A 70,161-nucleotide genomic window follows, 5' to 3' on the forward strand; every position below is an offset into this window, starting at 1 on the left:
AATGTTCATCTTGTGAGAGTAGCTTTTCGACTCTTTAAGATGTATTTCAGTGAAAGAGGCTTTGAAGTACGTTCTTTCTGAGGAGAGAGACTAGAACATGTCTCCTCATGTCAACCACTCGACCATCAATTCATCAGATTCTAAGTTGCAATATTTGTGTATAACCACTCCCACTACTTCAAGTCTTGGTATCTGAACTAGATGCAGGAGTGATTTGTTGATTGTGTCGGGAGTTTGGTGTGTTATCATTTGTTCAACTGTTCTTTTTAGGTTAGACTCGGATGTCCTCAATTAGCTTTTGGGTTAGGACTTCTTCATTCCTTTTGTACGATTCCTGGATGGTTAGTATTGAAGTGTTAGTTCAGTTACAAGCAAATTTCTAACTGTTTGCTGTCCATTTGGTATGAAATGAAGGAAAGGACTTTAGAGGAATTCTGGGTACTGCACAAGTGACGAATAGCAGAATCATGTCTCCAGGGTGCGCTATCATCAGATCTTCTGGGGTCTTTTTATACGACCGCCATGGAAAATCGGTGCGGTGCTGTAGTGAGGTGAACGAGAAGGGACCATCTGAAATGTTCATTCTAGCATGAGTTTATGTATCGACTCTGCCATGGCAATACAATACCTCCTTCAAAAAATATATTTTAGTCAACTGGGGTTAACCTGCTAACTCCGTGATCACGGACATAATATTGGAATAACCTCGTGTAAAGAAATGTGAAAAAAAATATATATATGAAAATCAATTCTTAATAAATTAAATATTGAAGAATAAAATAAAAAAAAAACTTAAAAAAAATCAAAGTCAATATGTGTTAACATTCAAAGTCTGTGACCCTTGCCATAAAGCTAGGAATAACTTGATAGAAGGCAAACTCTAAAAATAACAAAGCAAGTTCTCAATCAACAAAATCAACAAAAAGCTGGTATATGAAATTAAAGAAAAATATTTTTTTGTTTAGTATTAAACCCGAATTTTTTTTCTGGTTTTTCTTTTTAATTATTATTTTTTTGTTTAATTTAGTTTGCTAATGTTAAATTTTTTATATTTAGTTATCAAACTTTCATGACATGGATTCCGGGTTTGATCGGTTAACCCAGCTAATTCTGGGTTAACCTGTAAAATTTTTTTTTCCTATTCAGTTATCAAACTTTCATGACACGAATTTCAGATTTGACGGGTTAACCAGGTTTAAATGGTTAACCCAGTTAATTCAGATTTTTTCTTCTTTTTCTTCATTAGTTTTTTTCTTCATGTAAGCTATTCTTTCTTTGTTTTTTTTTAAATTAATATTTTTTTTGTTTAGTATTTGTGTTTTTTTTTCTTTTTAATTATTTTTTTAATTTAGTTTGTTAATATTAAGTTTTTTTCTATTTAGTTATCAAACTTTCATGACACGAATCCCATGTTTGACAGATTAACCTGATTTGACGGATTAACCCAGTTAATTCAGATTTTTTTTTCTTCATTAGTTTTTTTCTTCCTACGGGTTTTTTTTCCTTTGTTTTTTTTTCTTTTTAATTAATCTTTTTTTTGTTCATTTTAGTTTATTAATGTTAAATTTTTTATGTTTAGTTATCACACTCTAATGACACGAATCTTAAGTTTGACGGGTTAACCTGATTTGGTAGGCTAACCCAGTTGAATCATATTTTTTTCTTTTTCTTTATTTGTTTTTTCTTCCAATTTCATCTTTAAATATTGTAATTAACTATAACTAAAAGACATCAATCTTTTTTCTTCCAATTTTATAACACGAATCCCAGGTTTGACGGGTTAAATCAATTGATTAAGATTTTTTTTCTTTTTCTTAAGTAGTTTTTTTCTTTCAATTTCATCTTTTAATATCGATTTGATTAAGAATTAAACTTTATGATTTGTTTTGTTTACTAGTCATTAAATTATTGTGATCTTATGAGGGGATTTTACTGTACCCCTCCTTGCAAAACACTATTCAACGAAATAATGCTTTGCTTAATTGTTTTTTTCTTTTCAATTAATCTTTTTTTTTTGTTTCATTCTGTAATATTAATATTTTTTTTCTTTTTAATTATCATATTTTTATAACAAAACCTTGCAACCAGACTCATATCAAAAGCTCTGGGTTTAATGTTGCAATCAAACTCACTTAAACTTGGGTCATGCAAGTTTAATATTATTATTAATATTATAAATATAACTTCTAACACCACCGTTAAAGGTGATGTTTGACCTTTGAACAATGATATACTTGTTGTTTTAAGGTCCTTGAGCATTACCCTTATAGTACCACATGTATTGTACTCGTAAAGTACTTTTTGTTTTTAAATTATATTTTATATGTATTAAAATATTAAATTGCCCTCACACAACTTGATAATAACAAAAAAATCAGTATAAAAACATGAAAAAATCATTACCCTTAAATGACTGATGGGCCATGATAAAAAGACTGCATTACCCTCTAAAGCAAGTTCAATGATTTTTCTTACAAGGGCAAAACAATCATTTCTCTACAATTACTATACGACGGAAAATTGAGCACTTGTAGATTTTCGTTAATTTTATTTTAATAAAGCATAACTTATTATTTTGGTTAAAAGAATATTGACATCTAATTAAATACGAAAAATTAACGAGACTAGTTATGTTAATCTATGTATAATTATTGATTTATTTTATGAAACATGCGTATTAAATTCTCATTTTACGCTACAAATATTTCTTGATGTTAAAAATTAACATCGCCTGCATTATTTGTTTCTTCATTATAAATTAATTCTTGATTCGGCCGATGAAGAACACGTGAGGAGACTGGTTCCAACCGGAAAGATCCCGACGGATCTAAAGAAGAAGAAGAAGACGACGACGACCAATGTGGACAGCTATATTCTTGGTGAAGAAGAGAAAAGTCTCGTCGAAGAAATAGTTCCATAAATTGAAAAATCCAGAGTCCTCTGCCGACCAATGTGAGGATTTTCTTCCTTCACCGATGTTCGATTCGCTTGATCAGCTGTGTAGAAGGAAGGCTGGCTTGTTCTTTCAAGGTTTCTTTTCTCCATGATTCGTTATGTCGACAAGCTGTCTGTCTTCTTTCAATTTAAATAAAAACAGAAATCTTCAAGGTTAGATCTTTCAAAAATCAATCAAATAGATAGGTTGTTGTCAAGTAGAAGCTACCTTTCTTCGTTTCCTCGTGAGAGTGTTGGGGAGGACCGTTTGGTAATGCTGCTGGCAATGTGTTTTAAAGTTTTGATTTTTTTATTTAAAATTAAATTTTTATATTTTTAAATTATTTTTATGTTTTGATATCAAAAATAAATTTTAAAAATAAAAAAATTATTTAAATCTAATTTTAAATAAAAATTATTTTAAAAAAATATCCAATATTATAATATAAAACATGTACTATATATGAGTGTGCCAGTGTTTTGATGACACTAAAAGAAATTTCTATTTATTAAAATGAATTGAAAAGGAGTGAGACGAGATCAAACTAAAATTCACTAGGAAAGAAAAAAAATTTGAAAGATGAATTAAGATTTTTTTTTTTTTACAATACAAAAATATGCCAATCCAACAGTGTCTAGTCTTTGCTTTTTTGTTTTCTAAATTTGTTGCTAATCTTTTCTTAAATTGCCGATTTTTTATGGTTTTCTCTGTAAATTTTTTAATTTATATTTAAATTAATACCTCTTCTTTCTTTTATTTTGTTTGAAGAGTTTCTTTTAAATAATAATTTTTTTTAGTTATACATTTAAATTTGAAATTTTTTTCTAATTCATCTATATTTTTTTTATTTTTTGTATGGATGAATTTTATTTTTGAAAATAAAAAATTTATTTTCAGATAATATTTCTAATATATGTAGCCTTGTATTATATATTTCACCGCTTTTATTTTATTCAATCAATTTAATCCGTGTTTCTATTTCTATTATTGTATGTTTAAATAAAAATAATTGCTTTAATAAACAAATTTAACAAACACAACACGGTAAATGTCATGTATTTCAAAATTAAATATCTTGATTTATATTTTTCTCTTGATTTTTCAAGTTTTATTTTTAGGTTTCGCTAATGACTTTTTATTTATTTATTTGCATATATAGTTTTTAATTTATTTGATTTTATATATATATATATAAACACACATAATTTTTTATATTTAAACTTAGATTTTTTAAATTACAAAAATACTTTAAAAAATCTATATATATAATTTTTCTTATAAAACATAAAAATATTTAACTCTCAGCTTATAAAGGTCATATAACTAAGTGTGTATGTGTGTGTGTAGCAAGATCCACGTGTGTAAATATTTGTTTGCATCCATTTCTTGCTGCGGAAGGCAAGTATCAGCTGATGAAGATCCGTACACTTATTTAAAATGGAGATTAGATAATTAAGATAAGGATTCACATCGTATGCGTGTCTGCGTGTATGTCGGTGATCATTAAGAAATATAATGATGCTCGTAATTTTATTTTATTCTTCTTAATTATAATAGGGAATAATTCATTGTATATGTATGAATTATGATGCTCATACCAGAATTAATTATTAATAAGATAGAAAACTATATTATAAAAAGAAGAAGAAGAGAAAAAAAACATATAATACTAGCTAGGAAGGGGAATGGAATTGTACTGTGGTTGCAAAGAAGATATATAATTCGTGTTTTTAAAAAATATTAATGTTTTTATATTTTTTATTATTTTGATGTAATGAAATAATAAAATAAATATTAAAAATAAAAAACTATTATTTTAACATATTTTTAAATAAAAAATATTAAAAAAAACAATCACTACTATAATTCTTCGTAACATCATAACCTCATGAGAAGTTCTCTTGCTTTTTTTTTTTTTGGTAACCCGGAGTGTCCGGACCAGCTTACGCGTACCATGACTAATCCCCGAGTCTATTGAATATCTTGCAAGCCCAATAGACAAGTAAGGCACCGTCGGGGTGGCAGACTGGTGCACAGAGAGAATCGAACTCGGGACAATTGCAAAATAAGCTTTACAGTTGATCACTAAACTAAACCTCAATTGCAGTTCTCTTGCTTTTTTGCAACATCAAATAAGTGAATGCATTTCTGTTGTAATAATAAAAATAATAATAATAATAAAAAGAGTTGCTGCTGCGAATAGAGAAACACGAGATGCATGCCCACGCGCTGTCGCGGGTTTATAAAATAAATATATTTAATAGTGTTATAATTATGAACAGCGCTAGATAAATAATAAAAACTAAAGATATGATGGAGCTAATATTTCATGACGGAAAAAAAAGTTATGTTGGTGATCAAAACTTAGAGACTGAACAAAATGATTTGTAGCAATCCATAATATTTTGGGAGGAAAGATACATTGCTTTCGCCACATGATTTAGCTTTTCTGTTAATAAAAGACAAAAAAAATTACAAAGCTATATTAAAAAAAAAACAAAGATAATTTTGGAAAGAAAAAAACCTATAAGAAAAAACATTGTAGCAATTGATAATGTTTTATGAGGAAAACTACAGTGCTTTCCCCAATAAAATAAAATAAAAAACCATTTAGATAAATACTATAGCAATCCTTATTGTTTTGTAAGAAAAACTATAACGCTTTCCCTATATGATTTAACTTTATTGTAATTATAATTCTTAACCAACTTAATATTTTTTAAAATTAAACAAAGATAATTTTGGAAAAAATAATAAAAAAATCATATGGGAAAACACTGCAATAATTCACAGTGTTTTAAAGAAAAAAATTATAAAGCTAAATTCTTAATCGGCTCAATATTAAAAAAATATTAAATCAAAAAAGATAATTTTAGAAAAAAAAATATTAAAAGAAAACACAAAAAAAGGAAAAAAAATCATGTTGAAAACACTGTAGCAATTCACGATGTTTTGTAATGAAAGCTACGGTGCTTCCCCACATGATTTAACATTATTTATAATGAGTTTTAATAGTAATTTTCAACAATGTTTTGTGAGGAAAGTTACAGTGCTTTCCCCACATGATTAAGCTTTATTACAAAGTTAAATTCTAACCAACTCGATATTAAAAAAAATAAAATTAACGAAGATAATTTAAAAAAATATTACAAAAAAGAAAAACACAAAAGAAACTGGAAAAAAAACCATGTAAGGAAAAATTGTATCAATCCATAGCGTTTTGTGAGGAAAAACTTGTATTTATTTGTAATTGCAATTATTAAACAGCTTAATATTTAAAAAATAAAACTGACAAAGACAATTTTAGAAAAAAAAAAAAACATAACAAAACAGAAAAAAACCACATGAGAAAAAACACTATAACAATCCACAGTAATTTGCAAGGAAAGTTACAGTGCTTTCCTCACATATTGTAACTGTAATTTTTAACCAGCTCAATATTAAAAAAATAAAATAAAAAAGATAATTTTGGAGAAAAAAAAAAAAAAAACAAAGAAAACAATGTAGAGAAACACTGTAGCAATCAACAATGTTTTAAAGAAAAAAAATTACAAAACTAAATTATTAATCAGCTCAATATAAAAAAATTAAAAAAATATTATTTTGAAAAAATAAAATAAAAAAACTAATTGAAAAAACACCGTAGCAATCCACAATATTTTAAAGAAAAAAAATTACAAAGCAGAATTTTTAACCAGTTCAATATTTAAAAAGTAAAATCAATAAAGAAAACATTTTAAAAGAAAATTAAATGGAAAAAAAGAAAAAAAAAAGCAAAGTTGGAAAAAACAAAAGGAAAGAAATTTCGAAAAAAAAAAGAGAAAAAAAACAAAAAAAAAATGAGGGAAAGTTGAAAAAAAAAATTAAAAAATGCAAAAAAAGAAAAAAGAAAAAAAAAAGAAAGCACTGTGGATTACTGTTGTAATCCACAGTGATTTAGGTGTGGGGAACAGTGATTCCCCCACACCATTTAGATATTGTTAATTAATAATTAATGGTACCCTTTTCCGAACGTTCTAAAACAGGGGGCGGTTGGCTGCTGCCCAGTGTGTAGAGAGGAGGTTGGTAGGTGCGGTCCAAGGTGGCTATAAGTAGGTCCAAAGCATTCCGAACAATTCAACCCTTGAATATAGTTAGCTAGCAGTCAGCTTATCTAGATTAGCTTGCTTCTAACATTACTCTGACTCACTTATCTAGATTAGCATTGTTCTTCCTTTTCTTACAAGTTAGACGAGTTTAAACCGTTTACGGGCTTTACATTTCATTCATTAGAGAGACGTGTAAATTGGAAGCTAAAAGCAAACAATTCTCATTTTAGCTTTTTCCTTTTTTTCTTTTCTTAGCAACTCTAATAAAATTATTATGTGCCTATTTAAGAATATGATTGTAATTGTTTTTAATTTGAAAATATATTAAAATAATATATTTTTTTATTTTTTAAAAATTATTTTTGATATTAACACATTAAAATAATTTAAAAACACTAAAACAATATTAATTTAAAACAGCTATAAGTAGTGGTAGAGGCAAGAGGCTGGCAAAGGTTTCGGTTCCTGCAAGAAAATGTTTTTTCCAGAACTTTCATTCGTTAATGTTTATGATTTTAGTAGAAAAATAACTGAAATTTTAATTATTTTAAAATATTTTTTTAATTATTTTTTCTTGGCCCTTGGCTATAAGGATCTAATAAAAAAAAATTAGAAAACATATAATTATAATTATAAGAATAAATCTTTTAGGTTTTTTTTTATAGGAATAAATTTGTTTGATTCACTTTGAAGAATAAGAGATTTGTTTCTAGAAGAGAATAACTAATTTTCTTTTGTTTTCTTATTCGTGGAGAAATAACAAAATATTCCTTATAGGTTGAACTACTAACTTTAGAACATCACCAAAAATAGAGTTCGGAATGAAATGAAACGAAGTGATATGATGACACGTAATTCACACGTGGTGGAGTATAAGCGGTCCAAAAAGCAACGCTCCTAGGTAGCAGCAAATCTATGTACCCCCACCCACAGACAGACGGACATGTAATAAGGAAAGGCCCACTGTTTTTCTTTCTTTTAAATTAATTTATATATTATTATTTATTTATTTATTATCGTTAACATCCTTCCTTATATACGTTGTTGATCCTCTCCATCCTCAAATCTCTCCCCCTCCTCCCCCTTCTCTGTCCCGAAACTCACATCCTCTTGCGTTAAAGAGACTGCATTATAGTTTCTGCATTATTTTTAAGGGCATTCTTCTGTTTCTTCTTATTCAGTTTTTACGTAATAGGTATCATCTCCTTCTCGCTTTTCTTTTTGTGGGGCTGTTTTCTTGTTTTGAGTTTTTATTCAATAAGCTTTGTGGGGATTTTTTTGGTGTCAATTTAGACTTTGATTTGTTTCTGAGTATTTTAATATTGGGGTTTTGATCTCTTTTGCAATCGTGATAGAACTGTAGTTTTTTTGTGTGGGTGTTTTGGAATGGTGAGAGAAATTATGTTATCGGATTTCTTGTTGTCTTTCTATAGTAATGGCATGGATATGGTGAGAGAAATTAAGCTTGCTAATGCTTAATTGTTTTTGTCTTGGAATTATGTATGTTTCTTTCAAAGTTTTAAAGCCTTTTGCTTTCGAATAGAAAGGATAATTTGAGTTTTCATGTTTTTCTTTAATCTCAAGATTTAAAACTATGATTGGTTAATTCTTTTTGGCTGTCAAGCTCCTTCCTGATTTTATATGCTAAGAGGATAAAAAAAAAAAGGTCTTTGAAAGCAATTTAGTGACTGCCCTTTTGGCACTTTTCAATGTGGAAGAATGTGAGTGCTTTAGAAATCAGTTTAATTGTAGAAGAAGACCCTAATTCATGGCCCAAAACATTGCACTGTTCAGTATTTTTTGGACCAGAAATTTGTAATTGGGAGCATATTAGTTTATTACAGGTTTTAGATAGCTCCAAGTGGCCCTCTGATCTTAAGGTGCTAGATATGGAAGATTGTGAACTCAACATAAACTATTCTGCTGCTGTTCCAGGCATCTACCTCTTGATCTCGATCTTGTGAACTCAACATAAACTATTCCGCTGCCGTTTTAGTCATCAACCTCTTGACCTCTTTATTTGCTAACCCGTAGTTCTGTTCTTCTCATGTATGGTTGATGGGTTGAGGAATCTTCTTACATGGCTCTTCATTTGATTAACTTCAAGCCAATTCTTTGTCCTTTTGAAGCATTCCATTTCAAAACTTTAGCCTTTTGCTGTTTGAAACTTTAGCTCTCCCCCTTTATTATTTGCTTGTGCTTATTTGGATGCTTAACTTACCTGTTTTTGAAACTTTAAATATCTGGTCTCTGGGAAGGAGTATTATTGGCAATTGAACTGTATTTCATACAGCGGATACTTTTTTCTCTGGAATATTTCCCTTTTCTTTTGTTTCTGCCATTAGATGGTTCCTGCTGTATGTTTTTGTGTCTCTCACGCATTGTCACACACACATAATTTGTGCACTTGCAGAATGGTCTCTCTATGAATATTTCCATTGATATGCTAAGAAACCTTGCTTTTAATGCAGAACGTGTGGATATGGAACATCACTTCTTTGATCACGAGGCACATTTTGAATCTGAGGAAGGTGTTGGACTCGAGCAGAAATATAAATCCATCCCAGCCCCTGCAGCTGTCTCAGACAATGACAGTGACCTTTTCGAGTGCAATATATGCTTAGACTCAGCAAATGACCCTGTTGTCACCTTCTGTGGTCACCTATATTGCTGGCCATGCATGTACAAATGGCTCCATGTTAAAACCTCCTCCCCTGACGCTGTTCATCTGCAGCCAAGCTGCCCAGTCTGCAAGGCTGATATTTCCCCAACTTCATTGGTTCCCCTCTATGGCCGCGGCCCATCCTCATCAGAATCAAAACCCATGGGATCCTCGGTGGATGCAGCCTTACCCCGGAGGCCACTCCCTTCGGGATTGAATACCGTGAGTCCAAATACTTCACGTCAAAGTCGGCAGCCTCATTCAAATTTTTTCAATCCACAGTCTCAGTCGTTTCAACACCAACAATACTTCCATGATCCTCATGGAGGTTATACGGCCATGACCTCATCAAACCTTGGGAGTACGGTAATGACAGGTTTTTTCAATCCAATGATGGGGATGTTCAACGAGATGGGGTGCTCAAGGATTTTTGGTACATCGGTCACGAATATGTTTGCCCACCCTTACACAAATCCTCTCATGGGAAGTAACAATCCTAGGATGAGGAGGCAGGAAATGCGGCTTGATAAATCTCTAAATAGAGTGTCCATCTTTCTTTTTTGCTGCTTCATTCTGTGCCTTCTCTTGTTTTGACTAGGTCATGTTAGAGCTTTTGTATATAGGTGATGAACATACACACTGCAGGGACAATCCGCTGTAAAGTTTTTGCTTGTAACTCTCTTTAGGAGATTTTCCTCTACTTTTTTGCACAAATCGTTGCCATTCTTTATGTTGGCTTGCCATTTTTCCTGATTTGTATTTTAGATTGTTGACTGCTGAAGATCCATTTGTACAGTTCGAAAGTTAAAGAGAGCAAAATTGACAACCTTTGAACATCAACTGGTCGGGATCACACGCAACCGGTATTCTAAATTGGTGAAGGAAATCAGTGGTAAATTCTAAGAAAAACCAGGATGTCACCCTCGGATATCTTAAACCATAAGTTCTTGACTTATTCCAAGCTCTGCAGTCTGTTTAATTATACAGGTCCCTCATTGCCTGTGATGAATTATTGAAGATTTTCTTCGTCCCTGGAATCCCTTAATTGGTTTAGATCTTAGGTTCTTTCATTTGCTTTAATTAATTAGTCTGTAACTAAACTAGTTGAGCAGTCTCTAGTGTTCCAAATCTTGTATAGCTGTTTAAAAGTTCCTCGATTAGCTCTCAAACCGAGGGATACTACTTTCCAAAGCAAAATCTAGATGGTTTCGTATTTCTAATATAATACAAGTATATTTGATGGTCAAGAAAATCTGAGAGGTACTTGCTAACTTCTCAATCTAGACTAATCCTGTCTATCTGTATTTTTTATTGAGAAAAAAATTAAATATTTATAAATTAATTATTGGTTATTTTTCATTAAATAAAAAAATTAAATACTTATAAATTATTTATCAAGTTTCAAGTATTCAATAAATATCTATTATTTATTATTATATATTAATCAACAAAAAATAAAATAACATATATATATATTAAATGATAAATCTGTCTTTCTTTATTTACTTTCAAACTACACCAAGAACAATTGCCCTGCCCTCCTTAAATTTTTTAGCTCCGCTATGTTTTGGGCTTTGAACTGCGTCATTTATAGTCCCCGAATTTAGCAAACATTAACTAATACTTTAAAACGGAGAAATTACTGTAGTTTTCTTTACATTTTTTTTTTTTTTCATTTTTTTTCTATTCCCTACATGTTATTTCTTTTTCTTTTTTCCCCATTCTCCACATATTTTTCTCTCTCAAAATTATCTTCTTTTTTATTATTATTTTTTATATAATTTTTTTAAAATTATCTTTGTTGATTTTATTTTTTTTACTATTTAACTAGTTGAGAATTTAGCTTTATAGTTTTTTTTTTTACATTGTTGATTACTATAATGTTTTTTCATATGGTTTTTGTTTTGCTACAATGTTTTTCACATGTTTTTTTTTTTAAATTATATTTGTCGAATTTAGTTTTTTAATATTAAGATGGTTAAGAATTTAGCTTTGTAATTTTTATTTTTAAACATTGTGAATTGTTATAGTGTTTTCCCCCATGGTTTTTATATTTTTTTATGATTTGTTTTCAAAATTATCTTTGTTGATTTTTTTTTTTAATATTCGGCTGATTGAGAATTATAACTGTAGCTTTCCTCATAAAATATTGTGGATTGCTATAATGTTTCTCTACATGGGTCTTTTTTTTTTTAATGATATTTAGTTTTTTATATGATTTTTTTTCAAAATTATCTTAGTTGCTTTTATTTTTTTAATATTAAACTAGTTGAGAATTTAACTTTGTATTTTTTTTTCTTTTAAATACTGTGAAAAAATAATGAGTTAATGGATAAGCATGTAATTTTCTATATTAAGAAGTTAATCTAATAATTAAGAAGACATGTTTGATTCTTTGATTTTATTGGTTTAGAGATGCATGAAAAATACACTCTTAATATCACCCAAAAAAGAGATGTAGTCCTGGTTAATATGAAAGTTAATTCAAAAACATTTTTTATTAAAAAAAAATTATTAAACAGTTTTAGGAATGTTGTTATTAAAAAAAAAATAACGAAACTTTATAGGAAATTTTAAAATCCTTTCTTAATAGTATTGGATCAAGCAGTCATATCTTAATCTAACATGTTTTAATAATTTTTAAAGTTATGTTTTTATTCTAAGTTTACATGTTGGATGTATATTTACATATAAAAATGTATAATTTTATAATTTTATAAGTTGGAATATAATTTTGATAGAAATATCATATATTGTTTTTATAATGATGGCCTTAAACTTATTTATTTGATAAAGAGGTACCGGTAAGTTTCCCCACCTTTTTTTTATATATATATAAAAAAGGAAGTTCGGCTAAGTATAATTTTGTAAGTAAAATATTTTCTAGATTTAATAATCTTGGATCAAGCAATCATATCTTGATCCAACATGTGTTGTTAGTAGTTTTTTAAATAAAAAATTAAAAAATCAATGCCTTTTATAATATTATAAACATTTATAGTGTAGTCTACAATGCAAAATAGTTTATGTATATAATATCTGCACAATAATTTTCCACACGTTTTAAATAATAATATAATTATATTTAAATCATCCTATTTAATTCAAAAAAATGTTTTACAAAGGTCTATTATAAACAGAAGTAGAGTTAAAAAAAAAAAAATAGTGAGAAATTTCGTGGTGTTGTTATTAATCTGGGAGGCGGCGTATATTAGAGCTGTATATGGTCCAAGTGATGTTTGTTCATGCTAGAAAATTAAAATTAATGTGTTACATGTTTAAGCTTTACTTTGATTATTATTAGTTAGTATGCTATATAGCCTCAGTTTAAAGGATTGAAATTGATTAATCCTAACAATCTTAAACCTAAATCTTTATATTAATTTTAATATTTTGAATTTGTTTATTTAATTAATTTTATGGTTATTTAATTTCTAATTTTTATATTATAAATTTATTAGGTGTTTTATAATTTGCACTTTCTCAGAAAATTTTAATAAAATAATTATATTTGGTAATTATTATATAAAACAAATATCATTATATCTTTTATTTAAGAAATGGATACATTGCTTCACAAATATTATTATAATAATAATTATTTTAATAAAGAAAAATTATATTATTATTTTTTATAATACATTGTAAAAAATCTAAAAAGTTAAATGATCTAAACTTTAAAAGTTTACAATAAAATATATAAATTTAACTTAATTTGATTTGCTTTGAGAACAATTAGTAATCCTCAAGTAAAGTTTTCACACACTTTGTAATTAAATTTTAAAATTATATTTAACATCCTGAAACCGAAATATATTATTTCAATAAAAAAGACATGATGCCAATCAGAACTCTACTAGATAGTAATCAAAGGCGAGTCGAGTTCGATAATTTTACAAGAAAGAAGGCTCGAAGTCCTAAGAGGAGAGTGAGCTTCACCTGCTTAAACCCCTCTAAAACCCTAATCCTAAGTTCCTCTTCCAAATTCTTAAATTAACCCAGAAAAACTACCATCCACTCTCTTCCTTCACTATAATCACTGAATTCTCGATTTCCCAAAATGGCAGCGCTATTCTCTTCTCTTGTAAACAGAACCCAAAACCTGGTAGCAAATGCAATCGTGAGAAGATCATTCAGAAAGGCAACAACTCAAAGGAACAACCTTTATTCTAGAATCAGTCCACTTGGTGACCCACGTATCAGTTTGGCTTCAGTGCTTGATCAGTGGGTTGAAGAGGGCAAGAAAGTTAAAGACTACGAGCTTCGAACAATTGTTAAAGGCCTTCGTGAACGCAAACGCTTTAAACAAGCTCTTGAGGTTAGTGGCCAATGAGTGACTTGATTTTGATACTCTGCAACCAAAACCCTTGTTTGATTGATGAGAAACTTTGGGGAAGGAGAGGAAGATAAATGTAGGTTTTGTTTTGTGTTGGATTGTGTTTTGTATTGTAGAAATGGATAACTTTTACTGAATTTCGGTGCTTGGTGCTACTTTTTTAATTATGCCTGCAGTTGTATTTGCTAATGGGGAAATGTGGAGAAAAACTGAAATATTTGTTTGTGTTTTTCATGCTTGTTGGGTTCATTTGATTAGGATCAGGGAGCTTTTGACTTCTTGTACTGCTCTCAATAAATGAATGGACAAATAACAAGTTGAATTTCGTTAAGTTGGAACATCGACGATACCATTTAAGTCTCAATATTAACATATTTTTATGCCAATATCTGAACATTTCTCTTGTATCGAAGACCTGAATGCTAAATTTTTCTTAGCGCCATGTAATGTCTGGATCTTGACTGGCACTTTCAGGTATAAGGTTCAACATCTCTTAATATTTTTTGTTTGGATCCTGGTCTGTGCAGGTTTCTCAGTGGATGAGTAGCAACAGACTCTGCAATTTCTCACCATCTGACCATGCTGTGCGGCTGGATCTGATTGGCAAAGTTCATGGACTGGAATCTGCTGAGAGCTACTTCAAAAACTTGGATGAAAAGGATAAAATTCACAAAACATATGGTGCTCTTTTGAACTGTTATGTCAGAAGTGGTCTTGTTGAAAAGTCCCTTTCCCATGTGCAGAAGATGAAGGAGCTGGGTTTTGTTTCCACTGCTTTGAGCTACAATGATCTCATGTGCCTCTATGTCAACACTGGCATGCTAGAGAAAGTTCCTGATGTGCTTTCAGATATGAAGGAGAATGGCATTTCCCCTGACCTTTTCAGCTACAGAATTTGCTTGAAATCTTATGGGGAAAGATCTGACTTTGATAACGTGGAGAAAATTCTACGAGAAATGGAGAGCCAGTCGCATATCACCATGGACTGGAGAACATTTGCCACAGTAGCTAATATCTATCTAGAAGCAGGTCTGAAAGAGAAAGCACTTGTCTACTTGAAAAAATGTGAAGAGAAGGTTAATAAAAATGCACTAGGCTACAATCATTTGATTTCGCTCTATGCAAGTCTTGGGAACAAGGATGAGATGATGAGGTTGTGGGAGCTTGCAAAAGCCAACTGCAAGAAGCAACTCAATAGAGATTATGTAACCATCTTAGGATCTCTAGTCAAGCTTGGTCACCTTGAAGAAGCCGAGAAATTGCTGCAGGACTGGCAATCATCTTGCCAATATTATGATTTTCGAGTGCCAAATGTCGTCCTCATCGGGTACTCTAGGAAAGGTTTACCTGAAAAAGCCGAGGCAATGCTTCAAGACATAATAGAAAAGCAAAAGATGAAAAATCCAAGTAGTTGGTCTATTATTTCAGCAGGGTATATGGATAAGCAGAATATGGAAAAGGCTTTTGAATGCATGAAAGAAGCTCTGGCTGCAGAGACAGAAAATACAGGGTGGAGACCGAAACCTGCTATGATATCCAACATATTGAATTGGCTTGGTGATAACGGGGACGCCCATGGAGTAGAAGCGTTTGTGGGCTTGTTGGAGACTAAGGTCCCAAAAAGTAGGGAAATGTATCATGCGCTCATCAAGTCGTATATCAGATTTGGGAAAGAAGTGGATGGACTTTTAGAGAACATGAAAGCAGCTGATAATATAGATGAAGATGAGGAAACAAAGACAATTCTTAGTTCAAGACAGCAAGTATAACGATTGAGTCGCTCGATTTCTCCCAAAACTCTTAGACTAGATGCTGCCAAATCCTGGCAAGGTGCATGTGCACATTCAACCAAGTAGTGAAAAGGGCTTTCAGATTCTTCGACAATGTAGCTTCAGCTTTCAAATTTGTATGGAGAAATATTTGAATCATATCCCTTCCCCTCAAAATTAATCATTGGGAAATTATTTTGTTAAATATTGAAAGTAATTAGCAGTAAAAAATGTTGATCCCCACAAACACTTCTCTAATATTTTCATGGATTTACTCTGCATAGAATTACGTTTTATAATGTTTTTATATTGTTTGAAGGTGAGATAATATCAAAAATAAATTTTTAAAAATAAATATACAAACACAGAACAACACCCATAATGAAATGGGCTTTTATAAGTTTTCAGTATTGGTGTAAGCCCACTTTCCTTTTGCTTTTTGTTTTTTTGGTTGAAAAAAAAAATTGTTGGGTTGGAACTACACGCTGGGGGAGTTCAAACTTCAAAGTTTTTTTTTCTGGTCTTCTAATTTTAATTAGAATCCAAACAGGGCATATCTAGCTCGAGCTCACTCAATCATAATCTACTTTATAAATCTCACTTATCTTCCACAGAACCTAAAACCCACGAGAGGAGAAAAAAATGGCCAAAGATGAAAACGGCACCGCGTCGGATAAAGGTGGCGACGTCGTAGAAAGCAGCGGAAAATCAAAAGACAAATCTCGAAAACAAAATTCCGAATCCGAATCACATAGAAGGAGGAGATCGCGAGATAGCACCGATTCCGAGTCGGAGTCAGAATACGAAGACACCAAACGCAGAAAATCGAAGCGAAAGTCCCGGAAACGGAACAGAAGTAGAAGAAGCTCAGATTCGGAGTCGGAATCAGAGTCGGATTATTCGAGTGAGAGTGAAGAATCGGAGAGGAGGAGAAGGAAGAGGAAGGAGAGGAAAAGAAGGGAAAGAGAGGAAGAGAGGGAAAGGAAAAGGAGGAAAAGAGAGAAAGAAAAGAAGAGGGAAAGGAAGGAGAAAGAAAAGAAAAAGAAGGAGAAAGGGAAAAAGGGAGCAGTTACTAATTCATGGGGCAAGTATGGGATTATTAGAGAAACTGATATGTGGTATGGTTTTTTTTTCTTTCTTTAATAAAAAAATGTTTTTTTTTCTTTTTTGTAATTTTGAAGATGCAGTATTATTAAGTGTTGTGTGTGTAAAAGTAGATGAAATTTGAATAATAATAATTTTAGGGTTTGGAAATGGGAAATTAGATCATTGTAGCAGGTTAGTGGAGGTAGGATGTATAGGCCTATTGAGTTGGATTTTTCAGTTTTTCTTTTTCTTCCTCTTCTTCAATGAATTGAGAGTTTGGGCTGGCTTGCTAGCTCGCTCTACAAATTTTACTACTTTTCCTTCCTCTTCTTGTTGTTTTTTTTCTGTTTGCTTGTTTGGGTGCCTTGGACAAAATTTTGTTAAGGAAAAGTAGTGGAAATGAGAAACCTGAAATCACAGTAACTTAGTATCAGGGTCATATTGAGGCCTATAGAATTGAGCTGTTTATGTTTTTGCACCGTCAATGTTGAGATTTTGGTCCGCCGGAAGGGATTGGGTAATAAATATGCAGTAAAAATTTTGTCATTGACGGTTTTTTGTTACGAAATTGTGAAAGCTATGCATATTTAATGCTGCTCGTTTGTTTTATTGATGGCAAACTCAGTAAAGGGAATTTGTTGAAGTTTGAATATTTGATGTCCAACAGTTATTTTGGTAATGGTAATACAAAACCTTCATTTTGAAAATCTTGGACCTTCCTTTTTTACTTAATCAGTACAAGAATCTAGGTCTAACAGAGTTGAGTGATTTGGCTTTTTGTCACATGAGGATTTGTACTTCAAAGTTGATTGGATTCTAGGTTTTGTGACTTCTGTTTCTAAATCTTTCATCTTGTGCATAAACCATTGGTTGGGAATTACTAGTTTTCCCTTGGATCAACCTTGTTTTCAAATGGTCACACTCCATTTAATAAATTATGTTAGACAAACATAAGAGACCTAGGTTCTCGGGAATGCTAAATTAGTGGTTGGGAGTGAATTGACATGTTAAGAATGTTTCCTCGATTCATCTTCCATGTTGCTGACATGTTAAGAATGTTTCCTTGATTCATCTTCCATGTTGCTTCACATGTTATGCTGTTTCTTAAGCTTCATTCAGACTTTGAGGTTGCTGTGATGTTATTAAACTTGTTTCAATACCACTTCCATTCTCCTGTCAAATCATATTGCCTGATAAATTTTATACTTAATTTAGATTTTATCCTTCTTTTGCATAACTATACTCCACTGATCTTATATATTAATCTCTGTTTTGTAGGAATAAACGACCAGAGTTCACTGCATGGTTGGCGGAAGTGAAACAGGTATTTGTTTATGATTTTTCTTTTACCCCATGCTACATTTTGTTTTATTTTATTTTATATATATATATATATATATATTTTTTTTTTTTTTTTTGGGGGAGGGGGGGGGGTTATTTATAGGCAGGTGGGGATGGATTGAAACTTGAGATTAATGATGTTAATTCTGTTGAATTCTTTTATATTCTGTTTATCCTACTACTGTTGACCATGCTATTTGGAGCTATAGGTCATGTTTTAATTGTTTGGATCTCTTTAAAGGTGAATCTAGAAAGCCTGCCAAACTGGGAAGAGAAGCAAATGTTCAAACAGTAAGTGCATAAAAAATTCTTGATTCCATGCATTTCTTTCATCAGAGAAACAACTGATGAAATATAGCCTAGCATGCAGCTTTGGTGCAACTTTCCAACTGAAAATTTTGAGCACTGTCTTAATTTCTTATTGTCAATGATTTTACAGATTCATGGAGGATCACAACACGGCAACTTTTCCTTCCAAAAAGTATGTATCTTTTCTGATATCACATGGATGCTTATAGACTCTCTTCAGTTGTGTTACTCCTTGAAAGGAACTTTGAATATTTCATTATGGAAATAATACAAGGGCAATAAAGTTACTAGGTAAAAAGGAATAAGGACTGGGTGGGATTGGCGAATGGTCTATTCCTGCTGCTAATTTAAATTCAGTTAAAACCATGAGGACCTGTTATTATATTATTTAGATTTTATGTAGGAAAAAAACATCTAGAAGATACTGGGACACTTCGACTGCAGTGCCCCCTGTTAGATAATGTAATTCTCAACTGTAGAGTGGATGGCATTAAAATAGGATGAATTAATGCTTTCCATATTATGGTTACAAAGAATTCTCCATTTTTGTGGTTTCAGATATTATAACCTTGATGCTTATTACCAACATAAAATGGAAAAGGAACTGAAGAAAGGTTTCAAGAAGGTCATTGCATCAGAGCGTACTGTATTTAATGATGAAGAACAGCGTCGGTATGTCACTCTTTGCAATCTCAGTCTAATAAATTGAAAGGGATCTGGCATTCCAGTTTTGTTGCAGTTTTTGTAGCTTGTTACATCTACATGCTATTTGATTTATATACTGCCATACTTGCTGCTGCTATCCTTCTAAGAATCAATTTTCCATACACATGCATCATTCCCTGTTCTTTCTCATTGTTCTTAACCTTGATTCCAAGAGTACTTCTTGGTCACCTGTTATCTTTCCTCACTTCTCACTCTCTCTTTAGAGTTTGAAAATGTGGAGATTTTCCATAGAATGTTAATTTTTGTGTTTTGTGAGCTAATGGTTTAATCTGGTTTAATACGGCTGATTTTATACCTGTAAATATGTTTTGTATGTTTTATTTTGGTGCAAAAGTAGTCCGAAATGGCTATGCATCCTGAAGTTCTTTAAGTTCATCAGTTAATCTTTTCTAGGGACCTCAAACTAAATAAACAAGTACACCTGTAATTCCACACTAGGTAATTTGAACTAGTTATGAACTGCTGAAGTGCAGAACATAAGAAAAAAATTACATTAATTGTCTTTCAAGTTTTGTTACCAATCTTGGTTTCATTGACTGAAAACTATGACAGCTTTATATTTTTGTTCTTGCTTTTTTTTCCAATTATTTTCATTCATTTCTTCCAGGCAAGAACTAATGCGAGAACGTGAAAAGCAAAAGGAAGCAGAGGTGGAAGCTTTAAAGCGTTCTATGCAGAGTGGAATGGTTAGCTTCCTTTCCCTTTCTAATTATGGATTATTTGTTGAAATCTAGGAAATTATGATTGTCTCATCGTCTTGATTTGAATAGGCACAAGCAATGAAAGAACAAGCCCAGCTGAGAGAAGAGATGGCTTACCAGTACAAGCTTGGCAATTTTGAGGTGATGAAAACAATCTTGCTTTGTCTTTGCTGTTCAATTATCTTTTTCTCCAGCTTATCATTGACAAGTCACATTACATTTATAGGCTGCGGCTGCTATTCAAAGAAGGTTGGACCCAGATGTTGCTATGTGAGTCTTACTAGCTTTATCGTGAAAGCCTAAACTATTACAGATTCATGTATTTCTCATCTTATAAAATGCACATGGATCCTGACCATCAAGCTGCCAAAGATATCACTTCTGGTGTTGATATTTATAGTTTTCTGCCATGGAAAACAAACGGATCTTCTTAATGTTTTGGGGCTTAGGCATTTGTGTTTCTCATCATCTATGCACTTCCAGTTTTTGCAGCTACATAGGAATGCTGTATTTAGCAGCCATTGTATCAGCAGTAATGTTAATTCTGATTTTTCTACGCGTTGCAAGTGTTCCTACCGCATGCCATCTATGTGCAACTAGTTGTGTCAACTTTTGGGACGGGTTTAAGTTTCTAGATGCAAAAGTGGAAGATCTGTGCTAGGCTGTGTTGTCTTCAAATCTCTCTTACATGTTAGGCATCACCATCCAACAGATATATTCATAAAAAAGTGAAACATGAATTAGCACACCCCAATACAAAGAGAAGACGATGATGCACAACTGATGTAGACTCTGTTTCCTCCACTCACTGTTCTCTGTTTATCTTAAGCTTCTTGTAGAGCTCACAAAACGAAGGAGATAAAAAAAAAGGGAAATTAAATAGTCGAGACTACAATTCCATGAGTACCTTTCCTTCCAAGCAAGCAGCATATTTTTCCAGCGCCAGGCATGCTTGTATTACATGAAAGGTACACATATGCTGGGTTTATTGACCAAATGAAGGGAAACAACTACAACTAAAGTTAGAAAAAAAGGGACTTGGCGAATGCTAAATTTCTATAAAGAAGAGTCGACAGTGGAGGTGGTGTTATTACTTGTTAGGGTAGTTTTGTGTCTCAGATCCAAAGTGAAGTGGAGGTGCTCTGAACCAGCTAGCCCTAACCAAATGTCAAGGATTGTGTGCGACAATTACAGAGACTTGTGCCTTTTTGTACTGCCGCATATTTATTTTTAAGTGTTTTTTATTTAAAAATATATTAAAATAATATTTTGATACAAAAATACTAAAAATTTTAATTTAAAACAAAAAAAAAACTCTTGAAATTTAATGAGAAGCCAAAGTGTTACTTTATGTAGCCATATAACCAAAACTAGGCATCTAGAAACCCTATCATCTAATCGTCCCGGGGGTTATTCTCAATTATTTGTTTATGCCATTATATATATATCAAAACACGATTATTATTATTTTTTAATTGAAAGATCATGATAAGTTTTGCATTAAAAAAACATATTATTAATAGAAAAGAAGTAAATACATAAATAAAAATGGATTTTTAATTAAAGAAAATTTCGATAAAAATCCAAAAACTTCATAGGCAAAAACTATTTGCTCGACACAGCCTCAACAATTGCTTGACAAGAATTAAATTTTTATTTTTTAATAGAAAAATTTCGTGATTAAATAAAATCTATCAACTTTTTCCATGTATTTATAGATTTAAATAGCCGCAATGAGTGTGAAACAAATATAAGACAATCTAATGTTATTAAGTTATTAAACATATTTAAGGCGGATATAAAAAAATAAAATGAACCTAGATACCAACAAAATAAAAATATATTGAACATCATTTATTTTAAGAAAAGAACATCTTAGTCCGTAGAATGAAAATAAAAATAAATTTGAAGATGGGATCTTTGTTCATGGACTTTTTGGTAACCGTGGTGGGAATGGGATGGTACAAATAATAAAGAAAACAAAAGCTAAGCTAAGCTCTAAAGCAGAGCCAATGGATCAGGAGCGTCCACTTCAAAAGCCGCAGTTACATGGATTCTCTCAAAATATTTGTTTCTTAAGATGTTTTTTTTTATTTTAAAAAAAATATATTAAAATAATATATATTTTTTATTCTTTTAAATTTATTTTTAATAATAATACAGTAAAATAATCCAAAAATATTAAAAAAAATAACTTAAAAAAATAATTAAATTTTAATAAAAAACAAATTAAAACTCACTCCCATCCAAACACCCCCTTAATCTCTGCAAGAACATATCAATGATTCAACAGTATCTTTGTCTTGAAACCAAAAGCAAAATTATTAAACTACTGCTGAAATTTATTCCAAATCTAAAACACACCCTTTTTTAGCTTCCACTCTACTGTCCCTTCTCTTTTTTCTCTCACTAAAAATACTTTCCCTTTTCTGTCTCTCCCGCTCCCTCTACCCCTACTTTCCCTCTCTAGTTCTTGAGCATTGAGAGATAAGAGAGCAAGAGATACATACAGTGGCAGTGTGTGTAGCGAGATGAGAGGACCTCTAGGGGCAGTGATAGGGAGGTACCCTTCAAGTGATGGGAGTACTCAAGTTAGTGGAATCATTAGACACAACAGGAAATGTCGAGATGTTGCATTTCTTGTTATTTTCATAGCATTCTGGGTTGCTATGATTGTTAACTCTAGCTTTGGATTCAACAAAGGAAACCCTTTAAGGCAAGTATCTTTTTTAGCTTTGTTTATAAACATACTCACTTCGAAAACCCAAATGGGGTATCTTTATTTTCTTTGGTAATTTTTTCTTATTTGTGATTTTTATGTTAAGATTTGCTGTCTCTTAAATGGGATCGCTTTTTTTAACATTTGTTAGTTTTAATTTATTAAATTTGTTATTTTTAGCTGTATTTAGAAAAAAAAAAAAAAAAAAGCAGCTATGCATTTGCTCATATTATCTGAGTAGTCTTTACTTTCATGTAAAATTTAGAACTTCCATATGTTACGTAGGTCTCTCTGTTTTTTTTTTTTTTTTTTTTTTTTTTTTTTTATAGCTTTTTTATTGTTTATCTGTTTGGTTGCAAAGAAAATTAATGAAGCAAAAATTGAAAATGGGAATTTGGAATGCCAACCCAAGTTTTAATGAAAATCTCTCTTCAATTTTGGTCAAGTGGTTTTGTATTTGACAGGTCAATAGAGATTTTCAACTTTTCTAGTGCCAAATTTGAGCTCTAGACTGTGAGATAATAAATTTCCCGCTGAAGGTGTTGGCAACTTATAATACATGTTTTTTGGATAGCAAACGATACATTGCTTCACATTGACTGGTTGCTACTTCAAATCTGTGCAATTACTGTATTTAGATTTTGGCTACATTAAGCATATTTGCTTGTGTGTATTTTCCAGTTTTGCTTTGATATGTTTTTTTTTTCATCTACATTTTGCTCTTTGTTCATTATTATGATTGCTTTTGTTATGGCTTATCAGGCTTACTTATGGGCTGGACTACAAAGGAAATGTTTGTGGTGACAGACATGCACACCCTGGTCTTCGTGAATTGGAGCTTACATATTGGTTAAATTCTAACCAGGTCTATCTTAGTGGTTTGAAGAACAGCCAATTCAAGTTGGCTAATGCTCGGAGCATATGCTTGTTGGACTGCCCCATTCCCTCAGAAGATGGACTTAATTGGGTGTGTGATTATCCAGAAGGAGAAATCCGTCTCTCTGTGGATGATTGGATTGATAGGAACTATGACTATTTTGAGTTCCTCACTCCTGAAATGAGAAACACATCTCTTCAACTTCAGGGTCCCTGTTACCCTGTGATATTCCCAAGTGTAAATGGTAAGTAAACTATATTCTGTTTGTGAGGCACAACTTTCTGAAGTACTATCACCAGGATATTAGGGTGCAACTATGTTGATTGATTACAGGCATATTGGTTCTTAACTTCAATTTTTTGTTTGCAAAATTGTGTATGTTTAATCTCAGTTTATTGGAGATGCCAATATGTTGCTCGTGCATCAAATGTATCTATGCGACATTGGCAGCAAATGGGTGGAGTGAACATCAATGAGGACATTATAATAGACAAATCCATTCACAGGTCCATCAATGCTCGGTCATCAGTTTTGAAGGTTAGGGGACTTTCCCCTGCATTGCTTCTTTAGAATGATTATACCAGTGGATAAGTGAATTATATTACTTCATTCCTCCCTCTCTGTGTCATATGCATACTTGGTTTTTCCATGGAGACAACTATACATGTTGGATTTCTGCTGTCAAAGTTCATCATTTATGTTTTGTATGCAGAGATACGTGGCTGACATTGAAAAGTCCTGGCCAGTATTGATTGTTTGTGGAGGACTCTTGCCACTATTTGTATCAGTGATCTGGCTACTGCTGATTCGGCATTTTGTTGCTGCAATGCCTTGGATAACAGTTGCCCTTTTTAATATTCTCATTATCGCAGTAACAATGTTTTACTACCTGAAAGGTTAGCTCTAATGCTTTATGATACAGCAGTATGTTGGCAATGTTGGTAAAGGTAATTCTTATGAGGGTGGACTTAGAAAAACTTGGAATCATGGATATAGCCAATTCTTTTAATGTAGTGTAGTAGCACTGCTTAGCTTCACCAATAAGAAAACAAGTTCCTTTTCTTTTTAAAATACTAAAGGAAATAAAGATGTCCCTGTTTTGGGTTGTGGTTGTTCTGTTAGCTTTTCTGCTCTTGTTGGTGAAGTAGTTCTTCCTAAGTTTTTATACAAAGAGTTTCCTTTTTGCCCTTTTTTGTTCAGCATTGATTGACTCCCGAGTTCTAAAAGTTTAGTTTTCTGTAGCTAACTTATTTTAGTCTCAATGGTTCCAAGTATTGTGACAGAAGTTTCCTTGTACACCTGAATGTGGCAATAATTATTGGAGATGTTAACCTTAGTTTATTATGCTTTTGTCTAATTTAGCTGGATGGATTGGGAATGATGCGATCTCCCCTATCATTGGTGCACTTGATCCGTACTACCACGTGTTTGGACGGGTGGGTTTCCTCATTAATGAGTATATGATTATTTCTCTCTCTTTCCCTCTCTAATATCATGATTTGCTGTGGTTTTTGCATGTGCATGTGTCATGTTATTTACTCAAGTAATTTGCATCTTTCAGGAGCTAAATCATCTCCGCGCTGCTGCTGTTCTGATGACTTTTATAATGGTTGTTTCCATCCTTACATCAATTGCAATTGTCCACCGCATCCTTATGGCTACATCTGTCCTCAAGGCTAGTATATATCTAACTCAAACTAAAATATAATAATGAATAAAAGATTGCTAGAAACTTATGAGTTATGGAAGACTCACAATCGTAGGCCCATTCAATGGTAATGCAGATTTTAGTGCTCCAACCTCAGCAACTTATAATCTGGTAAATCTAATTTAGTGAAGTTTTTAAGATGTGTTTGCATTTTAATTGTGTTCCATTCCTGAACTAGATTGTAGTGATACAGCCAACCAGATCACAGCTTAATTCTTATTCTGTCGCTGGGAACTTATAAATGCAATTATGCATTGCCCTTGCAAGTGTTAGGAATGCCTGATTGTTAAAACACCTTTCTTGACTGGATTACCTTTCAGCTCATCTTCACCTTGGATTCCACTGAATCGTGGTGCCAAATTAAGATATACCACTACTATCAACTACTAGACTACCAAAGATATGCTCAATAGATGTACGGCACTTGGATGATCAATAATTCTAAATTACAGGACCTACCTAGTACCTAGAAATCCATACTCTAGAATTAGAAAATTTCCCAGGATTGCTTCTTTTGCAGATGATGTGCCTGAGCATATGACAAAATTTCTTTTTTCTTTATTGAAAAGTGAGAATACCACTTTCTCAATCGTCTAATTGTGATGAGCTATATCTTCAGGCACAATTTGGTATTCATTATTGATCAACCATAGAATAGGTTGATGCAATTCTGAATGAATGAAGTACTCTTTTACTCTGTATGCAGGTTGCTGCAAAGGTCATAGGAGAAGTTCAAGCACTCATAATCTTTCCAGTGATGCCATATGCTATCCTTGGAATCTTTTATATGTTCTGGTTTGCAGCTGCATTCTATTTGTTTAGTTCCGGCCAGATTGTCCAGAACAATTGCAACTCCAATTGCTGTGCATATGATCTTGTATCAAAAAGGGTCAACTGTGATCGTTGCTGTGGTTATAGTATCCATTATACTCCTCACATATCAATTGCAATTTTTTTCCACCTATTTGGTTGTTACTGGGCCACCCAATTCTTTATAGCTTGCTCTTCAACTGTGATTGCGGGTTCTGTTGCCTCCTATTATTGGGCTCGTGGTGAGACATCGGTAAGACACTAAATCATACATCTAGTATTGACAATTATGCAAAAATCGATCATGTGAATTCATCATATCCAGGAAATGCTTGTGTTATATGCTTTTGATGGGATGGTCTCATTCTGACACAACCTTACTGTGACCACTCTGGACTTGATTGCTTTTAGATGTACTTGTAATTGATATTTTGCAAATTATGTTACCTGAGCATAACTTTTTTAAGCTGTTTATTTTTCGCAATGCAGCCAGAGATTCCATTCCTACCTGTTTTTTCCTCAATGAAGCAGCTTATACGGTACAGCCTTGGTTCTGTGGCTCTTGGCTCCCTGGTGTTGTCGTTTGTGGAATCTGTTCGCTTCATACTTGAGTCAATTCGTCGCAAACTGAAAGTTGCTAATACTACTCCTGAAAGCTGTATGGGAAAGACAGTATATCACACTTCTCGGTTTTGTTTTCAGTGTATTGAGTGGATTATAAGATCTGTGAACCGCAATGCTTATATAATGGTAAGGTTCAAAACTATCAATTTGTCATATCATGTCTTGCATGGCTGCTTGGGTATATTTTGTAAGATATGCCCTGTTAAGTCACGGTAATCTAATATGGCAATGGGACTTGCCATTTGCAGTACAGTCCCCAATTATGTCCTTATTGAAGGATGAACAAGGATACCCATTGTTGTTCCAAAGACTTTACCTGCTTTATTTAATTAAAAAACTCTGGAATGGATTCAGTTGTTTTCTCTTATTGGCTGGCACACAATTGTCACCATGTCATAATACATTTCCTTACGCCCAGAATTTATTTGAGGACTCATTGTCTGTTCAAGCTTGGTTCTTTCGTTGATCCATGTGCTATTTTCTTCTTTTACCTTCTGCAGATAGCTATAACAGGTAAAAGCTTCTGCAGAGCTTCTGCAATTGCAACTGAATTGATCATCAGCAACATCCTTAGAATAGGGAGGGTGAATGTGATTGGAGATGTCATTCTATATCTTGGAAAGTTATGTGTCAGCCTCTCAAGTGCACTTTTTGCTTTCCTGATGTTGGATACCCACAAATATAGATCATCTCATAACAAGATTTCCTCCCCACTGCTTCCTGTGCTGGTATGTGGTTTAATTCCAAGCCAGACATCTAGATATTCAAATAGTTGCACAATATCTTTCCTTGGTACTTTTTCTATGTTATAGAAACCAGTGATTCAAAATGTCTTTATTTTGTGCGTTTCTGTACGTGTGCAGGTCTGCTGGGCTCTCGGTTATGTCGTTGCGACTCTCTTCTTCGCTGTGGTGGAGATGTCAATTGATGCTATCATTCTTTCATTCTGTCAGGATTCGGAGGAGCACCAGGGGACAGCACAATATGCTCCTCCTCTTCTGATGGAGACACTGGGCGATCAAAATGAGATGCAGAGACTTACTCAATGAAACATCCTAATGTACAAGTTGCTTATGTCGCAGTTGCTCAGTAGAATTTGATAATCTAGTCAATATTACTTGGTGAATGAACTTGGAAAGTAAAGGGAAAAGTCGCCAGTGCCGTTTCTATTTATTGTCATCATTATTATTAGTATTTTGTTTAGTTCTCCCACGTCTTGGACTTTGGAGGCTGCCCACTTTAGTTTTCTCCTCTAAAAACTGTAAAGATCATTTTCGAGGCATACGAGGTACTCTTAATAATGTCTTGGAGAGGAGATTTAGTTTTGATTGATATTAGAGGATATCTTTCTACCAAGGAACTAAAATAAAAATAAAAATAATCTTTTTGTAAAATATCAGTAAAGGGTGTTCATTTACCAGTTTGAGTGTCAATTAACACGGTATCTTTTTCAAATAAATAAAAACTTCAAAATCTTTATAAATAATATTTTTTTAAAGAGATAATTACTTTCGAAAGTGTTTGTTTTTAAAAATTACTTTTTATATTTTACTATTTATTTATATAATTGATAACATTTTTATAGAGAGAGAACTAAGTGAAAAATAAAAATATTACAAAACCAATGAAATCAATGCAATTACACAACTACAATCATCTTCAGGGATATTTTAGCTTTTGTGCTAAAACATGAATTTTGTGTTGACCAGTGTATAGTGTATAAACTGTAATTTCTGAGAAATAACAATTAAAAAGATAAAAGTAAGGTCTCACTGCATTTAATTGTCGAGAAGGTGAAATTATTTTTCTTTTTAAAAAATTGAATGTTAGAGCTTAGGGTTCTTTTCAACAGATGGGGTATTTTTGGGCCAATGTCAATTCCCTTTCTCCAGCCAGTTGCTAACCTAAACAGGCCTCATTTTCAAAGCTGCCTGCTTTTGGAAGGTAAAACCACTTTGACCATTATTAGAGCATCTACAATCGAAGAGATAAATAAAAAAATAAATTTAAAAACATGTTTTTATAACTTTTATTTCTTTATTTTACCATTCTAACATGGTAAGCCAAAAAGAAACCAAAATAGCTATTCAATTTAAAAAGAGCTATTTCTATATGTTTCTGTAGAAATAGCTAAAATGAAATTAACGTTACTAACGGCTATTTTTATAGCTGTTGGTCGACAATGTTTTTTTTTTTTTTAAAAGCAAGGAAAGAAACTTGTTTTTTTTTTTTTTTTAAATCTTGTATTGTGCCTCACTCTTCTTCTAAATTTAGAAAAACAAGAATCAATTATTCCCTGGTTAATTAATAATATCGGTTGTGTTAATTAGCTGAAATTAAAAGGTATGCTTATTTAAAAGCTTTTTATATTTTCTCTTTAATATCTCTTGATTTTGTAGATTTTTTGTTGTTAATTTGATATTTGTGATGATTTTTATTTTTTTGTTATTTTATGTCAAATAATAACAGTTGAAAGTCAGACAGTAACAGTTGGAAGTCAAACAGTAACGGTTCCAAGCCAGATAGTAACGATTCAAAGTCAAACAGTAATGGTTGAAAGTCTGATAGTAACAGTTGGAAATTGAACAGTAACAATTCAAAATTTGACAGTAACGGTTGGAAGTCAGATAGTAACTGTTGGACGTCAGACATTAACAGTTGGAAATTGGACAGTAACATATAAAATTAAAAATTAAAAATATTCATATAAATAAATTTTAAGTTTAATTTTAAATTATATTTTTTAATTTTAATATTATTTCATTACATTTTATATTATTTTTATAAATTACTCATATTAATTATATAATTAATAATATCATAATTATATTATATATAAAATATCTAAATTAGTTATATAATTATATAAAAATGAATTTAACATGAAATATATTAAAAATATAAATAGTTGTTTTAAATAATTTTTTACCATTAAAATATACATAATAAAAAAAAATATATTTATACTATTTAAAAAGTTATTTTATCAATTTAACTGTTTAATTTAGTTTTTTAAATTGGGGATGATTTTACAAGGCAGACTACAGTTTCTTTACTTTTTCGTTTTGCTTACGGAATGCCACGTTAGAGTTGAGCATTGATTGTCATGGTTTTCAAAGTTGCCGGCTGGTTTTTATTGTTCTTATCAACAAGCTGATCCTAAGTTCCAACGACTGACACAAACCACCATGCTTGGCTTTCGACTTCCTCCAAGGTACTCTCTGTAATAATTTATAACCCACCGTGTTTTATTCTTATAACATCATGTAAAGTTTGAAACTTGATTGTGTAGTGTAGAAAGTAGCTGCAATTTTTCCAAGTTCAATCTTTCCTTGCTTTCCTTTTTCGGGTTTTGTTGATACTCTTGTTATTCATTGATTTTATGCATTTGGGTCTGCAAGATATTGTCATCATCTAAGCTTTCAAGCTAAATACTGTTCTTTCGCCCATTTGATGATAGAGGAAGAAAAGTTTTGTATTCCTTTTGTTGATTGCTCTTTATTACTAGCATTTAAGCTCTCATTAAGACCCCAAAGTCTTAATCTTGCCATTAAGAATTCTACCTTTTGGCTGGTTAGGTATTGGTTATGCTTGCCGTTGCTAAAAAATTCACACTTTTGAAAGGTATGGGGAGTTTTCTCTTCAAGACGGTAAGCTATTATTATGCTTATTTGGAATTAACAGGGTTCTTGAGTAGCTGGGTTAAACTTGATACAAACTAAACAACCGTTGATGAACGTTACCCTTCCTTCCCAATTGACCTGCTTACTTTCCTGTTTCTCTCTGCTGCCAAGAACATAAAAAGCAAAGCAAAGCTAAACAGATAAAAAAATGTCTGATTATTTGTCTGAAGATTTGATACAAGAGATCCTCTACAAACTCCCCATAAAATCCCTGTTGCGATGCACAAGTTTGTGCAAGTCCTGGAACTCCCTCATAAAGAGCCCAACCTTCATTTTCAAGCATCTTCAACATACAATTTCATTAACTGATCGTCAAAATCTTTTCCTACTTCGACTCTGTTCAAGGGAGAGAGAAGAGCAGTACTCTCTCCGTCTTGATAACCAGGATTTTAATGAGCACATGCAACTTCATTTCCCATTCAAGAGCTCCGAATCATATTTTCATGTCATGGGTTCTTGCAATGGTTTAATTTGCCTTGCAAATATTTTCCGAAGTCTTATAGTATCCTTCATTCTTTGGAATCCATTGATACAAAAATACGTGATTGTCAAACCTAGAATCCTGGGTCCTGTATACTCCTTTGCTGGATTCGGCTATGATTCCCGTGCTAATGACTACAAGTTGATAAGGATGGTCAGTTTTCGGAAATCAAAGTTTGGCAGCGAAAATTTCCCAGAAATAGCGCTTTACTCACTTAATGAGGGTTCATGGAGGGGTATTCCACAGACAGGACCATTGAGATATGACACTGATCAGCGTGTTTCATCAGCATTCCTGAATGGAGCTGTTCATTGGATTGCTTATCGGGCAGACCAACATGAAGGGATTTCTAATGTGGTTTTGGGGTTTGATATGAGTGATGAGGTTTTTCTTGAGATTGAATTGCCTAGCTGTTTGGCTAATGTGAGGCCCTCATGTTTGTCCCTTATGGTATATAAAGAATCTTCCATCTCTGTATGCCAGGCTAGCTTTTTGTCTTCTGTTCAGTTCCATATATGGGTGATGAAGGAGTATGGTGTGGTGGAGTCATGGACCAAACTGGTATTGACCCTTGCTGCACAAGGGGAGGGTATTCCCAGAGCATTAGGAATTAGGAAGGAGGAACTTTTAATGGAGATGAAGCGTGGCTGGATAGCTTCCGGTGACCTGGAGAGCCAGCAAGTTCGGGATCTTCGAATTTGGGGAGAACCTTCCCGTACCTTCATTGGTTCCTATTTGGAGAGCCTAGTTTTACTCGACAAAAGTAATGCAACAAGCTATGGAAATAATTCTAGTGGTTTGGATGCATATTGATGATTGAACTGATAATGCGAAGCTATACGTCAATTGGAAGCAAGCCAAGCTGGAGGAACTATACGGCTAGTGCTTTTACTTGAATTTGCACCACATATATGCATTATAGACTGGTCTTATGTATTGGAATTCAACTGTTTGTTGTTGCTATCTCTTACCTCTAATAAGTTTCTTTGATTATAGAGTTATTATTTTTTAACATTTATTGCGATGAATGAGATTTAATAGCTTAATATTTTTTGGGGTTGGGATGATTATTTGATATCAGAGTTTTGTTGATCAAAATGATCATGAGTTTAAATCTCATCATCTTATTTTATTTGATAAAAATTAAGCATAAAATAGTATGAGCCTGTATAAGTTTCAAGCCTAAAAAACTTTCACTTGAGCGGGGGTGTATTAAAAAATAATATAAATCATATTTTGAGATTTCACCTGACAACTTAAATTTTTAGATTAAGATGATTCTTTGATAATATTTTTGCTAAAAACTATGAATAAAAAACCTTTTCATCAACGTCCATTGAAATCTCTTTCCACATTTTTTTTATTTGTGTTAAAGAATTATTATGAAAGGGAGAGATTATCTTGAAATGTATTTGCCAATCTATTTTCTTCTTGTAAAGCAATGCTTCATGAGCACCTTAAATAACACTTGCTTCGACACAATTTAAAATGTTAATAAGGAGATCTAATACAAATTTTGCCTAGATATTTTTTGTTTATCACATTTGAAAGGATCATCATTATCATTATCTTCATCACTGTCCAATGAAACCATTCTAGCATCTTCGGTAACAACTTTCTAAAAACCTCATCTTTTTAAATGGGATCTACATCTATATCCTTCAAATTTTCTTATTAAACTTAGTTAATAAAACCCACACCTAAACTAATAACAAACACCTGAAAACAACAGTTATTAAGATTATGGCTTTTATATCATGTGAAGAGAAGGGAAAACAAAAATGCAAGGCATCATTTTTATTAGAGAATAATAAAAATCATATCTTGCGACATCACCTAACAATTTAAACTATTAGACTGTGATGATTTTTTAACATGATATCAGAGCATTAATGACAAAGCGGTCACAAGTTTGAATCTCACAACCCAATTCTATTTTATAAAAATTAAGCACAAGGTAGTGTGAGTTTGTGCAAGTCTCAAGTTCAAAGGGCTTTCACTTGAGGAGGTGTGTTAGAGAATAATATAAATCATATCTTAGAACCTCACTTAATAGTTTAAGTTATTGGGTTAAGATAATTCTTTGACAATTTCTACTATAATGGTATGAAATATGACAACCAATCCAAGATCAATAATAGAAGAAACATAAGTAAAATTATGTTGACTAAAATAGTAATTTAGTGTATTTAGAAAGCTATAAATATGAACACTTTAATGCATTATAATTAACAAAACAACTAAAACGCGAGGATAATTTCAGTCAATATGAATAGTGAAACACATTACTATTTTTTTTCATTTTCAAACCTTTTGTTTTCTTTCAATCATACCTTGCTATAATCTTATCTGAATAAACCAAGCTTGAAATTATAGTAAAACTACAAAATTTAAAGATTGAGGACTAACATATTAAACACAAAGAAAATATTTGACTTACTACACATTGCTTGACATTTTTATTTTGGTCCAAACGTTTATTTTCTCTATTTTTTAATCCTTGAGCTAAAGAGAGGAGATAAAAACTAGTCTAAAAATAGCAAGAAAATAGAAAGTGATTTGTTAACACCAATTTTGACCATGAAAAGGTTGATTTTGGTGACAAATGATTTCATTCAAAGAGAGTTATTTCATTGTGTCCTAAAAGTTCAAGAGAAAATATATGGCTAATTACACTACTTACAATTTTTATTTTGGTCTAAAAGTTTATTTTCTTAATTTTCAACCTTAAGTTAGAGAGAGGTGAGAGAAACTCGTATGAAAACAACGAGGAGAGAGAAAGTGATTCGTTGACATTGATCCTAGCTCCGAAAAAGGTCAATCTTAGTGTCAAATAGTTTCATTTAACCAAAGGAGTTCTATTATGGTGTTGTTTGGCCTTCACCTTGCCTACATTGGTAGATGTGAGGTTGAGAAGTTTTATTAATGTGGGTTGAATTTTGTTTTTTCAACCATTTTTCAAGTTATTTAATGCTAGAAATGGGTTTATTTAGGTCTTTATGGTGTTTTTTTTTTTTTTTTGGTTCTTTCAAGTTAAAAATGGTTGAAATGGAATTTGTGATAAAAAATCATCTCCATTGATTTTTCAGCCACCTTTATGATGATGAGATTCTGGGGAAAAGAGAATAAGTTATTTATCATAGCAAACAACTTGTTACCTATTCATTTTTTATTTTGAAAAGAAAGAATAGATAACATGTCATGCACCCTTTGTGAAAAAATAATAATTATTTGCCTAGGCATGCATGCTTACGCCTATGCTTTATTGTAACAGTTTTAGTCGCATCGGGCCACTCAAGCCTGCACATTTAGGTTTTTTTTGTTAGCCCTTTTGTTTTTTTTTCTTGTGTTTTTCTTTTTCTTTATTTCTTTTTCTTTTTATTTTTTTCAATTCCAACCTTTAATGTTGGATTTTCATTGAATTTTATTCTTCGGTATTAGGTCGATTGTAAATTAATTTTAGTATTTTGTATCATATAATAAAATAAAAGAAAATTAATATAACCCTGTATTTGGTATTGTGGTGTATGATGCTTTTACAAAATATTTTTGTCTGAAAATGTATCAAAATGAATTTTTTCAATTTTGACACCACCAACACATCAAAACCATCGGAAAACACTAAAAAAATTATAATTAATTTAATATTTTTTTTCAAGCCAAATACACTTTTTAAAACGTAGTTACAAAAGAAAAAAAAAACCTCTCTATGTCCCATATTGATGAAGTTGTGGAAAAGCTTCACAGAAAAATGTTGACTTTTCTTGGCTAATGAGATCATGGAATACGGAATACTTCGATGCTTACGTCAATATTTGACGTTGCTTTATCTCGCGACAAACAAGTAAAAATTCAAGAGAATAAAATATGTAGTTTTCATATGTAGAGAAAACTTACGTGTTTTCTATCTCGTTGAGTATGTTTTCTATATAGTGAAGACAATATAAATGTTATGTTCTTGGATGAATAATCCCTTGGATCTCATGATATATTCATTTCTCTCTTAAAATCAGAGAATATATAGCTTGAAAAATATCTGGAGAAATATATATAAAAAAAGACCATTCATAAATAATAATGAATAATACAATGCTGGAATAGTATAATGTAAATAGTGTTGAAATAATTAAGATCAAACACAAAAAAGAGACTATAATTCTGAATAATCTGTATATTATGAGTTTATTAACTTAATCTAAATACAAATAAAGTATATATAGGTTAAGCTGAAAGTATTATTTTACTCTTAATAAATAAGATTATATAAATATTATTTAACGAATAGTACTATTCATAAATAGTAAAATAAGATGAGATAAAATAGTTCGGTTAGAATAAGAGAGAGAGAGGGGGGGAGCCTTCTTGTCACCTTTTCTCTTTTCTACTGAAGACAGGGGAAGAATAGAAAAAAAAGAAAGAGATGAGAGAGTAAAGCTTGGTCTGACCGAATACTAAAACTTGTTATTAATGTGTTTAGCATAGTAAATATTATTTATAAATAGTAAATTAGACTATATTAAGCTAAAAAATAAAGAAAAATAGAGAAATAGAGCTCGGTTGCCCTTTTATTATTATTATTATTATTATTTATTTGCTGTATCATCACATTTGCCTTCCGATTTTATGTTAGTTTTCAATTTATTATGTGATTGGGGTTGAACACGTGACAGAAGCTCAATGGTTATAATCGATGAGTAATCTTTGAGAGTTCAACAAGACAAGGTGTCGACATCTCATAGGCTGCTGGTATGGCCCACATGTACATTCCGATAAAAAATCATGGAACTCCTATTCCGATTTATGTTAGAAACTCAGTAACCCGGTTTAGTGACCCGCTTTCCCAGACGGGTTTAGTAAACCCAAATGGGTTAAGCTTGTTTTATAATCTTCATTGTGCTACTGTAACCCTAAGAACCTATGATTCTTTGATTATAATAGTTTTTGAACCATGAATCAGACTCTTAGGGGCGATCGTGAGGAATGGAAAAGAATTCAACTCAAGAAAGAGACTAGGAGGTAGAGTGTGTGGTGATTTTTTGTCAAATTATAATATCTTTTAAGCACAAACAATACCTTTAAAAGATATAAAAACATGTTTTTTATTAAAAAAAAATACAAACTACCTCCCATTCAAGCAATCATTAATGGCATGTCCTCTGTTGAGCTGCTTTCACTTGCTTTGTCATTTAATAATTCCACTTTCCTATCTGTTTGCTGAGTTAATTTCTACTTTGAATTTTGAAGTTCGAACATCTATTGTATTAGAACTGTTATTAATTAAGGAATCAATTGTGCCTTTAAGGATGTGATGTGTGTTTGCAAAAATTGTTTAGTGTAATTCAATAATTCATAAACAGCATACTAATTTATATTATTAGGTTAATAGACACAAAATCTAGAAACAATGTTGATAAGTACTTAGTTGACGAATTTAGGATGAAAAGAAATTAAATAGCATTATTGTCAAGGATTATATCCCTTGCCCTTAACACTACACAAATAGCTTTCCAGGATCCCAAATAGGAGATGATACTAGCAGCACTCTAGAAGTGAGTAAAAAATAGACTATAGTACTAAAGAACTCTCCATGTCCTTGTATATAAAAACAGAATGATCGATGCACAGCTTCCAATAGATACATGACAATAGCCTCTAATCTCGTGGATAAACAAAGAGGAAAACATGAAATCAATAAAAACAGTCCATGAAAAATGGATTGGGAATCATCTGAATCTTATTTTCTTGAATCAGGCCGCATGTTGGATTTGCTTGTGCAAATGCTGGCGGAAACGACTCTATCCAAAGGCTGGAATCATCAGAAACTTCAGAGTCAGGATGGTTTTCAACGACTTCAGATGTAAAGGATTCAATCAGAATCGACCCCACTTGTGTAGCTTGAACTCCATCAACCTGAACAGGTGCTGCTTCAATGGCTGGAACCACATCTGCCTTATCAGAGCAATCAGTGGAATTTAGCATCCCAAGAATCTCTTGATGCAAATCGCCATCCTCCTTGGCTGCAGCTTCCCTATCATTGTCGATGCAGACAACCTCGATCAGGTTCGACCCTACTTGTGTAGTTTGAACTCCATCAGCCTGAATAGGTGCTACTTCAATGGCTGGAACAACATCCGCCTCATCAGAGAAAACAGTGGGATTTTGCAGCTCAAGAATCTTTTGATGAAAATCGTCATCCTCGTTTGCTGCAGCTTCCCCATCATTGTCGATGCAAAAAACCTCAAATGGTTTGAAGTTCTCGTCAGGATTCAATGTGGATACAGTAGTTGGTGAAACATGGCCAGTAGTGGATGTAGTGGAATTGGCAACCATCTCACAACTGTCAAAATCCTGCACATTTTGACGATAAAAAGACTCAAAATCCTTAAATCTCACCCCATTCACCACTTCTTCAGATACAGTTTCGGATGCCCTGTAGAAACCCATGTTATGTTGCTGCTGATCGTGTTGATCTACCCTGGCCTTCTGGGATATGATGTTTGCTGCATCATCAACATCATCAGCATCGGCCCTCTTCCTCTTTTTGTTTTTTTGTGTCGACTGATGGGAGTTGTCGTCGTCTTTCCTTCTCAATTGACACAAAACAGTGACCTGCGAAAGGGATGGCAAGCTATACTCGTACATCATCCAACTGCAGCCAGGTTGGTGAGGTTGAGTATTTCGGTAACTGAAGCCTTTCTTGAGGGCCGTGACACTATAATTTTTGTCAATTTGGACACATACTTGATGGTCTTTGTCCTCTCTATGCCATGTTGCAGGGCCACCGGCGATTTTGCGGGAGACATTGGAATTGGGGCTTTTCCTTTTGAGGTCAGTGAAGAAGAAAACATCCTCACCATGGATTCTGCGGAAGGTGTTCCAGATTTGGAGAGGTTGACAGGCATAGAGGTTGCAATCTCTAACAGGAGCAGAGGTGGTAAAGCAAGGGTTAGTGAGTTTGGGATACAGAAAGAAGCGCACCAGTTCTTCATCATAAGGGTTGAATCTATAACCAGGGAGTAGTTGGATTGGAGTTAATGTTGCTAGGGTTTGTGACTGGGATGTAGCCATCGAATCTGTTACTTACTCAGAAGATCAGTGGATGTATTAAGGGTTATTTGGATTGGATCAAGAAAGATAATTAATGTGAACAAGAGAAAAACAAGAAACCAAGAACAAAGAATCAAGAATCAAGAATGACTAATTCTTGAAGATCAAATTAAGCACTGCAATAATTGCAAAACAGAGATGAAGAGAGACTTCCTCCCTTTCTTTATATGATTATTATTGATAAAGAAAGATGGGAATGGGTGACTGACTAAAAGAGATGAAGAAGAGTCTCTCAGCTGGAAACCCTAAACAAAGAATGAAGAGGAGGAGCGAAACAAACTTACAGATTAAAAACAAAACGCGTAATTGTTATGCTACACCCATCTATATATTAGGGTTTGAGGGGTTCGCGCTTCCAACGGTCACTGAAAATTTTGAAAGCTATAACTAACTCACACGAACAGAACATGCATGTAGAAGGCAACATACTTCTCTTGTTTTGTTCTTAATTTATTTATTCCATATTGTTGTCGTGGCAAAATATGGTTGGTCGCCAGGGAATCGAACATACTTCGTGTAATTAAGGTGGTTTCTGTCACTGTCAGCACTAGCCGACGACAAAAACAAATACGAGGAGGCTCGGCTGAGGTTGGTGGGCTGGGGACTGTCTTTGTTGGGTTGGGTGGGGCCTTCTCTCCTTTTAATGGATCTGTTGCTGACGTGTAAAGGGAGCCAAACTTTCTGTGAACATACGTACGGTACCGTACTAGAAGCATACGTCTGCTTGCAGTTGCAGAGTAAGTGGGTGTGATAACATCTCCAATGTAGTTGCTAAATGAATAATTAAAAATAAATAAATAAAATATATATTTTTTTATTTTTCTTTCTTTAAAGAAAAAGTAAAAAAAAAAAGCTAAAATATCTTTTTTTTTTCATAAATCTTATTTTTATATATCTCTCAAAAGAGTTAAAACTAATAAAATGAAGCCAATAAAAAAATAAATCAATTAAATTTAGCTACGTGAAAAAAAAATAACATCAAAATTCTTAAAAAAATAAAACACTTATTTATTTAACTCTAATGAAATTAATTTTTTAAATGTTTTTTTTATTAGAATATATATGATAAAAAAAACTATATTTATACTATTTAAAATATTATTTTATTAATTTATTTTTTTAAAAATAGTATTTTTTATTGTAGATGTTCTAAGTAGAAAAAAAAAAAAAAAAAAAAAAGCTTAATTTTATAAGTGGGTTGGGTTGGATTAGAAGATGATGGATGGATCGGTTTGTCTGTCTTTGGGATTTGAGGTTTATATTCATTATTTTTATGGGTGGGTGGGGTCTGTTACTTGTGGGTTCCAATAAAAGGGGAACCCCTTTCGTCTTGCTTTTGGAGGTTTCAAGGATTTGTATTGTTTCTTCTTTTTACTAGCGTTTTGTTCTTTATATTTTTCAAAATGGGTTGTGATTTGCTGATGATACCTTTAGGTTGTGCAAGAAGGTGATGGTGATGGTGATGGTGATGGTGGGTTGTGATTGCATTTGAATATTGGTGTGGACTTGGAATGCAGTTAATCGCGTGGATGGTGAAATTAGATTAAAGAAAGAAAGGATGAGTGTGAGAACGGAGCGGGATGGATTGGTCTGGTAAGAAGGTAAATGGTTTCTACTCTGTCTTTTTAAGCGCTTCTTGATAATAATGTAAAAGAATTCGAATTAGGGGGATTCAATACCCATTTGTATGTTTGTAGTTTAGTAACTAATTAGCTTTATGTAATCCATTTGTGTTAGGAGATGCTAGCTAGCTGTGAATGTTAAAATTATGAACCAGAGAGATTTAGAGGACAATCCCTGTAATCATGGGACCGGGAGGTTGGGTTAAGTTGTGCTGGTTAATTTGGCTTATGTATACTGGAATTGTTTGATGAAATTTCAGGTTAGGTTACTCCTTTTCTTTCTTTCTTCCGTTTTTGTTTTCCTAATAAGCCAAATTTCTGTGTTTTTATTTTTCTAACAGGCTACTGAACTTCAAAGTCCACCAGGCTTCAAAATGGGTAACCTTCCAGTGAAGTACTTGGGTGTTCCTGTTACCACTGGTAGAGTTAAATCTGCAGATTACCAGGTGCTGGTTGACAAGATCACGCAAAGATTTCAGCACTGGCGTCGAAACTTCTCTCTTTCGCCGAGATACTTCAAGTGATCTCCACTCTTATTTTTAGCCTTCAAACATACTGGTGTTGCATATTTATTCTCCCAGACTAGTCATCAAAATTATTGAAAGAAAGTTTATGTAGTGCATGTCTTTGAAATGGTAATGATGAATTTTCTGTTGGGATTGTGTTGCTCTTCCTAATAAGAAATAGGGACGCTATTAGAAAGATCAAATAATGGAGTTATGCTTGTGCAATGGGATTAGAAAGTTTATATAGTGTTTGGAACATGTTTCTTCAAGCAGGTTCTCTATGGGCAGCTTGGTGTCAATGGCAACGTTTTGAAGGAGAGAAGCATCTGGAACCTCAAAACTCCTAATGGCAGTACACAAGGAACTGGAGGAAATTATTGAAGATAAGTAACCTTGTATGGACGCAATTTCAACATCTTGTTGGCAATGGGCAAAATACTTTTCTTCCAAAGCTCATGGAGTGTGGTTAGTGATGAAGTGGTAAGCTTTTAAAAGCAATCAATGCAACTTTTCTAGCTCTTACTCCTAAAGATCCCAATGCAAAAAAAGTCTCAGATTTCAGGCCTGTTTCCTGCTGCACAACTTTGTACAGTGTATCTCTAAGATTATAGCGAATAGACTTGTAATTTTCTGCCTTTACGCATTGGCAGCAATCAGAAAGCTTTTCTAAATTGTAGGAGAATTGGGGATGATGTTCTCCTGTCTGAAGTAATAGAAAAGAGCTATCACAGAAGCTTTATCATCCCAGGCGCACTCTAAAAGTGAAATCTAATTCCGTCCAATGGGGGTTTCATGATAACATTCTTGAAGAGCCATGAATTTTTCTTCAAAGTTTATTCTACTGGTAAACGAAACTGTGATTTGGAAGCTCAGTCTAGATGGCGCTTACTCTTCTACGAGTGCGTGGCAGTTCCTTGAGTTAAAGATCCTTTCCCGCTATGTTGCTGAAGATGGCTTGGTGTTACTATGGATATTTTATATGGACAGAGAAAAATGGCAGGATACAAGGGGCAAATAAATCTACTGAAAGTGCTGTTGTAAGGAGCATTGTTCAATCAGTCAAGTATAGCCTTCATCGCTCGAGGTTAATCCATGCAGCAATTTCGAGTTCTCAATATTCTGTGATATGCCAGTTATGCAACTTTGATATTTCTTTACTATGATTTCTTTTATTTCTTTGATATTCTTTTGTTTTTTAATAAAAAATTTCATGGATTTTTTTCATGATTTCATCATTCTACAATTTTACAATTTGAGTCATGGAGTTTGAAGATCATTATTATTTTTAGTTTCTTTTCTATTATGTCAAGTTGTTGATTCTTTTTTCACCCATTAAAATACACAATCATAATGCTTTGGCAATTTTTTTTTTCCAGTTTCAAAGAAATTATTTTTATTTAGATGAAGGTTCACATATAGATAAAAAACCAAATATAGATGCAAATAAGGTTTTTTGAAATTTTAAAGATTTTGATTAGCCATTATAGGATCGATGTATAAATTACAATAAATTATCAGCTGTTACATAAGTGTTTACAATCAAGTCACATTATGGATTGAATAAGGCTGATTAGGATAGCATCATCAAATGGGTGAAAAACATTTTTTTAAAAGGAATAGATTGAAAGAGAACTTTTATATTACAATTAAAATCCATGATGAAATCCTTTAGCATTGGATAACAAATATTGATATGTTCCTAAATTTTTGCATGTTGTATTATAGTGAAGATATAAATTTAATTAAGTGCAAATTATGTGGGCATGCTCAGTATAAACCCAATACTAATAAAGGAAGAACACTTGTCGCATACTAAAAACCGAGATACTTCCCAATTACTTATAAGCTGCAAATGTTATTTATACTCTGAAGACTACTGAGCTAATGACATGAGTCAATTCATATAATACAATGGATAGAGTTATGGTACATCATTTTGATGGTAAAACTTATAAGCAGTTTAATACGATGCATTCTTATTTTTTTAATGGAACTGCAAAATGCACATCCTGATTTATGTATAGATGGGTTCAATCCATTTAGGTCTTTTGTTGCACCCTAGTTTTGATGGTCGGTCGTACTAATAATTTACAACTTACCACCGGGGATGTGTATGAAGCTTGAAATTCATGTTATTATCTATGATTATACCTAGTTTTTACAGTCCAGGTAAGAATGTAGATATTTATATTCAACCATTGATTGATGAGTTAAAAGGAAAAAAAGACATTTAAAAGAAAAAAAAGGATAATATAAAAGCTAGAATGAATATAACTTTATTTTGTGACCATCAGAATATAAAGTTGCTTAATGATAAGGAAAGTGTCACAAAGCCCAAAAAACCATCTTTGTCTTAGATATATATAAAAAAATAGTTTCTTGTCTATGAATAACTTAAGAGTCTGTTGATTTCTATGAATAACTTAATGGGTTTAATTATAATATTTGTTGTCGCTCGATAATGCATTATATTTTAAACATTTACCAAGTATTTATTCTTGTGGTTGTGGTTTTAGTAAGTTGTTAAATATGATTGTCACTTATTGTTATTGTTGTATAATTAGGTTGGATAGAAGATTATAACAAATATATATATATATATATATATATATATATATATATATATATATATATATATATATATATATATATTATAAAAAAATTCATGAGAGAATTACTGATGAAATTTAAAAATAATTTAAAATAATAAAGTATTTGTTGGCGATTTTATCAATAATTTATAATTATGGTAATCATCAATGGACTTACTAATGGATGTTCAAATGGCCAGAGAATTACAAAGATTTAAAAAAGAAATTCATAAAATTAGGACAAACCAACAAAATAATTGCCCGATGAAAATTCATTGATAATTTTTGAGGTGTTTCAATTTTTTTTTTTTTAGAAATTCTTAAAATTACTGATGAATTGACTAATGAAATAAAAAATTATAATTGGTGAGTCTATCAACAATTTGATGATGTGTTAAATCACTAACGAATTTATCGATAAAAAAAAAATCAATTGGTGTATTTTAACTCATATATGTCGGACAATTTCCCTTATTTCATCCCCTTTCTCACATCTCTCTCTCTAGAATGGTGAGCAATGTAATAAGCGATGACAACATTCTTTCTCTCCATCAAAAACAACAAAGTTCTCTTTCTCTCTCTCTACCATTTAAGGTTTGACCTCTACATTTTCTTCCATGGATATGCTTAGATTCATTGTTTTTTTCTTGTTTGTTTTACTTAGAATGCATGTCCATGTTTATTTACAATTAATTTCATTATTCTACTTAAGTTTTGTAGGGTAAATGAATATCTCTAAATTTTAGGTTTATTAGGGTTTGTAATTTGAATATGAATAGCTTAGATTTGATGTTTTTTTCTTTGTCGTTTAACTTAGAATGCATGTTTTAAGTACTATATCCATGTTTATTTGCAATTAATCTCATTATTCTACTTAAGTTTTGCTGGGGGAATGATAATCTCTAAATTTTGGGTTTGTTAGGGTTTGAACTTTGAATATAGAAATGTTAGATTGAGTTATTCTTGGTGATTTTATGTAGAAATAACATGATTAAGAAGCAAATTGAAGAAATTAAGGCCAACCAGGAGATGTAGACCATGGATGATAAGTTTTTATAATGTTATTCTATTTATTTATGTTTTTTTTTATGAATTTAAAGTGGGTTTTATAGAAATAGTTAAACTTATACTTGTGTGTAATAATTTGATTAAGAAAGTTGTAATAACCCAATTTTGGATTCTCCAAACTTTTCTCATATGTTATTTTATTTCTATTTTTATTCAGAAAAATCCATAAGATTAATTAAAAATTTAAAATTCAAAAATATATTTTTCTTGAGTCAACTGTTTTTTTTCTATCAAAATTGAGTTCACCAGGTCAATATAAGTTAAACTGTGTTGAAATTGAGTCAAAACCATTGTTTTCGATCAAAACAAGGTCCATCAAATTGATACTGGTTGAAAAATATTTTTTAGTATTTGAAATTAATATTTAGTAATCAAAATTGATTTTTAGTGATTGAAACATGCTTTTTCTAATATTGATTTGAGATTTTAGTTTCACTTGTGTATATATTTATTATTATATATAGTAAAACAAAAATTAATAATACAAAGTCTTTTTTTTTTCAACGAAGCAATTGGTGTGTAGGTAAAACTTTTTTTCAAGATGCTCCGTTTCTTTTGTCGTATCTCCTACTTAAAGATCATAAATGTTATGTCTCCTACACAATGCTTATAAGAGCTGGTGCAAAGTTCCCAAAAGGAAAGAGAAGGAATGTAATATGAATATTAAGATGTGCAAGATACTATTCATGTTTTTTGTTTTTTAGTTTTTCTTCACCCTACTATGATATTGATTAAAAAAAAAACAATTCAAAAAACACCTAAAATATACCAACAAGCAGATGTCATAGTAATTAGATCTGAACCCTTGATTGGATCTAATATAATAAGACTTACCACATTGGATTAAAACTCAAATCCATCTAGGCTTTAAAAAATCTATCATTTGATTCTATCTTGCCATATCACTCAGTGTATCAAATATTCAATGCATCTTATCATATCAAAGCAAATATTTGTCAATCAAGACAATCAGATTAATTCAGAAGTGATTTGGTGGTCCACAAGCTTTAGGTGCACCAAATAACCATGTTTACGTCTTCATCGTAGTAAACCTCATATTCTCTCTCCCCTTAAATGTCCTAACTCTAGCAACCGTAAGTCGCTAGACCACCACAAAAGACTCATCTTTTCCTTGCGAGCAAACCCTAGGCAGTCTTCATCTCCTTCACCACCTTATCTTTCTGGAAAAAGTTTATAATTACCTTCGGCCACGCAAAGCTTTAGACCATCGATTCGCTCTCTTTGCCCATCAATGACTAACATCACTACCACCATAGGAATCCTCTCACCACAATCTACTAGAAGCTGACCTTGTTTGCCTGAAATATCACCGTAAAATTTCACCCTTCCAACAATGGCCATGCATAAGCTACACATGCCACCAAGGATATTTTTATAATTTATGGTGAAATTCAAGGGTATTTCGGTCATTTTCCTATACAGTGACAGTTGGGAAATTTTGGGGACTATAAACGGTATTTTATTTGTGTTTTTATACATGTATTTGTATTTTATAAAATACCCAAAATAAATATAAAAAAGAATGAAGACACGGGTCCAACGCCTAGTTTATCCCATCGTGATGCGCAGGTATAAAGCCCAATTCTCAAATATAGGTCATGCCTATTTTTTAGCTATTTCAACATAATCTTCCTTTTTAGGGAGAAATGTTATTCTTCAACACGTCTTTTTTTTTTTTTTTTTTTAAAAAAATATAGGATTGATGTCAAAATTTTAAAAACATATATGGATTATGCCTCTCTTCTTTTGTAACTTAGACATAACTCTTCTTTTTAGGTTTAAACATCAACATTTTGAGAAGTTTTTTTTATTTTTAGGAACTGATATTATTTTTTGACATGTCTCCTTAGGGACCGACGTTAACTCTAAAAAATAAGTTGCAAATAAGCTAAGAATATTATAACATTTGAATAAAATTAGAGAAAACACAAGTAAGGGTAACCTTTCACTTGAAAGAATGTTTGAAGGGTAGTGTTTACCTTTTCTTAATCATAATTTACAAAATACTTGAATCTTTGGGACTAATATGTAATTTAGAATTTCTAGTTCCTTCAATTGCTAGATGATGACTCTAATAAAATCTTTATGTTTTCTAAAATATATTTTTTTCAATACCAAAAAAAATGTAGGTGCCCGCAATGTCATGTATCAACAAAAATATTGTTCAAAACTTCATAATCTTTTAGGTAGAGTTTCATATAGGGAGATGTTGCAAGATATTTTTAAAAATAGATATATGCACTAATACAAAAACACATAGACTGAGAATTGAATTGAATATATATATATATACAAAAAATGATTATAATTTTCTTTGTTGGACAAGGAAAACTCTGGGGTGGTCAGGTAAGTTTGGAAAAACCAAGTTATTTTTTATTCGTTATATTTTTTTGTTTAACAAATTTTTGAATTAGTATATATAACACCCACACCTATGCAAAGAGATGGTCAAGTCAAATGGTTTTGAGACGTGGAAGAATTTTAGACCTCCCATGTCAATGGTCTACGATTAATTCGTCGTTGATATGTTGGCAATAGTTATCGATGAATTGGCTGACAAAAAAATGGTCTTAAAATCTTTTATTTTTTGCATGAATATTATGTCAATAACTTACTTTACCGACATAACTAAAATCTCTAGCAAGAATTTCTATGTACAAGGAATGATAATGTCAATATAAATGCTTTGTTTCAATGGAATTAGCATAGAGAGCATCCTGAACGAATGTCTATGTACAAGGCTTGGGGTTTGGTGAGGGAAGTTCAAGGATAATAAATAAATAATCAATAGTTTTAGTTTATATATATATATATATATATATATATATATATATATATATATATATATATATATATATATATATAGAAACTAGTTAATTAGTCCGTTGTTGATCCGTTGATAATATTTATAGAGTGATTGGTTGATAGGAAAGTGATCTGAAATATTTCTTTTTAGCATGAATATTTTATCGATGTTCCTATCAGCTAGTTACTTTACCAATTAAATTATCGACAGAACTAAAATCTCTAGCGAGAACCTCTCTTAATGACAAGTTTTTATCCGTTAGTAATTTATATGCCGACAGAAATATAACTCAAATACCAACAAAATATTTCATCAATGATGATAAATTTTCTAATTGTGAACATATTTTATTTTATGTTAAATTTGTTTCACGTGACCTGTGGCATAACACTAGCCATCAATCTAGATGTAGTACAAATAGTGTGGAGTGATGCAGCTGTATCAAAAAATTGGTTAGCTCGTTAGTTGTTAGTTGGAAGAGATTCCTTCGGTTAATATAATTCGTGTCACTTGTTCATGAGAGAAGTTAGTTAAAGGCAGCCTTGGAGCTCACTGTATAAATTTCTCGTCATTCCCTCTTCTTTCTCTTTCTCTTCCTTATCTCTAAATTGATTCTCCTCAGAAGAATTAATCTCTTCGCCTCGATAAAGTCCTCTCTGTTAATCTTGGTAAGTTTTTAGTTTCTTTTTCTTAACTATGTACCTTCTTGGTTGATCTTGTCCTCGTTTCTTGGACTTTTTTTTTGAGTAATTTTCTCTTCTTCTTCGAACCATTCAACAACATGCATCTTTCTTCTAATTCTAACTGGTTTCTCCTTTCCTTTCTTTAATTTATTTTACAAATGATATTATAATTTGATTAACGATTTTCCTCTTATATTATTCCTCTTTAATTTTCTCTTCTTCTTCGAACCATTCAACAACATGATTTGTTGGTTTCTTTTAAGTTACTTTGATTTTAAAGATTTGATCTTTTTCACCTTTCCAGACAATGGCCAAAGACGATAGACGAAAACGCTGCCAGGAGGTGAATAAAGATATGATTAGTGGTTTGCCTAATGTGATAATTGGTCATATACTCTCGTTCCTTCCTACTAAAGATGCTCTGTGTACCTGCATTTTGTCCAAAAGTTGGAGAGAACTCTGGAGATCACTTTCAAATTTTGATTTTGATGATCGCACGTGGAAAAGTAAGATCATCTTTGGGAATTTCATGGATAGGTTTTGTTATCTTCAGAACTCTCGTGAAAACTCTATTAGAAAATTTCGTCTCAGAGTAAATGGAAGCTATCCTTCTTCTCGTATGAGTGCGTGGATTTCTGCTGCAATTAAGGACAATCTTGAGGAGCTTAAACTTTGGATATACACAGCGGATCATGTTCCGTTGCCTCGGAGAATTTTTAGTTGTGAGAAATTAGTGATTTTGGACCTTGGTTATCGAATTGATATCGATCTTCTTGGTGTTGGTGTACACTTTCCATGTCTCAAGGTCCTTCATCTTCAAGACCTCCCGATGCTTGATGATCATGCTTCAATAGAGAAACTATTAGCAGGTTCCCCAGTCCTTGAAGAACTGAAAATCGAACATGAAGATTGTGAATCCAGGAACGCTTTACGTATATGCTCAAGCTCACTTAAACGCTTGATCATAAGATTCCCATTGATTGCTTATGACGAGAAGGATCCTGGTTGCAGAGAACTTACTCTTGATACCCCAAACCTCGAGCTTCTTAAACTAACTGATCTCGTGTCCGAGAAGTTAAACATGCTGCAGATTCCGTACTCACTAGTCGAGGCAGCCCTCAGTGTTGCTTACAAACATGTCTTCACCATAGAAGTAGATGATTATATTGACATGGCGGTTCAGCTTTTGAGACCGATCATGACGATTGTCAAGATCTTACGCTTGTGTGACACTACTATGAGGGTAAGTTTCTTCCTCATTTTACTGTTGTGCTTAAATTCTCCACGGTATGATCATTCCCTCCCTCACATAGACATCCCCTTTACAGACGTTATCAGACGCAGTTCATAAGAAGTTGCCTTGTGTCGGCAATCTTCCAGATTTTCAGAATTTGACTCGTTTGGAGATTGAAGCTAGTGGAAATGATCGTTGGATGGTTTTGCATGAGATACTCAAATGCTCTCCTAAGTTGGAAGTCTTCATCTTATACAAGGACTCGGTTAGTTCCTATAATATGCTCTCCTAAGCTATGTTTTCTCGGAGTAATGTCGGAACTGTTCTTCTTGCTTACCTTTTATCATTCAGACAGAGAAAACTCCCAGATGGCGAAATCCTGAGTTCGTGCCCCGGTGCTTAAGGTCATCCCTTAAGGTGATCGAGTATGCAGGTTTTGAAAGCGAGTTGGGGGAGATAGAAATGGCTGAATATTTCATAAAGAATGCGGTGGTCTTGGAGAAGATGACTATCGAATATGGCTGGAAAATGATTCATGATTTTAAAGAGCGTGTTGCCGAGAGGTTGACGGAGTGCCGTAGGGGCTCCAAAGCATGTCGAATTGTATTTTCAAGTTGAGGCTTCTTTTCTTCCTTCTTTTTTTCCGGCATCCTTTCCGGCTAGAGATTGCTGAACGAGGTGGAGAGAACGTAAACCTATGATGTTCATAGATGGATGATTTCCTTTTGGTCTCTGCTTCTACTTCCTTTGATCTCTTAATTAAAAATTTTCTTAACTTCAGGGATTAAATTCAACCTTTACATAACTTTTCTAAACATGCAGAGACATAACAAAGAAAAATCAGGTGTTAGGATCAAAATATAAACACCTAAAACAATATGGACTAAAAATGAAGAATTCAAAAGATCAAAGTGCCGGATCAAGCTTTGTTTTAACACCCATGGATCAAATCATAAACACCTAACATACAGGGGCTAAAATGTGAAAATAAAAACTTGAGGGATGAAATTATTTTTTTCTAATAAAAAATAGTTGCTTTTTCATGCGGAGGCTAACTATCAAAATATTCTTTATTTTACTCTTTTAAAATTAAAATATATATTTGAACAGAAGACAACAAAAATAAATTTTCAATTAAAAAAGTATTTTGTTAGAATGAGCATTCTTGTATTTTTTTTTTAATAAAACATATTTTTTATATATTAGCAGCATATTTTTATTTTGAATAAAAAGCAACAATAATATTAAGATAAAGGTTTCTTAAAAGTTTCAATCATTTGAAATAAGTTTGAAAAGTATATCTCTTAAATCTAAATTTTATTTCTTTATTATTTAAACGAAAGCTTTCTTTGTAATAAGAAACATAATTTTTTAAATAAAAATTATCAAGATGTCAAAAGCAAGTTTTAATAAAAAAAATATTAAAATAATGTTTCATTATCTTATATGTAATTGAAAGCAAAAAAAAATTATTAATGTGATAAATTAAATCATGTAAAATTTTATTAAAAAAAGCAAAAAAAAAAAAATTGATTGTTTTTATTTCATTTTGTTTTTGCATATTAGGTATATAATAATTAAAACAAACTGTTTGCATTAAACTTATAATTTCATTTAAAAACTATTTAAAATTTGCATGATAATATAATTATCATGCAAAGTATTTTATTTATGGTGCTTCTCAATCAAACCTTTTTCTAAAAAAAAAAAAAAAACTGGCCTAACAAAAAAACTTATATCGCAGGGTTGGGATGATTTTGCAATTTTTTGCCCATAATTTCTCCAGGGGCACCCGTCATTCATCTGTATAGGCATCACTAACTTGTCATTGCGATATTATCATAACAGACTACATTGATTAAGGAACAAATTTCTCTGAGCCTTGTAGCCTTGGGTGATATGTGTAATCGAATTATTTTAAAAATTGAAGTTATTATATAAAATTTTAAAATGTAATTTATATTATTTTTTTAATATAACTTTTTAATTAAAAGTTTTTTAAATTTAAAATTTATACAAGCATGAATTATTTTATATTTAATTTTATTAAATAAATAAGAATAATAAATTAAATTCATGACTACTTGATCATTCGGATTCTAATATTATATTATATAATTACCTTGACTAAAAAAAATTTAATGTGAGGTTTAAAATTATAATTTATATTATATTACTCATTGAGGAAGTTCTCATATTAATCATGAAGTGCATAACATAATATAGAATTAAGAATTCTCAAACCTTAAGATTATAACTCGAAGTTACTGAGAAAATCCTAAACATATTAATTCTCATATTAATATGTTCGCTATTGCTGTCTTATATGTTGCTGGATTCAAAATTCTCGAATATGAAAACACCGATTAAAAGTCTGGTACGGTGAAGGGAACACCTTATAAAATATACTAACTATATGATCCCCGCTGGGTTAAATATTTTAATTTTAAAAAAAATTATGTAGATTTTTTCAATATATTTTGATAGTTTTAAAAATATAAAAATAAAAAAATATATTTTCATTATAACTATAGTTATGAAACCTAACTTGGGGGTAGACCTGGCCAAGGAGCCGAGTCCAAGATTTCATGGGTTGACTTGGGTCAAACTAGGAAAATTAAAAACTAAAATATTTAAGGTTTTAATATTTTATATAAAAAAATTAAAAAACAATTCATGTGTATATGCTATATATATTGTAAAACAATTAAATTTAAAAGTTACTTCAAAAGGTTTTCTTATCCCACATTAGAAATATATTATCTTATTCTTCTAAGTTGAAGTATTTAAAACCAAAAGGATTTTCTATCCCACATTGAAAATATATAGCTTTTATCCTATGAACATAGAGTATATATACTGAACTTTATATAATAAAATTTGAAATAAATTAGTAACCAACTGAAAATATAAACAAATAAGGGTCTCTAGGTAGGAGTAAAACCAAATTTGAAAAAAAAGAAAAAGGAACTCTACCAATTTTTTATTGGATCACCCGAGTTTCAGGTTGACATGGGAGGTAGACTGGTTTCCTCTGGCAATGCTGCTTGGTCCTGATAATAAACAAGACCCATCGTTGTTGGGTCCTAGTGGCCTAAGCTCCCTAAGCTAATGGGTTCTAGTGGCAGCTGAGCCCATCTTTAATGGGTTATGGTGGAAGCTGAGCCTACCGCTACTAGGTCGTGCTATAAAGCTAGGCTTAGTATCAATGGGTCTGGCGGCAGAGCCACACCCAATAAACTTGGGTCAGGCTGCAGATTTAGATGCCCACCACCTTTTGGGTTCTGGTGGCAGTAAGGCCCAACTTTATTGAGTTCTACTAGGAAGTTAGGCCTGCCACTGCTGGGAAGCCAACCTACTATCATTAGGTTTGGCGGCAAAGCCATACCTAATAAACTTAGGTACGAATCCAATTGTCCACTGTTGTGGGGTCCTGGTGGCAGTAGGACCCAACATTCTTAAGTCCTGTTGTTGGCAACTGGGGCAGCCAGACCCAGTATCATTGAGTCCAGCGGTAGAGCCATACCCAATAAACTTAGGCCTTGGTAGAAGGACCCAGCAATCGAGTAACCATCGGGACCTATCACTAGTGGGCAATAGGGCCCAACATCATTGGGTCATGCTTAGTAGAAGGACTTAGCAATGATGGATACTGCTGGTAGGCACAACCCAATACTGCCATGGGTTTGGCTACACAGCCAAACACAATCTTAGTATAATTGTTTTAAAACATAACATTTAAAAAATATATACAAAAGGATTAAAAAGAATATTAATTTGAAGTCAAGAGTAAAAATTAAAAAAATTTAAATTTCTTAGGTCTCTCTTCTCAACCAGACACAATCTCACCGTTGCTAGGCAACTAGACCCACTATTATTGAGTCCAGCGACAAAGCCATACCCAATAAACTTAGACCTTGGTAAAAGGACCGAGCAACCAAGTACCCATTGGGGCCTACAACTACTAGGCAATAGGACTCAACATCATTGGGTCATGCTTGGTAGAAGGACCCACCAATGATGGGTACTGCTGGTAGGCACGACCCAACACTGCCATGGGTCTGGCTACACAGCCAAACCCAATCTCAGTATAATTTTTTTAAAACATAACATTTAAATAAATTATACAAAAATATTAAAAAAATATTAATTTGAAGTAAAGAGAAAAAATTTAAAAATTTTAAATTTCCTGGGTCTCCTTTCTCAGCCAGACACAATCTCAATGTATTTTTTAAAATATATTTCAAAAAACAATACAAAAACATCAAAAATATATATTATTTTGAAGTAAAGAAAAAAAATTAAAATTTTAAAATTTCTTAGGTCTGACTTCGTAGCTAGACACAATCTTAACAAAGTTTTTTTAAAAAATAATACAAAAACATAAAAAAAATATATTAATTTGAAGTAAAGAAAAATACTTAAAAATTATCAAATTTTTTCAAAGAATTTTTAAAATGCAAAATCAAACATGATTTAATTAGAAAATTCAACCTAACTTGAAACAAAAAAAAAAAATTATCATCACCCAACTTTTGGTCAATATTAAAAAAGTCTTGTCAATTTATTTTGAAAAATAAATTTAAACAAGAGAAATCTAATTTCAGTGCCTGTTGGAGTGCCACTTCCAAGCATTTCTGGTTCGCTGTAACCCCGTAAGCCAGCCTATTCCAGGAGAAATGCACATCATATTTAGGAAGCAATCAAGTAGGCAAGCAAATCAAGATACCCCTTTTAGATTTCAGAGCTTTTCTTTTCCTTGTAATATTCATAAGTATGAATCTATCTTTTTTTAGAGAAAAAAGGGCTTATAGGCTTGTTTATAGCCTATACGGTTTCTAAAATGAAATGCTACTAAGCTTATGTTTCTGATGCCTGCTACATTGTCAAGTGCTTTTAGCAGACTAGGACCCAACCATCCTAGGTCTGGCAACGCACATTAGATCCTGCTGGAAGGTCAAGCCTATCATTATTGGGTCTTACTACTTGGCATGGCCCAAGCTATAGGGTTCTTATTGCAAAAGGGCTCAACATTAAAACAGGGTCCAATTAAGCATTGGGTCCTACTGCGAGTAAGGCCCAACACTGTTGAGTCATGCTGGTAGGCAAAGTCCAATGCAGCCATGGATCTAGCTACACAACTAGATCCAATCTTAGTATTATTTTTTACAAAATAATATCAAAAGAATATTCATTTGAATTAAAGAAAAAAAATTAAAATATTAAATTTCTTGGGTCTCGCCAGTCACACACAATCTCAATATATTTTATTTAAAAAATACTAAAAAAAACATAAATATATATATATATATATATATATATATATTATTTTAAAGTAAAGAAAAAATAAAAAATTTTAAAATTTCTTGGCTCAACATATATTTTTAAAAATAATACAAAAACATTAAAAAATATATATTAATTTGAGGAAAAAAAACTTAAAAAATATCAAAACAATTTCAATGAATTTTTGAAACGCAAAATCAAATATAATTAATTAGGAAATTCAACTCAACCTAAAATAAAAAAATATATATATCATCACCCAACTTTCAATTTAATTTCAAAAATAAATTTAAATCAGAGAAGGCAACGCCAAAAAAATTTAATGGGGTATAATTGGTGGGTCCGGCTACACCTTGTGAAAGCGATTTGAGTCTAGCTTGACAGCTCTTGGCAGAGAAGACAACGTCCCCCACCGCAATTCTTAACCAAAAACATAACAGGGAACACCCCATGCGGTGCTACAGTGTTGTCCACGATGCAAAGCCTCTATTATTATAGTGTCGTCTATAGTGTAATGTGTCTATGTCCACAATAAATCTATAGTGCAATCCACATTGAAACCACTCTATATATATATAGAGTAATTCATTGATCTCTTTATTGATCTCTTTTAGTTTTTTTCATCAAATAGTGCAATTTACAGTAATTACAGTAAAAGCACGTACATTCCACAAGACTTCACTCTAATGTAGAAATTTCACATGTTTTAGAGTTTTGTTAATTAATTAGATACTTATCTACATTTTGCGGTGGGCTAGTTTTTATTTTTCAAAAAAAAATTTTATATACTAGCTTTTTCAACATATTTTTATAGTTAAAAAATTATAAACAAAAATATGTATATATATAATCAAATAAATCAATAACTATATATGCTAATAAATGGGGAAAAAAGCCATAAAAGATAACTAAAATTAAAATTGGAAAAATCAAGAAACATATAGAACAAGATATTTTAATCTTGTAAGATGTGACATTTACCCAACTATGCTTGCTAAATTTAGTTATTAAAATAAGTTTGTTATTCAATAAAATAATAATAGAAATAGACACATATATTAAATTGATTAAATTAAAATTAAAATAAAAAAATATTATGCAAGACTACATATATTATAAATATCATTTGAAAAAAAAATTAAAAAATAAAATTCATCCACAAAAGATTTTAAAATAATTATAGATAAATCAAAACAATCTCTTCAAAAATTAAATTCATAACTGATTGAAGGTCATGAGGGACACATTATAAAATATATTATTAGTTATATTGTTTTTTGAAAGGAAAAAAGTTTGAGGAGGGTAATTCTGTAAAATTGATGAAGAGATTGTAACATAGCTTAGCAAAAACCATATCATACGTACCAAATACATAAACTTGTAATCCTCAATACATTAATAATCACAAATAAGTAATATTTTTTTATTTATCCTGATTTCAGATTAATATGATAAATTATTAATTTATTAAATTTATAAGATAATACATTTTTAAAATATATATATATGTTTCATTTATGAGAAACGAGTATACCTGTGGGCTGTTGCCTCAAATTAATAGGTAGCTTGTTAGTTATTAGATGGGAGATTCCTTCAGTTATATCAACACGTGTCACTCGTTCATGAGAGAGGTTCGTTAGAGGCAGCCTTGCAGCTCACTGTATAAATCCTCCTGATCCCCTCCTCTCTCTTTCTCTTCCTTCTCTCTGAATTGCTGTAGATAGCTGGCTAGGATTACATCGCCATCACTGTCAAGTCAAGCCCAGGCCAAACTGCACTATCACCATTGATTCTCCTCAGAAAAACTAATATCTTTGCCCAATAAAGTCCTCTCTGTTAATCTTGGTTAGTGTTTAGTTTCTTTTTCTTAATTATATACCTTCTTGGTTGATCTTGTCCTCCTTTCTTGGACTTTTTTTTATATGTAATTTTCTCTTTTTCTTTGAACCATACAACAACATGCATCTCTCTTCTAATTCGAACTGGTTTCTCCTTTCATTTCTTTAATTTATTTTACAAATGATTTTATAATTTGATTAACGATTTTCCTCTTATATTATACCAAGTGTTGTATGATTTGTTGGTTTCTTTTAAGTTACTTTGATTTTAAAGATTTGATCTTTTTCACCTTTCCAGACAATGGCCGAAGACGATAAACGAAAACGCTGCGAGGAGGTGAATAAAGATATGATTAGTAGCTTGCCTAATGTGATAATTGGTCATATACTCTCGTTTCTTCCTACTAAAGATGCTATGTGCACCTGCATTTTGTCCAAAAGTTGGAGAGAACTCTGGAGATCACTTTCCAATTTTGATTTTGATGATCGCACATGGAAAAGTAGGATCATCTTTGGGAATTTCATGGATAGGTTCTTTTATGTTCATAACTCGCGTGAAAACTCCATTACAAAATTTCGTCTCCGCGTACATGGAAACTATCCTTCTTCCCGTTTAAGTCAATGGATTGATGCAGCGATTAAGGACAATATTGAGGAGCTTATACTTTGGATATACCCAGATGTTCATGTTCCATTGCCTCAGAGAGTTTTTAGTTGTGAGAAGTTAGTGGTTTTGAACCTTGGTTGTGGAATTGCTATTGATCTTCATGGTGTTGCTGTCCGCTTTTCATGTCTCAAGGTCCTTCATCTTGAAGGACTCCCGATGCTTGATGACCTTGCTTCCATAGAGAACCTATTAGCAGGTTCCCCGGTCCTTGAAGAACTGAAAATCGAACATGTAGATTGTCGATCCAGGAACGCTTTACGTGTATGCTCAAGCTCACTGAAACGCTTGACCATAAGATTCACGCGTATTCGTTATTACAGGAAGGATCCTGGTTGCAGAGCACTCACTCTTGATACCCCAAACCTAGAGCTCCTTAAACTAACTGATTTCGTGTCCGAGGAGTTAAACATCCAGCAACTTCCGTGCTCACTAGTCGAGGCATCTGTCAGTGTTGCTTTTACACATTTCTTCATCATACAAGTAGATACTTATATTGACATGGCGGTTCAGTTCTTGAGACTGATCATGCCTATCGTCAGGATCTTACGCTTGTGTGAGACTACTATGAGGGTAGGTTTCTTCCTCATTTTACTGTGTGCTTAAATTTTCAGTGGTCTGATGACGCAACCCCTCACATGTTTACAGATTTTATCAAACGCGGTTCGTAAGAAGTTGCCTTGCGTCGAAGATCTGCCTAATTTTCAGAACTTGACTCGTTTGGAGATCGAAGCTAGTGGAGATTGTCGTTGGATGGTTTTGCATGAGATACTCAAATGCTCTGTTAAGCTGGAAGTCTTCATCTTATACAAGGAAAAGGTTAGTTCCTACAAGATAAATATATACGTGCGCAATGTTTTCTGGAAGCATGATCGGTATTGTTCTTCTTCTTACAGGCTTTAACCGTTCAGGCTACAGATCCTCCCAGATGGCCAAGTCTTGTATACCTTAATTCTTCGGTGATTCCCAAATGGCGAAATCCTGAATTCGCGCCTCAGTGCATGAGGTCAAGCCTTAAAGTGATTGAGTGTGTAGATTTTGAATGGGATTTCTCGGAGATAGAAATGGCGGAATATTTCTTAAAGAAAGCGTTGGTCTTGGAGAAGATGGCTATCAGATTTGGACGGGGCATGACTCATAATTCAAAAGAACGTGTTGCCAAGAGGCTGTCAGGGTGTGACATAGGCTCCGAAGCATGTCGAATTACATTTTCATCACCTTGATTTAGTTTTTTTTTAATTCCTTTTCTGTTAGAGATTGCTCAACGAGGAACAGAGAATGCAAACCCATATTTGATATTCATGTATATGGATGAATTCTTTTTGTTGTTCTAGTATAAAATTGTGTATTAAATACACAATTTTAAAAACTTAGATACTTGGATGAATTCTTTTTGTTGTTCTAGTATAAAATTGTGGTTAGAATCTTTTAAAAACTTAGATACTTGGAGAGAAAGAAGTATTTGGGTATTAAATAATCAGCGCTAGCTAATGTTATGCATAACATTGTGTTTAATTCAATAATATATTTAATTAAATTATCAAAAAATAATAATTTCCTTAATTTTACTATTAGTTTTTTTATTTTATTTTATTGAGGTGTTCTTTCTAGTGGCAAGTGATAATATGAAATCCTAACCTATATTTTGCAATTAATGAAACAAAAGTCATTGAATTTCATATATCTATTTAAATTAGTAAATGATATTGTGTGAAATTAATATTTAATTAATTTAAACTTAATAATACATCCTAGCTATAACATAAATGAATTAACTCTACTTCATTATCTATAGCATAACTCAATATTCCATGACGCCTTTAATAAAATATATCTAATAAAGAATGTTATAAAATCTAAGACACATAAATTAAAAAAAAAAGTGATTTGGAAAAAATCGATTAAAAAATCAATCTTTCAAGAAATTCAAATTTCAAGATATTGATGAAGTGAAAAAGGAAACACAATCAATTCATGGGATTCCAGAAGTATAATATTTTTATATTTTTTCAAGCATTTGATTCCACTTAAATAAATTTTATTATCTAGAATATCATATTTACAAATTTCTCATGTGATAAAAAAAATGATTTTCTAGTATAAATAAAGGAATCCTAGTTCCTTAAATGTCAAGAATTTAGGAAATAAGGACTAATAATACAACAAGTTATTCATACATTTTCATATAATTAAGATAAAGTATCGAATTGGAACAACTATGTTTAATGAATTTGTTATAGATTATACAAATAAGTATTTGAAAAACCTCCTAAACTTAAAGAAAAACACTTGATAAAGTACATATACCTTCCTCTCAAATTCTCTCTTGTTCTTTAGCTTTGCAATTCAGCATTATTGTCTATAATCTGAACTAATTTTCTTTCAACGAATGGTATGAGAGCTTGTTCTGATTGTTTGACATGGCAATTCAAACTTCCCACTTTAGTCTCTTTGTTTGACAAATGACAAGTATAAGATTTGGTGTATTTGTGTGGAAGCTTGACTAGGTTTTCAAGATATATGAGAAACAGTTGCAAAAAGCTTTTAAGAGCATGTGAAAAGAGTAGCGTTGACACCTGTTCAAAAGGAGGTCATGCAGAAGGCATGAAATAATGATTAACAAACACTCACAATCATTCATCAATATTTGGATGACACCACTTTTGAGACAATGGTTGACACAACCACCACCAAACAAGTATGAAAAGTTTTGCAACAATCAAATTAAGAAGTTGATAACGTAAAAAAAGGTTCGCCTACAAAAATTACAAAGTGACTTTAAAAAAATACATATGCTTGAGTAAGAGAATATTTCAGAATATTTTGTTAGAGTATTGACCACATACAATGAGATAAAAAGATCTAGAGGGAAGATGGAAGAAATGTGTGTGGTAGAAAAGATCCTACGATCGTTACAGAAGAAATTCCACTATGTGATGATCGAGATAGAGGAATCGAAAAATGTAAATTTTTTTTAACAATTCAAGATCTCATAGGAAAACTACAAGCCCATAAAAAAAGAGTATGTGAAATTCAAGAAACCATGGGTGCATAAGCATTCTCCTCAAAATTCTCTATAAAAAAGAACAAGATGGCTCTAGATATAACCAAGGAGGTAGAGGTAGATGGAAAAGAAGATCGAGGTTGCTTTAACAGGTTAACTAGTCGACTGATTGAAGCTAACCAGTGGACCAAATCCTCATAAAGTAGCCATTCAACACTCAGGTTTGACAAAACAAAAATTAAATGCTATAATTATCAAAAAAAAAAAAAAGAAGAAGAAGAAGAGGAGGAGGAGGAGGAGGAGGAGGAGGTTATTATACCAGAGATTGCTGAAATTCAATCTAAAGGTTGAAACTATAAATGGAAAGATAACCATGACAAAGAAGAAGATGTAGCTCATGAGTCGACCATCACAACCACAAAGCCGTGGAGTCCACACGATGCTCACGAGTCTGTTGTCACCAAGGAGCCATGGAGTCCGCAAGCACGCGAATCCATCGTTGTAGCCACAGAGCCATGGCATCCGCACGAATCTCACGGAACCATCATTGCAGCCATAGAGCCATGGAGTCCACGTGAGGCTCACAAATCCATTGCAAGCATGGAGCCATGGAGTCTATGAACAAGGGGTAACTAAAAAGCTGCATCGTCACGAACAGTACAGAAACCAATAATTGAGCACAACAGTCTCTGTTTTTCTTAAACAAAGTTGAAATGTAGTTCGAGACTAGGCTCAGTTTCTTTCCTCAAATGCTTCGAATATTTGCTCTCAGATCTCAATCAAAAGTACTTTCAAAAAAGATAAAAATAAAAACAGAGCTAAACGAGTATCCTTTTAGTTGACCATTACATGCTATCAATAGAGAATAAGAAAGATGCAAGGTGAAGTAGAATCAGCCTCAAACAAACACGTCAATTTACCCATACAAAAAAAAATCATATAACATTTGAAAAAGCAGGATGACCATCAAATCGTGTTGCCTTGAACAATCTTCTTGTATCTTCTTCAGGAAAAAAAAAAAAAAAAAATTAAAAAGTGTGTGTGTGTGTGTAAAACTCTTGCATTTTCTATTTGCTTTTTATTTTTAATAATAGAGAGCATTAATAAAAAGATAGTCATCTCCTAAAAAGTTAAATGACGATTCATGACTGCGTTAGAAATGAGATATATATATAAAAAAAGGAAACATTAGAAGGAAATATATAACAACCGAAGTGCTTATGTGTATTTCTTTCCCTTGTTCTTTACAAGATCCCTACAAAGCCTCATTCCTGGCAGAATAAGTCCAATTTACTACCTTCTAACTGGCATAGAAGATGATCTAGGAAGATCTTCCACGTGAAAATTTGATGTTTCTGATGAAGAAACAGAAGCTGAGTGTCGAAGGAATGGATTAGCTACCCCGCTTGAAGTTTCATTGGCAACTGTGGTAGGACGAACTGAAATAAAAGAAGCTGGCTGCAACTCGATTTGAGTGACTGGATCTGCATCATTCTCAGGAATATCAAGCAAATGATGATTGTCTTCCTCTGACATTAATGTGCTTGTGTCTCTGTGCATGGTAGAATCATCTGTGAAACTCGCATGCCTTCTCTTCCCGCTAGTTGCTGCTTTCCACCACCCATGGATTGTCTCCCTTATTCTTGGAGGAAATAATGCCGCCTTATAGTTTGTTCCCATCTAGGAAAAGGGAGGGAACAATACGTGATGCTAATAATGACCAGAAAATGATTGCACAAAAAACAAGTGGTATAATACTACCAACTTAACCCAATGAAAACCTGCTCGAGCATTTCATGCTACTAGTTAGGAAGAGGGAGGCTTGCTCTACTCACAAGTGGATAAAGATGATTTCAATTCTTAAAATGCCATAAAGAATTGATGGCAATTTAAAGGACTCGACATCTTGACTTATTCTCATGTCTAAAAATATATTAAGTTTGTTCCAAAACCCTTTCTTGGTGATGGATTCTGATAAAACACCACAGCATCGCTCCCAGAAAGGAAAAGGTTGAGAAGATAATCTGAAGGAAAAAACTTGAGGTTTGTTAGCCGACAAATCACGCTGTCAAGATTTATTAGTTTCAACAATTTTGACGTTAGAAATAATTTACATGGAAGCTGTGGTGTATCTGCATCTGATACAAGTTAAAACCAGCTAGATTGTGGTAGATTATGTGCTTCTAATGTCTTGTTCATGATATTTGTTGACTGGTAGATTATGCATTAGTATTTTCTTGCATATAATATGAATTGGCATGTTTTTTCCTTGAGGAAAAGTGCATTTAGTGGCAATATGATACCTGAGTAACAAGTGCATATAGTGGCAAGGTGCTGTAGCTGCAGAGGAACTGCCCAGAAAACCTACAAGATAATACAATAATGCAGTAGCTGTAAAAGCTGATGAATCCTCAAGAAAGTCTCAACCATCTCAGAAGTATGCATACCCCAACACAAGTCGTATGTACACCTGCAAATGGTTCCTAATAAAGCAGGATCTGTACCCAAATTGCCACTGTAAATTAATCAACAAAAGACAGATCAGTTCAACGTACAGATTCACCACCTCATCATCATGGAAAAGAAAAAACTTTGTATCTCCTCATTTCTGATTCTTCTGGTCAGTGATTATCAATCATTCTTTTCGTAAACATTGAATCAACCCAGGAAAAAGTGAGGCGTTTGCTCAAACAATCACAGAAATTATAATAAATTTGAGCTTGGTTGATGTCAAGAAGGAAAGGACAAAAGTGAACTCTCGCAGCCCAATGAATAATTAATAATCAAGTCAGGGTAGAGGAGATACCCAAAACCATAAGAATGAAGCCAATTCAAATGCATTCTGCAATCACATTTCAGAGAAAGAAAAGAACTAGATGTGAGTTATGTTACTTTGGCACAACACCATAGAACCATTTTCTAGGAAAGAAGGAACTGAAAGGACGGTATATGTTACCATTTTAACTTGAGCAACTGATCACAGTGAGCATTGCTTACCTGGAACAGGATAAAATGGATCAATTTCAGAAACAGTTCTGGCTTCTTGAACCAGAAAAGATCATCTCGAGGCCTGATCATCTTCCCCTCTACAGAGTGTCCGGTTAGGCTAGCAGTCTCTGATGTCAAGGTCGCAATAACATGTTGTAGCTTTGCTCCGACTAGAAGAACAAGCTGCCCATGACATGAAATATCAGAGATGCCCAGTGCAATTACTTAAGTAATACAAAATTCGTTAAGTGTAATCTGTTGTCCTTCCAAATGTCTGTTCCTCGCTGCATTCTCTTTTTTTCTACCGAGGAAAATTCCTTTTGCAGCATACAAGTGATTGATGAAAGTGAAACTCAAAAGAACCTGCAGCACTTACAGTGATTGGAACGACGGATATCCAGAAATAGAGATTAGATCCTGTAGAAAGGTTCCAAAACGAACTAACCATAAATTAGTAAGATTGAGACTTAGGATAACCCGATCATCCATTTTATGTTGCGGGTTTGATTAATTTTTTTTTTAATATAAAAAAATTATCTAAGTGTTAATAATTGTTTTACGATAATAATAAATTTAATTATAAACTGAATAATAATTATTTTAAATATTGATATAACATATATGGAAAGTAAATAGAAAAAAAAATTAACGAAATCCAATTAAAAAATAATTCAAAACAATTAATAGAATTAACACAGATTAACTTACCAAACTTATAACCCGAGTCATTAAATCAAAATAATCTCATAAAAAAAAAAACAATTACAGAATCTAATTTCCAACTAATCCAATATTAAAGGATGAAATCGAAAAAAATCAATTAAGCGGTAAAAGAAAAAATAATTCAAATCAACCCGAGTTAATTTGTTAAACCCATTTCTTGAATTATGAAATCATGATAAATTCATAAAAAAAAATTATAAATTCTCAATTCCAACAAATCCAATATTATATAAATATTAAAATAAAAAGAAATTAAATTCATATAACCAGTATATAACATAATAGAAAGAAAATTTAAGAAAAAATAAATTATAAAGTATAATTTCCATGATAACCTAATATTGAAGGATGAATTTGAAATTTTTTTTTTATTAAAGTGTTAAATTAAAAGAAAATATTAAATAAAAAAACAAAACAAAACACTGATGAATAATTTTTGATATATGAGTGGCAACGGCGAATTAGCCATAAATTTTAGTGTTTCGTTAATTAATGTTTTGTTAATACTCACCGAAATTCGTATATTGTTACCCAATGGCAAGTGCAAAACAAAGCAATTCATAGCATTATTTTTCACTCTCATAGCCATACCTTTCACATTAAACAGCATGACTGCAACAACAAATGCCCACAATGGAACACTGCAAGGCATTGAACACAGGCATTTAGCTGGTCCATCTTCTCCTTGCTCAAACCAAGCAGATGAATGGCCTGAAAATGCAAGAAACATTCAAAGTACATAGACGACGTTACCTCACACCAACAATTCTCTGGAATTCTTCTTCCATGGAGCGAATCATGTAGCTGTGAAAATCATATTTCAATGAGAGGTTGTGATTCTGCCATTAATAAGAAAAAACCAAGAGGAATTGATGTCAATAAAGCATCACTGATACTACCAACAGTATATCAGCAAAGACGCTCACGCTGTCTCTGTATATATATACTTCATTTTCTTCTTCTTTCTTAAACCCGAGTGCAATACCATTGAATTCCTCGGTTGATTCTATTAGAGAATAATATAAATTATTTTTTTAGATATCATATAATAGTTTAAATTATTGAGTTGAAATAGGTTCTTTGACATGGTATCAGAGTCTTGATGACCAAGTAGTCACGAGTTTGAATCTCATCATCCCCATTTATTTGATAAAAATTAAACACAAGGTAATGTGGACCTATACAAGTTTCAAACCCAAAAAACTTTCACTTAAGGGGGTGTGTTAGAGAATAATATAAATTATTTCTTAAGATTTCACCTAACAACTTAAGCTATTGGGTTGAATAGGTTTTTTTAACAGATTGTGGGATGATAACACCCCTGCTCCTCTCTTTTTCCTGGAGGAGAGTGTCATATTGCATTGATAGTAAATCCTAAATGCTAGTTGAAAAGTAGAACTTCCTCTGTGCCCCTTGCAATGTTGTAAATGCTATTTCAAGTATGGGTTAACAGATAACAGCAGAGCATACCATGATGAAGCCCTTACGAAGAGTGAGGTAGTCTGTGCGAGCCACTGAAGGTCCGAATTGCCGAAAGAAACATGTCTGCAAGTTGATAAAACACATCAAACGATGACCAACACAAAAACAAGGCCTGTTGGGAAGGCTCTGATTCTATTGCAGAATTGGAGGTAATAACAAGCAAGCATGGATTACAACATGGAAACCATTAAAGAGCAAGAAAGAGAGTTTTGTACCTACCACCCAGATAAGAAAACTGTTCTTGACCGAAGGGCTTGATGTATGATGTCTTGCGAAGGTTGTTTGCCTTCGCAATGTCTTCTCTCTATTGTTTTCTGCTACAGAATAAAAAATTACTTAGTCGTGATTTCTGTGATACAACAATATTTCTAAGAGCAAACATTCTCAATTGAAATGATTGGAAGGTGAAGGTATCCCTTGAAAAATAATGCCAAGAGAGGAAGAAAAGAGAAAACAACAGAAACTTATTGCGAGTTCCTATTTTTTCCTAAGTATCTTCATTCGAATGCAAACAATGAAATCTCAATCTCTTTAAAAGTTCTAGCACCTAGACTTACATGTATAAGGGCAAGCTAAATAGTGTATACAGAAGAGGGAGATTGAGTAGTTGTATTCTAAATCAGCCATCAAGTATAGAGCTGACATAGGCAAAAAGAATTGGGCAGCACTTGTTACTGTTTAAACTTTTAAATCTATTCAAAACCACTTTCCTGTCTAAGGCTTTACCTGTTGATAAAACCTGGCAGTCCTTCCGAGCCAAATCCTCCCATGCTCTCCAACTATGAATCTGGTGAAGCAATTCAATGTTAGACAGTTGGTCATGGTGATAACGAGATTATGGTTCTCTTGTTTCATGAGTCAAATCTAGTATCTTGTAATTGATCAACTGCAGTTCAGGAAGACGTTGGTTTTTATGGTCAACATAATTTCCTCTCTGGGTCCTGGGAAAAGACATAACAAGTTCGACTAGAAAATACTGTATTACTCTAAATACAAGAACCAAATGCATGGTGGATCTTGTTTTATACATGATATATCTATTCCTTGATAAATCTATTTTTAATGGGTTTAAAAACCCATTATAACCTTTTCTCGGTAATGAACATGTCTCAAGTGGGGGCTTAGTAGTGTATCGAACCTAGCCACGCTAGACTTGGTAGTGTGTCATGCCCTGAGCATGCTAGGTCTGGTGTTAGCTAGAACTAGATGCAATTGGGTGTAGTATGACAAGCCTTGTTATGATGCTATCCAAATCTAGAAGTTTTTAAACTTGGTAGTCAGCCAAGTCCAAGGTAACGTTGGTTTAGAAAATATATCAAATCCATGACACTTAAACATGGCATTCCACAAAGTCCAAACCTTAAACTTGGCAGTCAGTCATGCCTAAGATAATGTGGATTTAACAAATATGTTAAACCTAAGGCACTTGGAATGACATTTCGCAAAGTCCAAAGCAGTTGGACTTGGCAGTCAACCAAGTCTAGGCACTTAGACTTAACAGTTAGTCATACTCAAGATAACATAGGTTTGGAAAATATGTAAGACCCAAGACACTTGAACTTTGCAATTAGCCATGTCCGAGATAACAACAATCCTTCCTAGGCACACCTAATTAAAGGAATGATCATCCTCCCTTGGCACATCCAAAGGAATGACCACCCTCTTTTGGCATGTCCAGAGGAATGATTATCTTCTCTTGAATCTAACCTTAAGAAAAAAACTCAGCCTCCATAAACTTAACTACATTTGACATCTTACATTCTAATCTGTCTACAGGCCCTTCTTTTCATAATAGAACAGTACTCATGAGTTATAAATACATTATGAGACTTTCAGAAAAAAAGTTTACAATCTTAATTATTTACTGTATATATATTTTTAGAACATCTTTCTCTAGAATATTCTTATATTTTGTCTCTCTTAAAAAATATTTATTTAAGCATCAAAAAGCCATCACCTCAACCAAAAAGAAATTTTTTGCAGGTACTAGCCACGAGAAGCCTTGACCTGCTATGGAGTAAGTGTAAGCTATCAACTATCTTTCCTAGAAAATATGGAGGACATTGCTTGGACCAATTAATTAATTAATTGTCCAACTCAAGAGTCCTATTCCGAGACTAGTTGGATTTTTGGTACATCATCATTTCCCTTCCATTATGTTGTGTAATTATTAAGCATATGAACTTCACCACTCCTAAAACCACTTCACCATTAAGAAAAGCAACAGCTCAAAATACATAACCTTCACAATCGCCAGCAGCATTGTTAAGCAACTGTATGAAATGTGTGTGACTGCCATGACGAAAATGAAGCGATGCAACCGCTCGAGATCTTGATATGACAGGAATGGCTCATATCCCTGCACGTCAAACAGTTTTCAGAATCGAATATTTGTCATTGAGAAAACGAATGCCATAATAAAGCAAGGTTATCAACTCGCTGCTTTGAAAATTCAATATTGCAACATCCTCAACAATGTTTTCTATAGATTAATGACATGCCTTTTCGCAGTTATTCCCATCCAAGCCATTCAACATTCTTCGAAGTGGAGGAGGAAGAACAGAAAGCATCACTAGTTTACGTCCCTCGGAAGAATTTTGTTTAATTTCCTCATCAGTCTCTGTTCCCGTGCAAGAAGCAAAATTACCTTCATAGAACTTTGATGGAATGCAAATATTGGCTATGGTGCTTGAGCTAGCTGTTAAAAGAAGTGATATGAATCCAAGCAGCATCAACTCTGAAGACAAGTACAAAATGATACTTGTTAATGAAAATTAGTGAAAAGAAATATGAAAGGAAGGGGATTAATTAAAAATTCCTTGTAAGCAAAAGAACTAGATGAACTTTCTGCAGCATCTGATGTTTTTTGAGCTTGGAAAATACCTTCTTTCATCTTCTCCACCGCTGCAAGCAAAGGTTTCCGATCGGTTTCCCGCAACCACTGAAAAACAAAGGAACAAAGAATCAAATCTCAGATTAGACGCCAAAGCTATTGAAACCAACACTGGCATTCCAGAAAAGAAAATGCAAACAAAAATAATCTGACAGATTCTGTTTCAATTCATCTGTCAATATAGAGTTCTCCTAAAGCAAACATGTGAAATTTTATCATAAGCCTGCTGAAACAAAGTTAACGAAGCTGGTGCTTCCATAACAGGCTTCCAAAATCTAATTTTCACATCTAAAGCATTTTATGTAATAATCAATGAGATTTCAGCCTACAATCGTGACCAAGAACCAAACAGAAAGCTAGAGGTATCAACTAAAAGCCCTCAAAAAGTCAGTAAAAGCTATTTAGAAACTCAAATTCCTAAAAACATCAGAAAAGAAGTAGTGGCAGATATCAATAGCCAAGCAAAGTGCCTTACTGCTTGCAAAACCTTCCATCAAGCATGATATATCCATATATACCCAAGTTTCAAAGGGATCAAATATATAAATAAAATATTAAGAAAATCCGTTGTGTACCTTGAACTTTAAGTAATAGAGTGAAAGGAAGGAAAAACAATCAAATTCTGTACAAATACAGTGTAGTACCTCACAAATCATAACAATGATAAAATGCAACATCAGGAGAAAAAGGTAAGAACACAAGAAAAAATAATAGACAGTAGAAAGAAGATGTCACTTACACTACATAGTCTGTGAATTGAGCGCTCCACAATCAGTGAAACAACCACAAGGATTGTCAACACAGTTGCAAGTGACCATGTTGGAGTTAAGGCCAAGGATCTCATTTCTTTAGTATCTTCTCCAATTCGAAGCAATCCTACACGTACGGACACGCAAACTTTTGTCTTTAAATCTTAACACCCCTAAAGCCCCTGTCTTAATTTTAAACTAACAACGACAACAAGCAACCATATTCGCTTCCTAGAAATCAAAACCACCAAAAAAAGAAACACAAACTTAACTCCATCACCCTGCTCCTCGTGTAATCATGTATATAAATATGCTAATACAAACAAAAAAAAAGTTTGGAACCCAACCGAGCTCTCTCTCTCTCTCTCTCCTTCCTCCTTTTCTCTTGGCTGAGACACAACCAAGCTCCGAGACTCAGTTTGATCAAACTACTTGAGCTCACCTTGGATTACTATTTATTATTATTCATGAATAATATTACATATGATACTATTCATGAATAATAATTTTTTTTCATATGTATTTTTCTATATATTTTTCAAGGTTATAAATCCTTTAACTTTTAAAATAAACAGGAGATACTTCATTTAAACAACACTGTAAAAAAAACACTCACAGAAAACACACATTTCTTCTCTACGCTCAATTTATCTTCTTGAATTTTTATCTTCTTATCACTTAAGAAAAAAGTTTAAATACTAACTTAAGTATTAAAATGTCTTTGATTCATAAAAAACTTGTTTTATATGCACAAAACTCATTGCTTGTGCTTGTTGTTTTTCTTGTGTTATTTTCTTTTGTAATAGTTGGTATCATAGCTATACATTTGTTGATATCAGAGCCTAGTAAATACTTATGATTAGTTGCTTTGTGTTGTTGAATAACCATAAATGTAAAAGGTCGTGTAATAGGATTTACTCATATAGTAGATGAGAAGGAGGTTTCCTTTAAGAAAAAAAGATATATAAGAACTAATGTGTTGTTTTCTTCTATGTCAATTGCTATTATTAAAAATTCTAATGGTAGGACTCATGATGAAATGACTCACACAAAGGTGTTAAAGATCATTATTAAGATAGAACACAAAAGGATGTTTGTGGTGAAGTATGGTTTTTTACTAAAGTTTGAACTTGAGGATAACTTCCTTTCAACATGGAAAAATGATGCATGAGCTTTTTTTTTTTTAAAAAAGATATTTTTTAGTTAATTATTTTTAAAAAAATTTATTGTGTATTATTATGTTTTCTGGCTGTTTTTTTATTTGAAGGGAATAGATTTCTAGTTTAGTTTTCATATTTAATATTAATAGGATTTTCTAGTTTTTTTCTATATAAAAAATTGTAAAAGCATTTTGGCAAGTAAAACATGGATCGATAAAATTAAGTATTTTGAGGAGTCTTCTAATAGTTCTTTTATTCTTAGTCTTTAAGAGTTTTTACTTATAACAAATCTTGTTGTTCTTCACTCTTATCCACATCAGTTAACTTAATTGCTCTTCACTTTGAATCAGATCAAAAATTAATTTCAATCATAAAAAAAAAAAAAAAAAGTATGTGTAGGCACTACTTATATTTTAATGAACTTCAATTAAAACTAGAGACTCATTGAGTTGAGTCATTCCTTAGCCCGGGTTTTATACTAAACTAAGTAAATTGACTTTTATATGACAATTAAAATTGAAGACTTATTGAGTTGAGTCATTTCTTAGCCCGGGTTTTATACTAAACTAGATAAGTTGACTTTATATGATTTAGTTAACTAAGTGAATCAAAGCGTTTTCTGATCAACCTAATAAACACCTTATTTGACTTTTAAAATTATATCAAGGAGACAATGTTTTAATGTTGTTGTTTTTTAATATTAAGATGATAATATCTTGAATTTATATGAGCTAACCCAACAAATACATAACTTGGTTAGGTCTAACAACTTTATTTAAAAAAAAAAAAGTTAGTAAAAAACACAATAATAAAATAGGCATGCATAAAAAAGTCATCGAAAAAAATTTAAAACTATATTATTAAGAGTTGTACAAAAGAGT

General features: G+C 32.3%; 7 protein-coding genes, 1 long non-coding RNA gene and 1 other non-coding gene across 12 annotated transcripts; 8 read left to right on the forward strand and 1 right to left on the reverse strand.

Annotated features, from left to right (window-relative positions):
* Positions 1–7,705: 7,705 nt before the first annotated feature.
* LOC118038396 (uncharacterized) lies at positions 7,706–10,399 on the forward strand. The gene is made up of 2 exons (XR_012171172.1): positions 7,706–8,218; positions 9,495–10,399. It is a non-coding gene; the product is annotated as an uncharacterized protein (transcript).
* Positions 10,400–13,461: 3,062 nt separating this feature from the next.
* On the forward strand, positions 13,462–15,995 carry LOC118038398 (pentatricopeptide repeat-containing protein At4g21705, mitochondrial). Its single transcript, XM_035044735.2, has 2 exons — positions 13,462–14,003; positions 14,549–15,995. The coding sequence occupies exons 1-2, from the start codon at positions 13,746–13,748 to the stop codon at positions 15,788–15,790; spliced, it is 1,500 nt and encodes a 499-aa protein (XP_034900626.1). The 5' UTR covers positions 13,462–13,745; the 3' UTR covers positions 15,791–15,995.
* A 287-nt stretch (positions 15,996–16,282) lies between these two features.
* LOC118038399 (uncharacterized) lies at positions 16,283–20,509 on the forward strand. Its single transcript, XM_035044736.2, has 8 exons — positions 16,283–16,908; positions 18,155–18,200; positions 18,459–18,508; positions 18,657–18,698; positions 19,085–19,198; positions 19,860–19,938; positions 20,023–20,094; positions 20,180–20,509. The coding sequence occupies exons 1-8, from the start codon at positions 16,433–16,435 to the stop codon at positions 20,225–20,227; spliced, it is 927 nt and encodes a 308-aa protein (XP_034900627.1). The 5' UTR covers positions 16,283–16,432; the 3' UTR covers positions 20,228–20,509.
* A 1,721-nt stretch (positions 20,510–22,230) lies between these two features.
* Positions 22,231–27,903, forward strand: LOC118038397 (choline transporter protein 1). Its single transcript, XM_035044734.2, has 10 exons — positions 22,231–22,669; positions 23,435–23,793; positions 23,941–24,086; positions 24,262–24,445; positions 24,912–24,985; positions 25,111–25,224; positions 25,964–26,320; positions 26,557–26,817; positions 27,192–27,419; positions 27,555–27,903. The coding sequence occupies exons 1-10, from the start codon at positions 22,485–22,487 to the stop codon at positions 27,738–27,740; spliced, it is 2,094 nt and encodes a 697-aa protein (XP_034900625.1). The 5' UTR covers positions 22,231–22,484; the 3' UTR covers positions 27,741–27,903.
* Positions 27,904–29,755: 1,852 nt separating this feature from the next.
* On the forward strand, positions 29,756–31,867 carry LOC118038400 (F-box protein CPR1). The gene is made up of 2 exons (XM_035044737.2): positions 29,756–29,905; positions 30,270–31,867. The coding sequence occupies exon 2, from the start codon at positions 30,523–30,525 to the stop codon at positions 31,666–31,668; it is 1,146 nt and encodes a 381-aa protein (XP_034900628.1). The 5' UTR covers positions 29,756–29,905; positions 30,270–30,522; the 3' UTR covers positions 31,669–31,867.
* Positions 31,868–39,265: 7,398 nt separating this feature from the next.
* On the forward strand, positions 39,266–41,224 carry LOC140956111 (uncharacterized). 2 transcript variants are annotated; one of them, XR_012171137.1, is made up of 4 exons: positions 39,266–39,563; positions 39,700–39,844; positions 39,926–40,570; positions 40,741–41,224. It is a non-coding gene; the product is annotated as an uncharacterized lncRNA (long non-coding RNA). The 2 variants fall into 2 exon arrangements; XR_012171138.1 differs by lacking the exon at positions 39,700–39,844.
* A 6,342-nt stretch (positions 41,225–47,566) lies between these two features.
* Positions 47,567–49,111, forward strand: LOC118038326 (F-box/LRR-repeat protein At4g14103). The gene is made up of 3 exons (XM_073412267.1): positions 47,567–48,502; positions 48,588–48,758; positions 48,845–49,111. The coding sequence occupies exons 1-3, from the start codon at positions 47,567–47,569 to the stop codon at positions 49,109–49,111; spliced, it is 1,374 nt and encodes a 457-aa protein (XP_073268368.1).
* Positions 49,112–55,960: 6,849 nt separating this feature from the next.
* Positions 55,961–57,504, forward strand: LOC118038327 (F-box/LRR-repeat protein At4g14103-like). Its single transcript, XM_073412268.1, has 3 exons — positions 55,961–56,854; positions 56,930–57,100; positions 57,178–57,504. The coding sequence occupies exons 1-3, from the start codon at positions 55,967–55,969 to the stop codon at positions 57,502–57,504; spliced, it is 1,386 nt and encodes a 461-aa protein (XP_073268369.1). The 5' UTR covers positions 55,961–55,966.
* A 2,930-nt stretch (positions 57,505–60,434) lies between these two features.
* On the reverse strand, positions 60,435–68,569 carry LOC118038403 (MLO-like protein 11). Of its 3 annotated transcripts, none has more exons than XM_035044740.2 (15): positions 68,111–68,565; positions 67,362–67,419; positions 66,980–67,215; positions 66,721–66,837; positions 65,205–65,265; positions 64,698–64,795; positions 64,467–64,541; positions 63,750–63,835; positions 63,588–63,637; positions 62,650–62,690; positions 62,283–62,456; positions 62,092–62,127; positions 61,733–61,800; positions 61,589–61,649; positions 60,435–60,965 (listed from the first exon to the last, which is right to left on the reverse strand). In XM_035044740.2, the coding sequence occupies exons 1-15, from the start codon at positions 68,213–68,215 to the stop codon at positions 60,579–60,581; spliced, it is 1,653 nt and encodes a 550-aa protein (XP_034900631.1). In that variant the 5' UTR covers positions 68,216–68,565; the 3' UTR covers positions 60,435–60,578. The 3 variants fall into 3 exon arrangements, with proteins under 3 accessions (XP_034900631.1, XP_034900632.1, XP_034900634.1); XM_035044741.2 differs by having other exon boundaries at positions 64,698–64,792; positions 68,111–68,563; XM_035044743.2 differs by lacking the exon at positions 62,092–62,127 and having other exon boundaries at positions 68,111–68,569.
* Between the last annotated feature and the right edge of the window lie 1,592 nt (positions 68,570–70,161).

The sequence above is a fragment of the Populus alba genome, chromosome 11 (assembly GCF_005239225.2).
Source record: "Populus alba chromosome 11, ASM523922v2, whole genome shotgun sequence".
Classification (NCBI taxonomy): Eukaryota; Viridiplantae; Streptophyta; class Magnoliopsida; order Malpighiales; family Salicaceae; genus Populus; species Populus alba.

What these genes read in the sequence shown, in the direction of transcription:
- LOC118038327 (XM_073412268.1), top strand. Translation starts at nt 55,967, where the DNA reads ATGATTAGTAGCTTGCCTAATGTGATAATTGGTCATATACTCTCGTTT. An exon ending in TGTGTGAGACTACTATGAGG is followed by an intron (nt 56,855 to 56,929) that starts GTAGGTTTCTTC and finishes ACATGTTTACAG; the next exon opens with ATTTTATCAAACGCGGTTCG. An exon ending in TCATCTTATACAAGGAAAAG is followed by an intron (nt 57,101 to 57,177) that starts GTTAGTTCCTAC and finishes TTCTTCTTACAG; the next exon opens with GCTTTAACCGTTCAGGCTAC.
- LOC118038400 (XM_035044737.2), top strand. Translation starts at nt 30,523, where the DNA reads ATGTCTGATTATTTGTCTGAAGATTTGATACAAGAGATCCTCTACAAA.
- LOC118038398 (XM_035044735.2), top strand. Translation starts at nt 13,746, where the DNA reads ATGGCAGCGCTATTCTCTTCTCTTGTAAACAGAACCCAAAACCTGGTA. An exon ending in GCTTTAAACAAGCTCTTGAG is followed by an intron (nt 14,004 to 14,548) that starts GTTAGTGGCCAA and finishes TGGTCTGTGCAG; the next exon opens with GTTTCTCAGTGGATGAGTAG.
- LOC118038397 (XM_035044734.2), top strand. Translation starts at nt 22,485, where the DNA reads ATGAGAGGACCTCTAGGGGCAGTGATAGGGAGGTACCCTTCAAGTGAT. An exon ending in CTCGGTCATCAGTTTTGAAG is followed by an intron (nt 24,087 to 24,261) that starts GTTAGGGGACTT and finishes TTTTGTATGCAG; the next exon opens with AGATACGTGGCTGACATTGA. An exon ending in ACCGCAATGCTTATATAATG is followed by an intron (nt 26,818 to 27,191) that starts GTAAGGTTCAAA and finishes TACCTTCTGCAG; the next exon opens with ATAGCTATAACAGGTAAAAG.
- LOC118038403 (XM_035044740.2), bottom strand. Translation starts at nt 68,215, where the DNA reads ATGAGATCCTTGGCCTTAACTCCAACATGGTCACTTGCAACTGTGTTG. An exon ending in ACAGTTTTCTTATCTGGGTG is followed by an intron (nt 64,542 to 64,697) that starts GTAGGTACAAAA and finishes ATCAACTTGCAG; the next exon opens with ACATGTTTCTTTCGGCAATT. An exon ending in TACATACGACTTGTGTTGGG is followed by an intron (nt 61,650 to 61,732) that starts GTATGCATACTT and finishes ATTATCTTGTAG; the next exon opens with GTTTTCTGGGCAGTTCCTCT.
- LOC118038326 (XM_073412267.1), top strand. Translation starts at nt 47,567, where the DNA reads ATGGCCAAAGACGATAGACGAAAACGCTGCCAGGAGGTGAATAAAGAT. An exon ending in TGTGTGACACTACTATGAGG is followed by an intron (nt 48,503 to 48,587) that starts GTAAGTTTCTTC and finishes TCCCCTTTACAG; the next exon opens with ACGTTATCAGACGCAGTTCA. An exon ending in TCATCTTATACAAGGACTCG is followed by an intron (nt 48,759 to 48,844) that starts GTTAGTTCCTAT and finishes TTTATCATTCAG; the next exon opens with ACAGAGAAAACTCCCAGATG.
- LOC118038399 (XM_035044736.2), top strand. Translation starts at nt 16,433, where the DNA reads ATGGCCAAAGATGAAAACGGCACCGCGTCGGATAAAGGTGGCGACGTC. An exon ending in GTTCTATGCAGAGTGGAATG is followed by an intron (nt 19,939 to 20,022) that starts GTTAGCTTCCTT and finishes TGATTTGAATAG; the next exon opens with GCACAAGCAATGAAAGAACA. An exon ending in ACAAGCTTGGCAATTTTGAG is followed by an intron (nt 20,095 to 20,179) that starts GTGATGAAAACA and finishes TTACATTTATAG; the next exon opens with GCTGCGGCTGCTATTCAAAG.